The following is a 68,239-nucleotide window of genomic DNA, read 5'->3' on the forward strand; positions in this document are numbered from 1 at the left end:
AAAGACAGAGTGAGAGACAGAGAGAGAGAGAGACAGAGAGAGATTCAAGCTGGGAAGGAAAGAGAGAAAAAAGAAGAAAGCATCGGGGGAAGAAATAGAGAGGTCCCATAGTTTTATTATTCTAATAAAAATGAGCAAAGAGTGAGAAAGGCTGAAAGCTCAGTGGTGGTCAGTTGAAGTAAGCTTTGAGACGTTATCTCAGTGGCAGCGCTGAAGGACGTTTGTTGTACAGTTACATGCCAAACGAAGACCTTAACATGTTACGTTAGCCAATTTCTAACAACTTGCTTCAGGGCATCTTTAACTTCTATTAAGGTTGATGGTTTGCTTAACGAATTACAATGGTGACATCTCATAATATTCTTATATACAAATTCCCTAAATTCAATAGAAGTAAAGGCAAATGCACTATTAGAGACTCTAGTGTATAGCAAGACATGAAATTTAAACAATCGGTGTAGGCCTGTAATGGTTATAGCAGGCATTTAAAATGGAACTCATTGCACCAAGGTCATTATGATTAGTTTTAACACTCAGAATGATCCTGTAATATTGATAGGCAATTTTGACCAAAAACTTCTTGAGTCACTTTCTGTGAAAATATTGGTACTTTGGAGAGTTATTTTTAATTTCTTGACATGTACTGGACTTCTATGTGGTCTTTCATTTTCCAAATGTTGTCTGAAAAAACAAACCAGTTTAAAATGTTAATAGCCATACCCATCTATTTTAACACTCAAACAATAATAAATATATCAGTGTATAAAATTAAAACCAAATATTTCTTCAAAAAGAAAGAATGTGCCTTATTCTCTGGTAGCAACTGCTGTTAACCCATTTCCCATTTGCCCCAAGAATACTCGCTGATGACACTGTGGCTGCAGCATTTACCCCAATGTAACTTGTGGATTACAGTCCTAACCTTACCTCCAAAGTTTGCCACAAAATATTTTGCTTTTATTATTATTTTCGCATTGCTCTAGTATATCAATAGTCTTTGGAAACAAATGACATCATTCTATTTATAGTATTCTGTTTTTAGCAGTGGTATTTCCATTTATAAAATATAATAACTACCGCTGAAAATATCAAATCCTAGAAAATGTAGCATTCCTACACGTGATGTTAACATCGATCTCGAAAAGTTTCAGCCGAAGATTCATTTGATGAATCCAATTTATGTACACATTTCTGTTACATTAGGGTTAGAGACAAGTTCTGTTTAGAAATAACTCCAAGAGCAGTTTTTATATTTTATTTTCACCTTGAAAACCAGTCAGATCTGCTTCATCCTAAAAAACATGTTTATGTAAAATTAAATTAACGCTGGCAGCTAGCTGTACTTTTTTTTTTTTCTAAACAGGAAATGGTTTAAGAATTTGGTGGTTATTTTTTTAGACCTTTTAAAGTCCTTGTACAAACATGTATAGTTAAATACCTCTCCAGGTTCTTCTATGACCATCCTCCTCACTCACTCTGTTGTAGCCACACTGCTCCTACCACTCACTTCTCCAACATATTAGGCACACATCAGCCTCAGGGTCTTTGCACATCCTATTCCCTCTGCCTGGAATGTTCTTTCCCCAGTTATACTCATGGCTTGTCCTCTCACCTCCTTAGGTCTTTAGTCAAATGTAACTTTCTCAGTAATGCTGTCCCTGACTACCCTATCCAACATCGTGCCCCTGTCCAACACTCTCTACCCACATCTCTGCATATGTTACCTATTAATAAACTATATATTTCCTCCAATGAAATGCAAGCTCTGTGAGGGCAGGGATTTTTTGTCTGTTTTGATTTCTGTTAAATCTCTAGTGCCTAGAACAATGCCTGACACGTAGTAGATACTCAATATACTCAATATATATTGAATAAATAAAAGAATTTACATTTATTTTTAGAAATATTGCAATATATTGTATGTACAGTTTGATAACTTTTTTCTGCTCAAAGTTACATCATAGTTATCTTTCCATTTTTGTATTTAAAAGTATTCATTCTTTTTAATGACTTTATAGTTTTCATTATGAAGCAAGTATTATAATCTAACCATTCTTCTTCTGATAGCCATATGATTTTGCTCTAACTTTTTTATATAGAAAAAAATGCTGCAATGAGTATCCCTGTTTACATTTTTTTCTTCAAATTCTTTTACTATCAAAATAAAATTCAGGCCATTAGACACTACTTTTTGAAAACTTTCATATATATATATGATTTGCAATGTGCTATATTTTTGTGGCTAAGAATATGTGATAACTACTTTATGAAATACCATATTATTTACTATTAGTTTATAAGCGAGCTAATAATTCTTATATTTTAAAATGTATCAAGTAGTGTTTCCATCAAAGTTCCCAGCAAGAAAAAAATGAGGCAGAAGGGAGTTTAGTAAAAGAATTATTTAGGAAAGTGTGGGCAGCATTAAGGAACCAAGAAGAGTTAGTGAAGCACCCAGGTCTGGCAACAGTGGGAAATTATTATTAGTCCTAGCTGGCCAGGAAAGGGAAGAAATGGTTATTGGAAACTGATGAGTCCTGCAGCTGACCAGGGAGCCACTCACTGGAAGTTATGTTCTCCAATAGAATTATTTAGCACTGCCGAGCAAGGATCTGGCAGAGAGAGAGAGAGCTGGGAGGAACAATGACCTGAACCTCTTTCTCCTCCTACCTTTCAAATTTCAACCAGGGACTTCTATTGCCTGGAACCAACCAGAACCTGGGCACAAGGAAGCCTTGTTAAGAGGTTCATAGATTGTCAAATTCCTGACACCAGAGCAGAGTGGTAGCAGATCTAGGGGGACAAAGAGAAAATATCTAGCACCAATAATTTCCCTATTAGTTGTACTTCCTATCTCCATGTTAGGTTAGCTTGATAGACATAACCAGGGAGTTCTAACACCAAAGTGCCCATAGTAGGTGGCACTGCTTATAGACTTTCCAGTGGCACATTGCTCATGACACCAGCATTTTGAGCTCTTCTGGGCTCATAAACAAGAAAGTAGCTATAAGCACTAACTGAAAAGCTCTAATGATGTGAACATGTCATCATGTTTTACTGTGCCCCAACTAGTACTAATTTTTAAAGCATGACTTTGGAACCAGATAATTTCAGGATTGAATCCCTACATCTGTTATTTGCTTGCCATGTAAACTTAGTCTTAGACCTTTGCTGTCCAACATGGTAGCCAACTAGCCACATGTGGCCATTTGAGTTTATCTTTACACAAACAAATAAGAGTTTAAAATTTTAAACACATTTTAAATAAATAAAATTTAAAATGCATTTCTTCATTCGTTCTTGCCACATTTTAAGAGCTCAGTAATTAATGTGGCTAATGATTACTGAATTGGACATCAGGGAACATTTGTTTAAGCATTTAGCCCAGTGCTATCAAACAGAACTTTCTTCAGTGATGGAAATGTTCTTCCTGTCTAATAGGCAGATTTTTACTCATCATGTAATGCATACATGACATACGTAATTCATGCAATACATACAATAGACTCATCATAGAGAGTAGGACTTCACTCATGGGCTTGTCTGAGGATTAAATAAGATAATATACATAAAGTTCTTAGTAAACTGCAGGGCACAGAGTAGGCATTCAATAAATGGTAGCTATAGTAATGATAATAGCAACAACAATAGAAGCAGCAACATAATTGTGTTGTATCATATCTCTGGTACATAATTCTGGTGATATTGTTACACAGAGCTCTTTGCCAAAGCTGTGAGGCTGCCAGGCCCTAACAATGATCACACAGCTGTTGCTGATGAGAGCTGCGTGTCATTGAGCTGAGAGGCTCCTTGTTATGAAAGATCCTCAGCGTTGCTAGGAACTAACTAGCAAGCTTCCATCTTGCAAGCGTGGTCATGCATGCCTCATGTCGAAAATACTATCCCAAGACATTTTATCCTTAATCTTCTGAATATGATACGATTCCTAATTTTTTCTGGTGAGTTTAAATGGCATATTTTGTCAACACATTGTTTTCACAAAATCTAATTTCATTTTCCTTGTATCTACAGACAAAATTTAACTCAGTCTTCTGTAGGACTTCTGCCAGCCTAAGCTTATATCCAGCTATACTATTACCTTACTATATCATGTCAAATAACTAGTTTGATTCATGTTTTAATGGAATTGTTCAGGTAGTATCTAATCTACAGGACACACTAGTGATTTTGAGGGAATAGTTTCATAATCTCTAGAATGGATGTTCTACTCTTTAAGTGTAAATGAGGAAACTATTGATCAACAACAAAACAAAACTAATTTCGCTTCTTCATATCCATATTCCAAACCACCATTATCTTTTATCCTCCTGCAATCAGTTTTCCACCTTGCTTAAAACATCTAGTGGTTTCCTGATGCACTTAGAAAAGAATCCAAAGGCCTTTCCGTGGTCTTTTATTTTCTTTGTAGAATTTAATTCTATCTGTAATTATTTATTTGATCCCCTGTTTATTTCTATCTGCACTTTCCCCACCCTATCCCTCTAGATGTAAATGCAGCTTAATAAAACTACTCATTGCCTGCTCATTGAACATCATCTTTTTAGCATCCAGAAAATTTTGTGGTTCAGATGACAGGTTTCAAAAGGCTTCAAAGCCATCTTCAGGCAGTGTGTAAAGAGTAAGTAGCAAACCACTAAATTACAACCTAGCACCATGTTTACTACATCCCAATGTTTCTTTCTCTCCAAGAGCCTAATTCACTTAAAGATTTTTAACCTTGTTATATTTGTGCCACGGCCCCTCTTGGGAGTCTGGTACATCCTATGGACTTTTTTTCCAAATCGTGTTTAAATCCACAAAATTTTTTTAAAAAGCAAAAGAAGTCAGTGATTCTAGTATATAGTTATCAAAATACTTAAAATCTTAAAATTTGTGGTATAGTAATAGACATGTTTACACCAGATCTAGTTTAGGGTCTAAAATGACTAAGATGATTTTGAAGGTAGAGAAGTTCATACTAATATTTTGAGATATCTATAAAAATTGTAACGAGATATGAAAATATCTGAGATTTCTATTGGTGACAAAGTTACAAGTATTGCTAACACTTCTGAGGCTTGTTTATAGTCTTAATTTTAGAAAGTGCTAAATTTCGATTAGAGGTTAATAAAAGTACAGATAAAATGTTTTTCCCTTTCAAATTCACAGACTCCCTGAATTCTATGCACAGATCTTTGCAGGTCTCTGGGTCCCAGGTGAAGGGGCCTGAACCGGACTGTGAGAGAGAGCATGTGTTCAGGAGCGCAAGCATGTGAATCCTGGCTTAAAGTGCATTCTCAGACATGGTACTCAGCTGGGATATCATCTGCAGCCTCAAATAAGATCCTAGGCCTTTTATTAGCCTCTGCTGTTCTTTCTTGCACTTTTTTTATTTGAAAATACTGAAAAAAAACAAAAACAAAAAACAAAGTTTATCCATTATTTCACCATTTAAAAAATATATACAATATAAGAAGTGAGAATTGCCCTATTTCCTACCAAAGATAATCACAGGTAAGATTTGGTGAATATCCTGCCTGATTTTTAGCATGTTTCTCTGTGTGCGTGCGTGTGTGTGTGTGTGTGTGTAGGTGCATATATTCACAGGAATTCACAAGAATGAAATAATATTGAACAAATTTGTTTGCTCCTATTTTTTTCACATACTATATTTTAAACATTTTTCAGATCACGTTTAATTGTTTTAATGATTGTTTGATATTCCACCATATAAATATACCACATTTATTGAAATTTTCTAGTAAGCTCTTTTATTTGCCACTACAAATAATACTACAGTGAACAACCTATACACATATTTTTATGTATCCTTGCTAGTATTGTACAAAATGGTCCTAGATGTCAAGTCAAGGAGTGTGCTTAATTTAGATTTAATAAATATATATTTACATTTAATTTTTGCTGACCTGATGAGCGAAATTGTTAGTTTACTGATTTAACTTTTCTTTGAAGTTAGGCATCTCTTCATAGCTTTATTGGCCATTATATGTCTTCTTCTGAATTCACAATCTGTTTTCATAATCTAATCTCTAAATTCATAATTTTCATTGGTATTTTATACTGGATATTTATCTTTCATATATTTATTTGAAGATATTCTTTTTTATATTGAAGATATAAAAGATACTTTTTATTAGTAGTGTGTGCTGAAAATACGTTGTCCCAGTCTTCACTTATCTAGATCTCTCTCTCTCCCTCTCTCATTAGCTAATGTTTATGAACAGGTGGTCTTAATTATCCAAGAAGTCTACTTTAAGAGGCTCCACCTTAAAAATGAACAAAAATGCTATAGTAAATATGTTGAAGTTGATTTAGTCTTTATCTTTAAAAGAAAATGAAATTAAGGAATTAAGTTGAGTTATATTAAGTTTAATTCCAAAAATAAGTAATTCTTAAAACATGCAAACTTAATTTTATTTTGATAGAGGGTAAGATATAAGTCAGATTTGTATTTTAGCACTTTAATAAGCCTTTCACAATATCAATGCTTTCCCAAGATGATTATAGAGGACTTTATTCTTTTGCCTAAGGACCTCTATAGTAGGTGTAAGTGGTCCAGCTCTTCTGGATTCTCATTTGTCAGTGACTTGGCTTATGATTCAAACAATTCTGTAATCAATTTCACAAAATCCTGAAAATTTATAAGATTCGTAACTTAGCAATCAATTTAGATTGAATTTGAATTGTTTATTTATTAACACCATGAGTAAAAATAGATACAGTATATATCATGGAAGGACTAGAGATATTAATATTTATTAGTGGGTATTTTGTATTATGATAACTGAGATTTCTGAAACTGATGGGACTTGGAAAATGGATACTCTGGGAACCTTAAGGTCAAATCTGTCCTTTTATAACTTTTTTCTATTGTGGCTTCTGGGTTTCTTGTCTTAGTTTTTCCCAGCCTGATAATATTTTTTAAATTTATTTTGTCCAATGGTTTTTATTGTTCTGCCTTTTACAATTAGATATGTACTCAATCTGAGATTCATTTGTGTAATATTTATGAAATTTTGTTAGATGACTTTTGTCTTTTTATCCAAAGAATACCTAATTTTCTAAACACATTTTTGAAAAAAAATTTTGATAGTAAATTTTGGATTTTATGGATTAGCAAAGTCTAAATAATTGTGGAACTGACAAATAGTTGTCACTCCTTAGTTTATCCAAGTAGGGATTTAAAAACCAATATATTATCATCAACTACCCCCATCATTTCATACAAATGACTCCAAAAAGTAGAATTTCAGAATTAAAATGAAATAGCTTTATTAAAACCTTTTACTTTAATCTTTCACAGTGGATGGGTAAGAATTTGGTCATAGAGTAGAATCAGCATGGGAACAGTACTTGGGATCAACTGCTTTAAAAAATAACTGAACTTTTTGATGTAATTTAAATGCACAAACACTAGTTCTTAGCTAGGGGGCCATTTAAACCCCTATATCTCAAAGCAGATAGATCTTTACCCCAAATTGAGACATGTTCTTATATATGATAATAGTAATACTCCATTTTTCACATTGTAAAGATTCTGAGGCTCTGAATGTGACCACGTTACTGGAAGAAATGAAAAGCTAAAATGGATGGGACTCGTGGGGAATCACGTAGCAGACACTTTCAATAGAAAACACCTAACACTTGGCACAGTTCACAAAACCCAATTATGAGCAATTGGTTGTGCTGAATGAGGTTAGTCCCACCACAGTCCTATGTGGTGAGGAGGTCATTAGAGACCTCCAGTTGCTCAAATAAAGGGAACGGGTGAAACGTTACAGGAAGAATCAGGTATAGTTAGCATTTCTCGTTGAGGATTATACACTGGATGATAAATTGTTAAAATTTTGTATTTGGTGATTTGTTTTTCTATTCCTCTATATACAGTTATAGAAATTATTTCATTGCATACTCAGGAAGATTACATTAAAGCAATAATGAGATTTGAATATCAGTTGACGCGTTCCTTTGTTTATCCATACATCTGGCTGTGTAAGCCACTTATTCACATAGTTCTGAATAGCACTTGTAAAGCTATCATTTTATTCATCTTGAGTTCTCTGTTTTCCAAATAAAAACAAATCTCCTCAGGCACCAGTTTGGAATTGTTGCCTTTGAAATCTAATAGTAAACTATCTGCCTTAAGCATCTGTGGAGCTCAGCTCATTCTATCACCTTCTAGAATTATAATTCTCCATTTGGAGTCTTAAAAATGTAGTAATGGGGGAAAATGGCTATAAAAAAGAGACAACTGATCAAAGAATTCATGGTGCTACAAAATGATTTTTTATACCTTTATTCCTTTTTTTCTCTCAGTCTGAACAGGTGTTGCATTTTGCAGAATAGCTATGTTTTAAAAAAATTACCTATAAGGTGAATTTCTATATAGCAAAGTATAGTAGCTTATTGATGTCTATAAAATTAAAGGTGTTTTGCAAGATAAAAGTATTGATTTCTTCATATCAAAACAAGAACATGTACCACAAATGCATTTTAAAAGCAAAAACTAAAAAATTTCAATAAAACATGAGGAATAGCTACAAAAAATAAATTACAGAATGAAGACATAAAAGAGCTTGGGTCATTTTAGCATTTGAAACAGGAAGCCAGAAGATTTAAAAGAAAAATAACAACACTGTACTGAATGGAACATGCCAGGGGCAGAGCTGAACGACTATCTTATGAAAGACATTTTTCATTTTTAACCAGACTATGCTTATGTGTACAAGATGACAAAATAATCAAGTAAAGAATGAAATTCTGTTCATCAACAGGTTGTTTTGTGTTAAATTGATATAATGCCAAGCAGTTTATTTGGATACTTTCCCCCTTGAAATATTTTTCAGAACAAATATTCTTAAAGAAAGAAGCCTGCTAAACTCCAGTAAAATAAGCCCTGATCTTAGATTCTGAAAACCTGGCTTCTGTGCCTGGCTTTGTCTCTCTGAGCAAATTACGCGAGGTTTCTGATCTGGAAATGGAGGGTGTGACTGCCCCAAAAGGTTGTGATGGTAAAATTAGAAAATAAACATAAAAGTATCCTGCAAATAATATATACCAAATACAGGACCCAAGGATGGCCCATGCATTTGTCTTTCATGGCATACTGTGTATTTTATAACATTTTACATAATTTAGCTCTATCTTACACTAATAGTTTATATATGACATACAAGTAGAACCACAATACATACAGAACCTCAGCCTTCCCAGGGAAAGCCAAAATGTATCCTGAGACCAAAAAGAAAGCTTGGATATCACTAGTATAGATTCAACTACCAAATAATTTTTAATTATTTACTAATTTATTCAGTAAGACATTTATTTATTGTCCTCCGCATGCATGCTAGAGCTGACTGGGCAGGCCTTTGTCCTCTATTCTCTTATAATCTAGTTGAGAAAATAGATGATATGCAACAAACTGTAATAAAATGTCACAGTTGCTATAGAAGAAGTTGAAACAAAGTATTGGAGGAAGAAATTTGGATCATGTTGAAGCATGCCACATAGAGACTGATACTTAATAAATACTTCTGGTAAAGATAAAAAATAGATTTAGCTATCACAATTCATCTTGCTATCCCTTTATGTATATGTACATACATACATACCTATATATATATACATATACATTATATATATATATATGTATGTGTATGTCTGTGTGTATATTTTTCATTTTTTCTAATTTGTTTTTTACATTGAATATTTTAGAAAATCTCTCTTGAACCCTGGCATTCACTGGCTTAACTACCTCATGAACACTGATGCTAGGTTTTGTACTAAACACAAAAGACAGTAAAGCAGCTAAAGAAATCCTTCCTTTCAAATACTATTTTGATGTTACTAATCTTGCCATTTGGTCAAATAATGCAGCTCTGTGCTGTCTGTAATAGTTAATTTATACAGCTTAGGTGACTGCTTTTCAATGCAAAGGAAAACTATAAAAAGAAAATCAGCTGTGATGTATAATCTATATATGATCTCTATTTCTAGATTTTTTATTGCTTGATATTCAAAATAAACCGTAACCATCAATCCTCAGATCATAATTACCTGGAATTTGATTCTCTGAAGGATGTGAGAATTTCTAAGCTTATCTGCTTTTATACAAATTTACTTGCTAAGATTTCATAAAAAGCAATTTAACTCTGAGTCTCTTCAGGATACATAAAATGAAAGAAAGGCATTAGATTTTCAGTTTTGTTTCCTCCACCAACTTCACTCACCTGGTTTTCTTTTTTATCCAAAGAAATTGTAAGGGCAGAATTCTATAGAAATGCTTTTATTGTTCCATCACATTATTTACATCTGGGCTTGACCTCACAGGTGTGAGGTCATGTGTGGTGTGAGGGGGCAAAGGGTAAACAGAAAGGTCAGGTGTGAGTATCAGAATCATCAGGAAGCTTTTCCAAAGTGTTCATCCTGTTTATCTTCTTCCTCACCTCAGTCAGTTGTAGAAGCAGTGGTCAGATTAACCCAAATGGCCAGTAAGTATGTTCTAAAGAGAGCATAGGTCTTAAAACATTCGAATATAAACATTACACATCTTGTCAAGGATAGTGTTTACAGGGAGTGTAAAGCAAGTTCTGAAATGTGGAAGAATAGCTATGAATTTATTAGTATATACATTTTTTAAATCATCAAACAAAACTATTAGTTACCATTTACATAAGAAGCATTCACAGCCACTCAGGAAACTTTTGAACTAATTCGTCATCTTACTTAGTTAATGCAAGTTCCCTTATGAATGCAAAACAAATAAGCTTCACACAAATATGTTGGTAATACATTCCAGAGGGGTGTCTGACTGCATTGTTATAAAATCTCTGTCTAAGCCAAGTCAATTGATTAAGAAATCAAACAAACTTGATTAATCCTTGTGCGCAATAGCGGAGACATGCAAGATGTACAACTATGATTCGCAGATTAAAAAAAATATGGACTCACTAATTCAGACTCACTGATAGGTCAGCCTAGGTTTCTCCAGAAGCACAGCTCAAATCAATCTCGTGTGGGGGTAGTTACTTCAGAAATGTGATCTCAGGCAGCAGGAGTGAGGGGCAAGGGAAGTGAAGCAAGGAAGGAAGGAATCTGAAACAAAGATGGCCTTTCCAGTCGATCGTTGCTATGATTAACTGGTGCTTGTTGCTACAGGGTCTTTGGAGGAGGTTTAGCAGATGCGTTTGGGAGCTGTTCACTGGGTGATGTAAGGGGGGCGGGGAGTGGCTCGGTGGCTCCCACACCATATTTATCAAGGGTGAACTCATGTGCATTAGCTCCTGAATACTTCTGGGTTGTGTAAGCATTAGTGACATGTTTCCCACGAATATCCTAAACAGTATCAGAGGATCGAGGTGAGGTACTGCATGTTTGTACCTACTAAAGCTGGCAAAAGCTTCATGGAACTAGTTATTGCAGCTGTGGTTAGGTAATAGAAAAGATTGACAGGACTTAAAATCTGCAAGGAACTATCTGGTATATTGAAAAATATAACATCTTTGAAAACTAAAACAAAGATTTTTTTACAATGTGTATATTCAGTACCCTGACCAACACTGGAATGTCCTATGCAGAATCTTTAATAAATAGAAATCCAGGGAAATAGATTTGGAGTAAAAATAACAGGTCCAGAATCTGACAATTCTGGCACTGTGAGCATAGGCAAGTTACATTCAATTTTGCTGAGCCTCAGTTTTCTGATCTCCAAAGAGAGAGGGATAAATGAAATCCTCCTCAAGGGATTCTTGAATGCTAAATGAGGTGATAAATATGGTAGCATGGTTAGCATTTCAGAAAATGGGCACTCATAATAATCATTATTAGCATTCAATCAAAGTCAGCACACAAGGCAACTCTCAGAGAGACCATGCCATTGTTAGGAGTTGCAGATTTCAGTTGGCCAGGACCTGCAGAGAGAGAGAACAAAGATGGCAACAGCTGGTGGGAACTAGTGAAAGAGCTCTTCTGGACCCCAGGGGACTACAGATTGTGCAGAACAATCAAAACCAGTTGGGGGCTTTCGAGTTGGGAGTCAGAGATCATACTGAGGCCATAGGTCAAGTGTGGTGACCTTTGACCCAAAGCTAGGAAATAGAATGCCCAGAAGCTAGAGGTCAAGTCCTGTCAAGGGTCAAAGGCAAGCAAATGGTCATCCAGCACACATGTTGCTCCATTAGAGGCTGTCCTTGTCAGAAAGCTTGCATTTCTTGCCATGCTGAAAATAAATAGCTGATTTTCTAGGTGCGGTCAGCCAAGAACCTGAGAGATCAAAGATACACAGCCCTGCAAATAATCAGATCATACAACAGTTAACAGGAAAAAGTCTAAATAAAACACTTTTATCATGCACTTATCCCCAAAAGTTACATGCTATTTCCAAAGATCCCTACTACTTAGGGAGTACTTGTTTACAACTTACAAGGTATGACTCATTTTTCCTATGAGCTTCCTGCATCTTTCTGCCCTGGCCTTGTGTTTTTAAAATGGTACCGTGACCAGAATTCACTTAAAATAAGCTCCTTAACCTCATACTTGTAAATGTTTCTGTTTTCCATTGTTCTATACTTCACTGATTTCAAATATATATCTGTCCATCAGCCTTAGTCCATTTGTGCCACGATAATAGAATATATAATAGAATACGATAGACTGGGCGGTTTAAACAATAGACATTTATTTCTCGCAGTTCTGGAGACTAGGAAGTCCAAAATCTAGGTGCTGATAGATTCCATATTTGGAGAGGGTCTGTTTCCTGGTTCATAGCCATTCTCTTGATGAATCCTCACATGGCGGAAGGCTTGAGGGAACTCTCTGGGTCTCTTTTATATGGTCGCTAATCTCATTCATGAGGACTCTACTCTCATGACCTAAGCATCTCTCAAAGGCTTACCTCTAAATACCATCACACTGAGGATTAGGTTTCAACATATGAATATGGGAAAGGGGGGGAGACACAAGCATTCAATCTATAGCACCATTCATACATTCATGCATTCATTTATTCATTCAACTGTCCAAGAAGCCAATAATTTAATTATTTAACCAGAAAATACTGATTGTGTGTTTTTAAATCACTGCTGCAAAGAGTTATGAGAGTAAAGTAAGATAATGCACGTAAAAATATCTGACAAATAGGATAGTGCCCAGGGATGGCCCATGCACTTGTCTTTTTATAGTATACTGTATATTTTATATACTTCCCATGCTTTGATTTTCATGTTAATAGTTTACATATGACGTATAAGCAGATAAGTGTGTAGTGCTATCTCATTGAGGTTTTAATTTCATTTAAAGGCTAATGATGCTGAACATCTTTTCGTGTGCTTAATTGCTATCTGTATACTTTCTCCGTGAATCGTCTCTTCGTGTTGTTTGCCTATTTCCTACTGGACTGCTTGTTTTTACTATTGAGTTTTGAAAGTTCTTTATATAGTCTAGATACTAGTCCTTTGGATAGGTGGTTTGCAAATATTTTCTGCCAGTCTATAGCTTGTTTTTTCATCCTCTTACCAGGATTTTTCACAGAGCAAAATTTATGATTTTGATTAAGTCTGGTTAAGTTTAATTTACCACTTTTTAAATGGAGTTTGCTTTTGATATCAAATCTAAGAATTCTTTGCTTAGCTCTAGATGCTGAAATTTCTCTTATGTGTTTTCCTAAAAGTTTTTTTTGTTTCTTTTTGTTTTTTTACATTTAAGTCTATGATCCATTTTGAGCTCATTTTTATATAAAATGTAAGACAGGTCGAGGTTCAATTTTTGCTTATGAATGCCCAGCTGCTTCAGCACCATTTGTGGAAAATGGTGTCTTTTCTTCATTAAATTGTTTTTGCACTTTTCTCAAGAATCAGTTGGTCATATTTGTATGGGTTTACTTCTGGGTTCATTCTCTATTTTGTTCCATTGACATATATGCCTATCTCTCTGCCAATACCATACATCCTTGATTATTGAAGGTTTATGGTAAGTCTTGAAATTATGTAGATGATTCCTCCCACTTTATTCTTCTTTTTCAAAATTAGTTTATCTATATTAGTTTCTATGCCATTCCATATAAAAAAAAATTAGAAATAGTTTTGTCTATATCTACGAAACTCTTACTGGGATTTTAATAGGAATTGGGTTAAATCTGTGGATCAATTGGGGAGAATCGACATCTTTCTTATGTTGAATCTTTCAATTCATGAATATAGTGCGTCTTTCTTTAATTAAGTCTTCTTTAATTTCTTTCATCAGTGTTTTGTAGTTTTTAGCACAAAATTAACATGCACGTTTTGTTAAATTTATACTTAAGTACATCAGTATTTTTTATTATTATTGATTATAAATCAGCGGTCCCCAACATTTTAGCACCAGGGACATGTGCTCCTATGGGAATCTAATGCCTAATGATCTGAGGTGGAGCTGAGGCAGTGATGCTACCGCTGGGGAGTGCTGCAAATACAGATGAAGCTTGGCTTGCTGGCCCACTGCTCACCTCCTGCTGTGAGGCCTGGTTCCTAACAGGCCACTGACTCTTACCAGTCCATGGCCTGAGGGTTTGGGACCCCTGTTGTAAATAATATTAAATTTTTTTTTGTTTTGGCATCTATGTGTTCATTGTTAGTATATAGAAATTCAATTTATTTTTGGTATGCTTTTTGTATCCTGTCATCTTGGTAAATTCATCTAGTACTTCTTAGAGCTTTTTCCTTTTTTTTTCTTTATAGAAAACCGTGTCATCTGGAAATAGGAGATTTTATTTCTTCCTTTCTGGTCTGTATGCCTTTTATTACCTGTTTAAAATGTAATTAGCTTAAGTATTTCCTCAATATATATTTAGAACCACATGAGATAATATAATATTTGCTTCAACTGTAAAACATAATGTAGAAAACTTATTTAAACTTATTTTTGTTTATCATGTTCTTTCTTCCTTTCTAACATCTCAAGGTCCATTTCTTATCATTTTCTTTTTGTTTAGAGAACTTCTTCTAGCTATTCTTTTAGGAACTTTCTTCTGATGACAAATCCTCTTAGTTTTTCTTCATCTGAGAGTTTCCCTTTTATTTCTAAAAGATATTTGCACTGGATATAAGATTCTGTGCTAATAGTTCTTTTCTTCTAGCCCTTGCAAAATGCTGTGCTACTTCCGTCATGATTTCTGATGAAAAATCCACTTCATTTGAGTTGTTTTTCTCCTATAGGTAGGGTGTTGCTTCTCTTTCACTGCTTTTAAGATTTTTTTTTTTTGTCTTCAGTATTGAGTAATTTGACTATAATGTGTCTTAATGAAGATTTTGTTTGTTTGTTTCTTTGAGTTTATTCTGTTTTGCATTTAGCTCAGCTTCTTGAATCTATAGGCTATGTCTTTTGCCAAATTTTAGAAGTTTTCAGCCATTGTATTTGAGCACTTCTTCAGCTTCATATTTTTTCCCTTTTCCTTCTAGTACTTCAAGGACACAATATTAGATCTTTTGGTATTATTAGTTTACATGTTCCTGAAACTCTGTTCATTTTGTCCCTAGTATATTATTTGTTCTTTATATATATATTTTTTTTCATTATTTAAACAAGAAGTATACTCAAAAGCTTAAAAGGTAAAATATTTTAAATACTTACTGATGAATGAGACTCGAAAACCCTTTATCCCAGGGTGTGTATAAATTTCAGCCCTATTACAGGCCAATCAGGAAGACAGGCTTGGATCCCCCATTTTATGGAAGCAGTTGGTACAGTAAGGGGTCAAGAGCCTCAGAAAAAAATAATAATGTATTAATTATCTCATTTAATCCACATGACAGAGGAGGCACCACTATTATTACCATTTTACAAATGAGTAAGATGAGACATTGAGAGAGGCAGAGTAATTTGCTAAAATAACATAGCTAATTAATGGTGGAGCTAGGATTTGAACCATAGGTCACTAACAATGTCCAACTACAGGATGTGTTATTGACCAAGGTGCCTAGCTGTGGCGCACTTAAATCCATTGCAGGCATGCTATAATAGGTCTATTCCTGAGTGATATGGGATTCTCTGACAGTTCACTTTGCCTTAAGAACTCCTCAAGATCCTTGCCAAGTCTCTGTTAGACTTCATAGCAATGTAGAATGCTTCCATTCAATACTTCCTTCCTGTCTCCTTCACTTAGGGTTAGATAAGCATCATCTATGATGGCTCACCCAGTCTATCCCAGCTCTCTCTCCCATTTTCTGCAACACAGGCAATTTCCTTAAGAAAATCCTTGCATGTTTAATCCCATTTTGGCATTTCCTAGAGGACCAAAACTAACACAATCAACTATTGACTACTGCTCCATAAGGTGTCGAAAGAAGTGTTTCTGTGGAATTACTTGAGATCCCACTGGGAAGACCAAAATAAAATAAAGTATGTGGGAAAATTTTATAATCTCTTAAATTGAATGCAAATGCAAGTTGTCCTTGTTATTTGGAGTTCACACAGTGGTTTGCTTTGGGCTCTGCCTGCTCTTAGCCACTGGCCTAGGTGTGGACGATTTCCAACTTATCATTTCATCTAATGATTGCTTCCTTGTGAGAACTGCAGACTTATCACTTTAATTTTCACAGTGCTCAACATAGCCATGATTTATCAGGCATGTTAGTGACATTACGACTCTGTTATTTTTATCCAAATAAACTGAGATTTGGCAACAGCTTTGTAAAAATTGATATAATTTGCACTAGCAAAGAACCCATTCATTACCACTCCAATTTTCTAAATCGTCTTTAAATCTGGGTGTGGTGAGTTCTTGGGGAACTGATAATAAACATATAACTTGTCCTATCTGTCCCACATCAGTGGTAATTAAATGCTCACCTATAATTATCTGGCCTCCTCACCTGGGAAGCAGGAACCTCAGTGTGAGAAGCTCTTGTTCATTTAGGCCACACAAACTGATCTTAATGAATCACTTAGCTATTCACAATAATTAATGTATAATGATTCTGTTATTGTTATTAAACGGACTTCTGACATTGAATAGTGTCAGAGTGAATTGAAGTTTACGAAAATACCTAGATCATTAAATAGAATATTTCAAAGTATAATTGGAACAAGAAGAAAATGTAAAAATTAAAGTTGACTACTTGAGGTAGACAGGACATGGTTAATGCGTGACAAAAACAAGTAAAAGTTCTCCATTCCTTTGTGCTTTCATCTTTACCACCAAAAAGCAGAAAAGTGGAAAATATGGAAAGCAAAAATTCAGTTTAAAAGAGAGAATTAAAACTCAAGATAGATGAGCAGATGATAAGAAAGCATTTAACAATTCTATGAGCTCAAGTCTAGATGAATTCTGTTTAAGGTAGTGATAATTATGGCAAAAGTTGATTATCAGTTTTAGGGTACTGCCTTAAGGGCTAGATATATATTTTCTAACTTAATTCTCACAAAAACCTAGAAAGTACATTATTAACTTCATTTTTCAGATGGAAAAACTGTGGCCCAGCGAGGCTAAATATCTTGAGTTCAGAAAGTCTGACTCTAGAGCCTTCCAGTCAGCGTATGTGTGTTAAAAATGTGGAATCTCAGACTTATGGAATCGGATTCTGCCTTTTAGTAAGATCTCCAGGTCATTCTTATGCACGTTGCAGTTTGAGAAACATTGCTCTGGAGTCCATATACTGCGGGCAATCATATGCTTTGCTACCTCCATCACACCAAAGACCAAATGAATGTGAGTGCAGGACCCTGGAAATAATCTTTTAGAAACCATTAAGTATGAGAAAAGTAAGGAGAGTGCTGATGAACAAACACCATGATTTTCCAAAGGACTATTTCAGGGAGGAGAAATCAAGAAACTAAAAACCAGTGTAAGTGATGTAAATTCTAGAGTAGAGAGCTCAAAGATGATCACAAGGAACTAATATGGGTTTACTCGGGAAATGTTCTGTCAAATTAATCTGAATTCTTTTTTTGGACAGACACACATATACATATTAGGAAAATACTACAGTTATATTATACATAAATGTCAGCAACAAAAATGAATTTTGGTAAAGTCTTTTTTTCCCCCCAGCTTTATTGAAATATAATAGACAATTAGGTGCTCGTATTTACATTGTACATTTCAATTAGGTTTTTTTTCAATTATAGTTGGCATACAATAATATATTAGTTTCAGTTTTACAGCATAGTGATTAGAGATCTATATAACTCACAAAGGGATCACCCCACTAAATCTGGTAACTCTCTTTCTCCTAATATATTTATTGCAGAATTTTTAACTGTCTTCCTTATGTTACACTTTATATTTCCATGTCTATTTTGTAACTATTTATTTGTACTTCTTAATCCCTTTGCCCTTTTTCACCATCCCCCCAAATTCCCTCTCATCTAGTAGCCCTCAAAATATTCTCTGTATCTATGAGTTTGTATCCATTTTTGTTGTGTCATATGTCTTTCTCTATCTGACTTACCCTCTAGGTCTATCAAGGCAACATCTTCTTCCATCCCTTCCTTTTAGTCTATGTGTGTCTTTTAATCCGAAGTGAGTCTCTTGTAGGCAGCATATATAGGGGTTTTGTTTTCCTATCCATTCAGTCATCCTATCTTTTCGTTGGAGTACTTAATTTTTTTTTCATCTGAGTGAAGTTTTTTTGATATGCCTGTGGATAATATGAGCACATAAGCAGAACTGGTAGCTAACTGAATAACCATGTACAAAGGAGGCTGATTAATGGATCATTGTAAATAAGCGAAAAAGTTCTATACTTTTATTTATTTAAAAATGTTTACTGAACACCCTTTTAAATCCAATGTTCTTCTAGGTGCTAGGAATACACTGATGGACAAGACAATATTTTGTCTTCATAAAACAACAACTACACTAATAAAGATAATTGTAAGTGTTAAATAAAAAAAAATAAAGCATGCACATTAGCTAGAGTGAGAAGGGAAACATTTCTGAGAGGTTGATATTTGACCTGAGACTTGACTATTAAAAGAGAAACAACCATGAGGAGATCTGATGTAAGAGCATTCTAGACCCAGAGACTTAAAAGTATAAGAAGACCTGGATAGGGCATGAGGTTGGCATACAGGAGGAATGGTAAAGGAGCAGATGAAGTCTAGGAGGCCAGTCAAAATGTAGTCTTGAAGATCACAGAGAGTGAAAGAAAATTCATTTGGACATTTTAATTTGGAGCATGGTATGATCTGCTTTATAATTTTAAAAGGTCATAGACTGTCATATGTGGGGAAAGGCTTATAATGTAGAAAAGCAGGACTCTGTTCTGGATTCAATTCTAATCATTTTTTTTTTTAATCAGAAATTTATGTGAGAAATCTGCAAGGGTATAAGATTTAATGACTAAATTTGTACTTACAGCTTAAGCTAAGGTTTTGTATGGTTGGTTTAGCATTCGCAATAAAATGAGCAGTCTAGAAGTAGCTTCTAAAATTAGCAGATAAAATGTAAAAGGATATAAACACAAAGTTCTAAACTTAGCTTAAAAAATAAAATCCATAGGTCCAGTGTAGGTTGAGAGAGAACCGGTACAGCTGAATTTACAGGAAAAAGGTAGATTTTACTTAACTTTGTGACTAATTTGAGGTGACATAAAATGGTTTTTAAAATGCTAGTGGAGTTTTAGACTTCATGGAAAGACTAAAGCAATGATTCTTCTTTTTTTCAATTGCAGTCGACATACAGGTGTGTAGCATAGTGGTTAGACATTTATTTAACTTACAAAGTAATCTCCCTGCTAAGTCTAGTACCCACCTGGCACCATGCATAGTTACTATAATACTATTGACTATATTCCTTATAAAGCAATGATTCTTAAACTTAAGTAAGCATCAGAATTGCTTTGGAAATGAAGCACATGCACACACACACAAACGTACACACACATAACTATACAATTTTCTGGCACCATCTGGATATATTTCTGAGAGTGGGACCCATTGTCTAGGTTAAGATTTTTTCTCAGTTCTGAATTCCTCAACTCAGAGATTTGGACAGGATTCTATGAAATGACTGCTTAGAGGCACTGTTATTAGTGGGAATGTGTCATATCCCATGGCATGTTGGGGTGCATAAAAAGTGGAGAAATCATGCATCAAAAGTAACCATCCTTGTGCTCTTACTCAAGATACTAAAATAAAGCAGAACTGATTTTCTTAAGCACATTGTGGCTGATAATCACAATGCCCACCTCAAAACTATCCCTTCATCTTCATTGTTAACAGAGAACTCTGATGTATTCAGGAGGCAACATAGCCAGCTCAAAATGCTGGTCTCCTTTGTCAGTTACTAGATTTCCTAACTTTTCTTGTAGCTACAGGCGGCCATGTAATACAGTTTAGCTCCTAGGAAATATTGTCCTTCATAAAAGGAAGACAGATGCTTTGTACACTGTATGAGAAATGATACTTGAGATTTCTCAGCCATCCTGCAACAAGAGATGCCAACCTAGAGCTATGAGGAAAAAAATCAAGAACTACCTGCTCTGCACTTCTTTCTAAGTGAGATAATGAATGTCTGTATGATTGCATTCAAAGTAAGTTGGACACTCTATAACTTGCAGCCAGACGCTTCCTAATTTATAATGCAATCACTATCAGTCTTTCAGTCTTTGGTTTGGAAAGTTACTTAGATTAAGCATCAGAATAGCACAGTGGTTAAAAGCTTCAAATCTAGGTTGTACTGCAAGGGTATGAAGATGGTGCTATCTCTTATTAACTTTCAATCTTTAGCAATGTGATTCAACTCTTTGTGTTTTGTTCCCTTACCTGTAAAATGTGGACAATAATAGTCTCTACTCACAGACTTGTTATGAGGAATTAATGAATTAATACATATGAAGTATTTTAAAAATTATCTACATATAGTAAGTGCTCAATAAATGTTAGCTATTGGTACTACACAAATGATGCTATCATTGTTAAAAACTGCTATGGAATTTTTCATCCAAAATCGATCTCATGATTACACAAAGAAATCAGACTCTACTTGTTGCTGTATCTTTTTTTTTTTTTTTTTAATTAATAGACTTTATTTTTTAAGGCAACTTTAGGTATACAGAAAAATTGAGCAGAAAATATAGAGAGTTTCCATATACCTTTGGTCCCTACACATGCGTAGCTTCCCCCATCAGAGCAGTACATTTGTTAGAACTGATGAATTTAGGCTGGCACATCCTTATCACCCAAAGTCCTCAGTTTATATCAGGATTCACTCAGTGTTGTACATTCTATAGGTACTGATATTATGATCTCTTAGTGAACTGAGGAAATTTGTTAGTTAGAATTAAAAATATTCCAAGGACGAGGGTCTTAAAATACAAAGATATAGGAATTCAGGGCAAAATAAAAATTTTCTGTGTCCACTGTGGTTCTATTCTAGAAATTTTGAGCACAAAGATTTTTTTTAAAAAAAGGTCTTAAAAATTCAAGGAAAGAAATGGACATGGAAGATAATAACTAGTATCTACAGAGTGTTATGAGCAATAATAGAGGAACGGTATTTGTTTCATTCTGGGAATTCACAGAGATTTCCTGAAAGCGATAATGCTTTAGAGGAGTATTAAAGATGAGTCAGATATAATTAATCTCTGAAGAAGGGTGGGATGAATTTTCCATATTGAAGGAATAACAACTTCTGCAGAAGCATGGAGCTGGAACCAGTATGGCACAATTGGGGAATCAAAAAGATATTGCAAGAGCAGAAAGGAAAAGGGAGAGTTATGGGGAAATAACATTGGAGAGAAAAGTCAAAGGTTACCCAGGGTCAGTGGGGAGAATCATGGTAAAATTAGCTTACTCGAGTTTTCCAAATGATTCTGGGGCCATGTTAGGGCAAAGTCACGATGGACTCAAGCTAGTTTGGTCTAGACAGGGAAAATTACCATAACATGCTTCCTGCTCAAGGATTCAGGAAATTGGTTTAGGGAAATGGCATATTCTTAAAACACTAAGGAAAATAAATCAAAAGACCTAAGCCAAAAAGACTGAAGCCAGTTATTTAAGGAAATCCCTGAGCTCTATCTCTCAGGGATATAGTTGATTCACACCCCTACAGGGTATTTACCTTTCATTTGTCTTTCTTTCATTGAAGTTATAATGAGGTAGGTGTGAAAGTACAAGATTGTGTCCCTTCAGCTCAATGGTGAACATTCGTCATGGATAGGGTCTGACAGCTTGCTCATAGACAGTAGGTTGAGAAAACTCCCCAGACTCAGATCGTTATGAAGGATTTTCCAGGTGCCAGGTAGTTGCTGCTTCTGTTGCTTGTTTCAAGCCCATAGAAAAGCGCAAATTATCCCCAAAGCCACTGGGCGAATGCCATCTTGCCTGCAGGAGTAGCCTAATCCTGGAGAAGCATCACTTAAAAGATATCAAATTCCTTGTACTTGCCCACACATGACAGCTTGTGAGGACTCCTGAGGAAATAGAGGTTATTGAAGAAAATATCAGCAGTTGGCATGCAGGTCTGTCCCACTTCCTATGCTTTTTCCTACCAAGCAGATGGTGCTATGGCACTTGTTAGGAGCCTGGGCCTAATTCAAGAGCATCTCTTTGCTCTCACTGAAGCTACTGAATTTGAGGAAACCTGGGGAGAATTAATATACCTCAATATTCCTCTAACATCTTTTCCCCGTGTGATACATCCATTCTCACCTACTGTTTTTATATTGTACTCCTTTCATCCCTCTGTCTCATATTGAAAGCCTGCTGTGCTGGAACACCGCCTCTATCATTCTTAACAGGCTGCACACACTGTCAGAGTTTGGCAAATGGCAATGCCCTTCTAGTGGAAATCTTTTCCCAGGGTCTCCTCCTCAAATGCTTAGGCCAGCAGGGGTTAACTGAAGCTCTGTCAGTGAGCCCATATCTGGGAAGCTGACTTGCTCCTACTTGTCTGGCTTGCAACTTCGGCAACCTGTTTCAACAATTTTTGAGTTGGGCAAGGTTGCTATGGGATAACTAAGTGCCATTGCTAGTGAGAAAGTCAAAGCAAGAGTAGCAATTAGATACTTAAATTGAAAGGTGTCCTTTAATAATAATTCACCACAATTCCTAGTCATATTTATGCTATGCTTTTCCTCCAAACTCACAGATCCTGACCTGGAAGTAATTTTCCCCCTCAATTTAAGTGTCTGGAAGGAAGCTGGATGGAAGGCAGGACTCCATTCCTGGGTAGAGCTGTTGGATTCTTCAAGTAATGGCCATATCCCCAAAGGAAACTTAATAATCTAATTCAAAGATTGTCATTAGGTAAAAACCCAGTTTAGCACCTTTATTTGTGGGTCACGAATTCTTCATACCTTGTTGGTCTAGATTTACAGATAGAGGATTGATAAATAGATTAGATAGATAGATGATAGATTGATCGATTGACCGATCAATCGAAGAAATAGTTACTTTTATTGTCAACTTGGCTAGGCCACAGTGCCAAGATATTTGGTCGAATATTATTCTGGATGTTTCTGTGAAGTTTTTTTTTTTTTTTTATGAGAATAAATTTCAGTTGGTAGACTGAGTAAATCAGATTATATATGATAATATCTATGGGTGGGCCTCATCCAATCAGTTGAAAGCCTTAATAGAATAAAGGCTGACCTCTCCTAAACAAGAAAGAATTCTTCTAGCAGACTGCCTTTGAACTCAAACTGCTAGTCTTCCCCAAGTGTTCAGTCTGCTGGCCTACCCCATCAGATTATCTAAGCCTCCATAGTCACTTGAGCCAATTTCTTAAAATAAATCTTTCTTTCACTCTCTCTTTAGAGAACTCTAAGATAGATAGATAGATAGATAGATAGATAGATAGATAGATAGATAGATAGATCATAATTGATATGCCTTTATACATATTACCCCAACAAGACTGCCCCAGATAGATAGAAAACTGAATACAGGGATGTTAGTGATGAGTTATTTTTTGAGCACAGACTTTAGAAAAGCCCTTCTTCCTCTTCAGCAGATGAAGCTATGGTTACAACAGTCCTAGGGATTTGTTTGATGTTTTCTGGCCAGTTCTTATGAGAACACACTGAGTATCTTAGACAAGCATTTCCAATCCAGCACTGTAGGATGGTCCCTGACTGAGATACATGAAATGCCCCTCTCTCTTTAAAAGAAATTATTTCCCTGCTTTTCTAGGACACAATAGCCCCACTTTAACCACTTGCCTTTTTCGGCCTCCACATATCTGTTTGAATAATTATTATTCATCTGCTGGGCCTTTCGCAGAATTCCAGCTGTAAATAGCACTCATCATCACCCCTATCACCACAGTTGGTAATGAAGAGAAATGTGTTGGGTAATGAGGAACGCGACCACCATTATAGTAATGAAGAAAAATGGACAGAAATGCTGCAGGAATGGCAACTCCACTATTTCCTAGTGTAATTGGCATGAGATAATTGCTTTTTTATCCTCCCTGCTTTGCAAACTACTTCCAAATTCTTTATATTCTTCACAAAATAGAAAATTAAAGTAGTGTAATATATTAAAAAGGCAAAAGAGCTCAGCCTTGTGGTTTCAGTCTTAAAAGAAGGAAATAAGAATATTTACAGGATTGATAAAAAGTAATAGTGGGGCATGGGGAATCATTCCTTTCTGTTGTTATTTTTGTCTAAGCCTTTTTCCAACTATATACAAAGACAGACTCCACCAGGAATAACTCTGAATATGCTCTAAACATATATGCCACAGCCACTACTGCCGCTGAAATGGCACCCACTCCTAAGGAGTAGAATGACACACGAGGCAAGCCTACTTTCATTCTTTCTACTGGTAAACCCAAGCCTAAGAGTGGCACAGAAATTAGGTTTTATCAGTCGACGACCATGCCACCCTGAACAAACCCGATCTCATCTGATCTTAGAAGCTAAGCAGGGTCAGGACTGGTTAGTACTTGGATGGGAGACCACCTAGGAAGACCAGGTGCTGTAGCTGTAAAAATGAAAAAAATAAGGAATTGTAAGCTGACAAGATCCTTGCAATCTGTGAGATCAACCAAGGGTTGCCTCGCCATAAAAATAGAAATTAGATTTGTATATAGAATATCTCATGTACCCAAATAAGCTTTGTTACAGAAATATTTACACAGCATATCATTTTTCAAGTCTGCTCTTTTTCAACACTATGCTCTATTTGGGGTTACTCTGAGTGTACTCCCTAGAAAGATCTTTAAACTCAGAATTTCATAAAACTATCAGAGGAATTAAGAACAGTGACCAAACCTAATGGAAAAAATCATGTGTAAATGGTAAAATTAATTACCTTTTATTCTTTTAGAAACATGTTCACAAATTCTTTGATATTTCTTTTCCTCCCTTTCCCTTGAGTGTGGGCTTGATTTAATGACTTTTTTTCTAGTGAATAGACTGCTATGGAAGTGATGGTCTGTCACTCCCAGGTTAGGTTAGGTTATTGAAAGAATACAGCAAAGGTGGAAACAACCCAAATATCTATCAACAGATCAATGGATAAACAAAATGTGTATATACATTTAATGCAATATTATTCAGCTATAAAAAGGAATGAAATTCTGATACATGCTATAACATGAATAGATCTTAAAAACATTGTGCTAAGTGAAATAAGTTAGACTCAAGAGACAAATATTATGTGGTTCTATTTATATGAGGTACCTAGGATAGTCAAATTCATAGAGACAGGAAGTAGAATAGAGCTTACTGGAGGTTGGGAGTAGGTAGATGAGAGTTATTTTTAGTGGGTACAGAGCTTCTGTTTGGGATGATGAAAAGATCTGGAAATGGATAGTGGCAATGATTTCACAACAATGTGAATGTACTTAATGCCCCCGAATTGTACTCTTAAAATTTGTTAAAACGATAAATTATTGCAAATATATTTTACTGCAATAAAAAATTTCCCATTCCCAAAAAGAAATCACAGCTTCTATGTCGAGTGTTGTCTTTCTCTCAGTCTTTTGGACCAGTCACTCTGGGAGAAGCCAGCTATCATGTATTAAGGCCAGCAGGCAGCTCTATGGAGATGCTCATATGATAAAGAACTGAGACTTCTGGGCAACACTAGTGAGGAACTGATGATTCCAAGGAGTGAGTGAGACTTCTAGGAAGCAGATCCTCCAGGCCTATCCAAGTCTTTAGATGATGCAGCCCTGGCTGATATCTTGACTGTAATCTCATGAGAAACCCTGAGCCAGAATCACACAGCTATGCCACTCTGAGATTTCTTACTTTCAGAAATGGTGAGATAATATGTTTGTTGTTTTAAGCCACTAAATCTTGAGGCATTTTGTTAAATAGCAACAGATTTTGAATGCAATATAACTATATAAACACAAATTCACAATAATATTAAATTATGTATATTCACAATAATATTAGATAATAATGATTATCTTAAAAACACTTCTACTTCTTTCTACAAAGTAATTAGGGAATGCTTGCTACTTGAGGTTAAGAAAAATATCTTTATTCTATTTGTATCTTTTTTTTGCACTTATTTGGTTCTCTAAAATATGACCATCTCCTCTCAGGTTCCATATGGCATCCTTTCCCACATTTGTCTGTGTGGGAATGGGTATTTTTATATCAACTGAAGAATGCTCTTTTTTTCTGTCTGCAGTAATTCAAAATTCATAATTCAAGTTCAGAATCTGCATTTCAACTCTATATCTAGAACTCCAGATAATACTTATGGGAACTCCACAAACTAACCCTACCATCTATTTTTTTCTTCTCTCTCTCACTCTTTCTAAACCCTGTCTATCTTTATTACAATGATGACAAAAGCCATTTGTATAGAGCTCTGAAGTTTGTAATTACCATAACTATCACCAGAAAAATTCTGTACCACTCACCAGTAGACTAGGAGGGGGCTGTCTATAAGCAGCATATAGAAGATGAGGCCTGGGGACCGTCTGACCTCAAAATAGTGTTACCTATATGACCTTTTGAGGACTCAGACAACTATCAAGGAAGGGCTCAAGCAATAGCAAAAAGCCAAGTTGAGGTGGCAAGTCATGAGGCAAATGGGAGAAGACTACAAGAAGACTTTAACAGAGAACCGTTATAAAATAAGGATGACAAAAATGGAGTAAGAAACAACATTCTATGCTATGAAGTCAGGAATTGGAGCCATTAATCCATAAATAATGACTATGTTGCAGGACATTACTTTTGTTGAGTTTGGATTAGATTCTTTTCTCTTTTTTTTTTTTTAATTTTATTTTTTTAGACGAGGCAGCCCTTGGTTGACCTCACAGATTGCAAGGATCTTGTCACCTTACAATCCCTTATTTATTTATTTTTTTATTTTTTATGCCTACAGCACCTGGTCTTCCTAGGTAGTCTCCCATCCAAGTACTAACCAGATCTGACTCTACTTAGCTTCTGAGATTAGACGGGATCAGGCTTATTCAGGGTAGCATGACCCTAGACTGGGTTAGATTCTTAAAGGAGCCAAATTAAGCTAGAAATCAGAAAGGATTCATATCACAGGACTTCTATGTTGCATTATTAAGTATTTCATTCTTCTTCTCTTGTAAATACCACATGTACATAAACCATTATCTATTGGCATCATATGTTCCTTTGAATATTTGTAGAATAGCATAAAGTAGGAGGCAGAAGGGCCCAAGGCCTTCCTTAGCTCTTAGTATGAAGAGATGACCAGGTAACTTTATATAAAGCCTTTAGTGCCTCTGGGCCTCTGTGTGTCATCTGTAAAATGGTATCATTCTATCCAAGACATTTGAACTTGGTTAAGTGATTCACTGAATTTCCTGCTAACTCTAAAATCTGCAATTCTATAGGTTATGTATTCCTAGAGAACCATGCTAGCATGGCTACCTGAAGAGTTTAAACAGTTTCTCTATCTCCACATTACATGTCCTCCAACTCAGAGCAGAAGCATAGTCTTGTATTCTAAAAACTCAAGAAATATGAATGGTTTAAGAGTAAACAGTAGGATTGTGAGCACCTATAGTCAGAGTATTATTTCCAGAGAAGTTATTACCTTAGCAGGAAGATGGCACTCCATAAGGTGAAAACCTGGTAGAATGTCTCATTCAAACAGGACAGCAATCCTGGAAACTCTACCTAGGGCAATAAGGGCATTTACGTGAAACTTGGTCTGGGATATAAACAAAGATGATGTGGTGCTAAGATGAAAGAATTCCAGATGTCGACTTCACTGTTTTGACCAACTCTGATGGCCAATGAGTTTAGCTTGGTGCTCAAAACATGTTGTGGGGAAGGGAAACAGAAAGTAATTACTTCTTCTTTTTCTTAAGAGATTTTTTTTTAATTTTTCATCAAATAGAAGAATCTTGGTATGTGAATTGTGAATCCATTGACTCTGCTGGAAGATTTGGAAGCCCAATCTGATCTGAAAGTGCTCAAGTCAGTGGTCTGGGGGTAGACAGCTTCCCCAAGAAGGAATGAAACATCTGCTAGAAACTCCCCACCTCCATCCCCACTTTAGTGCTTTAGAGGAAATGAAAAGCTGTTTTGCTTGACAAAAAGACTGGGAATCCCTGCTGCAATGTATTTCTGTTTCTTCGAGGCCTCCATGGAAAAGAAAGTTGGTCACAAGCAAAGATAGGTCAAACCTATTAAGAGAGCAGGTGAGGCATTTCCTTCCTGAAAACCTGAGAATAACAGAAAAAAAGAAACCTTCTGACAAAATGAAAGTATTTTTTTGTTTGTTCTATTTTGTTTGTTTCACATTTATTTACTGAACAATAGAAAGAAATAGTTTAATTGGGGTATGAAAATAGCTAATTATTAGAAGAAAAGAGAGAAAGATTTCAAAAATAGAGCCTCCTCTAGTTCATGCATTGTGTAAATTTGCTGCTCCTTCCCTCAGCTTTTCCCACCTTCCTGCATTCAGCAATTCTATTTCTATCTCTTCAGCTCCCAGAGAATCATCAAGAAGTTGAGTTCCAGTACCACTGGCCTAAAAGACATTTTATTCTTCTCTCCAACCCCCAAGTGGACCATCTTACCAAAATTTGTTCCATCATTAAGTGAGAGGAGATGAGTTGAGCAAGCCTTTCTTCAAACTACAACCACTTATTTTTATTTTTAATTAATCTGATTAAATGCCATCTGCTTTATTTCCAGAGAAGTTCTTTTTTGTAGGAAGGGTTGAAAACCTGGCTGAATGTCTAAGAGGATTAATTAGATAATAACCAAAAAGCTCTTCAGAGGGCCTTGCAAAATACAACTAAAGGTTGTGCAGTGATTTCCTAAATTCAAGATTTCAGGTTTATCTTTGATGTTCCTTGGGCACTAGCAGTGTTTGGTTATATACAGGAAGGAGACATATTAAACAATTTTTTTTCAGCTGACCTTTTACAGAGACAAGAAGTAATTTAGTTTGAATTCCCCATTTCAGTATGGGACAATAACAGCTGAGCAGGGATTTTGCCCAACACTTTGTGAGGTTTTCAACTGCCTTTGTCTGACTGGCATTTTATATTAAATCAACAGAATGTTGTTATTGAGACACTGGACTGAGGCAACTTTAGGAAAATTCTAAACCAAGAACCTTCTTCTGGATCATTAGTGTCCATGACTGTAAATTCTGATGTATTTGAAAGATTCATTCCAGCCCAGGAGCTATTACAGTAGAATGATCTAGAATCAGACTATCTGGATTTGAAGATTAACTCTACCATTTGCTTACAAATGCTGTGATTTTGAGAGACAATAGATCACTGAGGTTGAGAATACATGCTTTGGAGACAGACTGCTTGTGTCAAAACCATGATGCTATCATTTACTCGCTGGATGATCTTAGGGAAGTTCTTTAAACCTCTGGGCCTCAGTTTTATCATCTGCGAAATGGGGATATTAATGGGATCTAATCTCCAAATGTAGAATGATTCAAGCAATGTCGAACACTTAGAAAGTGCTCAAAAGATTTTAGTTATAGTGATTGCTGTTATTCTTTTCAAATTGTCGGCCAATACCCAGCAAAAAATCAATGAAGAAATAAAGCCAACTAAGGAGAACTCTGAGGAAAATGCTTACTGAGAATCAGGCAAAACTTGCCCTTTGACACCCTCTTTCCATTTTTCTTTCCTGTTAGTGCTCAGGTTCCTCCTATAATGCTGCCCCCGAGCTCTAGATTTTTGTTTCTGCTCCCCTCCATATCATCTTTTATCAATCAACTTTACCCATACAAGTTCCATTCCTTCAGGACTTTGCTCTGAGCCAGGTGGAGATGATGATGATGATGATGATGATGATGATGGATGATGATGATGATGATATTAATAATAATATCTGGTTTAAGATATTAATGAATGCTGATAAATGAATGTTATGCTTTTGGGATATCACATTTTCATTTCACGAAATGAAAATTGCCTTATTACCAGGAAGAGTAACCAAACTGAGAACTTCAGGTAATGTGAGAGGTGGATAAATGATATTTTGGGGCAGGTAGAGCATTTAATTTTCCCCAAATCACAATAAGCTGCTATATGGATAACTCGTGGATCTTGTCAATTTCCCTCCTGAAAACCTGAGAATAACAGAAAAGAAACTTTCTGACAAAACACAAGTATTATTTTATTTTGTTTGTTTCACATTTCTTTACCAAACAATAGAAAGAAATAATTTAACTGAGGTATGAAATAGCTAATTATTGGAAGAAAAGAGGGAAAGATTTTAAAAAATGGAGCCTCTTCTAGTTCACGCATCATATAAATTTACTGCTTTTTTCCTCACAGATAGATTTTGAAGTCGAAGCAGGACACGGTGTGCCCTAAACACACCGTTATTAGGTTGACAGGCATGGCATCAAGTCCTCAGTGTTATCAGCTGCTGTTAACAAGTCATGACAAATCAGACTAACCAAATCTTTCAGTCACCTCTGATTTTCCTGAAGATACTGAGACACCTGCTGAAGATGTTCCAAGAAAAGGAAAGCCAAGGCTGCAGAATAGAACTAGCAAATGGAGAAAAATGGCAAAGTCCCAGTACCGACTTCTATCACTAATTATTATAGCCTCAGCATTGGCAGCATTCTGAATTAGAAAAAGGGGTCAAGGGTAAGAGGATCTGAATTCTAGTTCCATGTCATCTACTACTAAAGGATTGTGTCTTTAAGCAAGTCAAGCCACTTTGTAATGGGAGGGTCTTATTTACAAAATTAGGGGAGAGACTCTCCAGAGCACTATCCCTTTATCCTCCCCAGTCAGGAGTCCCAGTGGAGTCCTGGGGAATCCCTAAAGACCCCCAGACCATTTAAGTTTAAGCTTCTACAGACAGGCAATGAAAGGCAATGGAGTTTCCCATCAGAGAAAGCCATGAGGAAATTCAGATGCTGGGAAGATTAATGTGGGTGAGAAGAAAGTAATATGGAATAAGATAGAGAGTAGCAACATTGGATACAAGATCACCAGTTAGAATGCTTTTATAGTAAAAAAAAATATAGTTAAATAAGAAAGAGTAGACAAGTGACTCTCAGCTCTGGTTGCACTCTGAAGAGCTTTAAAAAAAAATACAGAGGCCTAGGTTCTATCCCAGAAAAGCTGCATGGAACTTTCTGGGTTTGAGTCTAAGCTTCAGTACAATGTAAAAAACTCCCAGTGCGATCCGAATGTTCAGCCGGTGGTAAAAACCACCAATGGCGGACAATGCTGGTTTTTAACAATGAAAAGGAAAAGTTGTATGCAAGAGACTTCTAAAGGTAATCTGAGAGTATTGCCAACTGATTAGACAGGAGATATAAAGGTCAGGAAAATCTCCAAGACAATTTAGATCTCAAGCAAGAGTGCCTAAGAGAAGGGAGAGGGGTCATGAGGCCAAGGTGGAAAGGAAATAATTTTGGAGGAAAGGTGAGTTTGAACTAAAGTGGATAGCCGGATAGCTGAATGATTTCATCTCTACAATATCCAAAGTAATCGGCAGCACCATATCTATGTTGACCAGAAAATTTAACCTTGAATTGACAATTCATTAGCTTTCATCAAAAGCCCAGCTGAACCAAAATATCAGTATAAAAAAGATGGACTAAGAGGGTGCCATATATTTTTTTTTTAGTGTTTTTTGTTGTGTTGGCTTAACTTTTTTGGAAGGTTATAAGTTCTTTGCATGTTTATGAGAGTTATTGACCTAATTCCCCCCCAAAACGTACCATTAGATACTTATACATAAGGTTTTGTACGGAGCCCAGATTAAGAATCTCTTTTTTAGATAGGGACTAAAGGGGGCACCAAGCCAAACAAAGGTTTTGTTGGTTATTATTACTATTAGTGTCTTTTTATTTTAAGATGGAGAACTATAGACAGAAGAGAAATATAAGTAGGGAAGAAAAGATAGAAAAGAGATGCATTAAACGAACAGCCTCTTTTATAATTATGAGGTGACTGCTGAGTCTCAAAAGAAAGCTATCTTTTCTAAATGCTTTGGATCATTTCATGTCTTCTTTCTGTTCTTTATTCTTCAATTAAAATGTTGATGTATTGTGTGCACCTGGTCTTAGCTTTGTCATTTAAACATTCTGGCAACCACAAGAAAACATGCCAGCTCATGATAGCTATCTGCCTTTTTAATAATCCCTAGCATCTTCTGCAAATAGAATTTCAGTATCTGGAACTTTTGATTTGGAAAATGAAACAGCTCTTGTTAGTTCTAATAGAAAAAGGCAGCTTGATTTCCAATGCTCTGTTTTAATTTGGGTTTTTACCAGCCAGTGATTTTATTGAAAGTGAAATCCATATTCCTGTTTAACTTTAGCATCTCAACTTTTAAATGGGGAAATCACAGCTTTACTAACAGAATTGAGAATGAGGTCTTGACACCTTTCTTAAAAGGAATTTGGATAAAACTTTTAGGTAAATTCTCACAAATGACTTATGCCATATGTCTAAACATACACGAACAGGTTTAGAAAACCTTGAATTTAATGAAACAGTTAGATATAAAGAAAATAAACTGATCTTTTTTTTTTTTTTTTGCCAGATTCTCATCAACATGGCCCATACTTGCTCCAAGGCAATGAAGGGTGTAGTGTGGTGTGGTGTGTGTGTGTGTGTGTGTGTGTGTATGCGTGTGTTTGGTGGAGTGGGGGTCAAGGTTATGACCAAGAAGGAATTTATGCACCCAAGCTCTCTTTATCTCCATGAAGTATTGCACTTTCTCCCAGCTACCCAGAGCAGGATCCATACGGTAGTGTTCTGGGTTCTTGTCCTAATTTCAAGGGAAACTTTCACAATGTCAGGAGCCCTTGATGCCCTGCAAATGAAGGATGAGGATGTTCTCAAATTCCTTGCAGCAGGAACCCACTTAGGCGGCACCAACCTTGACTTCAAAATGGAACGGTAAGTACATCTATAAAAGGAAAAGTGATGGTATCTACATTATAAATGTAGAGAGAACCTGAAAGAAACTCCTGGGGATAGCTTATGCCGTTGTTGCCATTAAAAGCCCAGCTGATGTCAGTGTCATATCATCCAGGAATAGTGGGCAGCAAGCTGTGTTGAAGTTTGCTGCTGCCATTGAAGCCACTCCCACTACTGGCCACTTCATTCCTGGAAACATCACTAATCAGATCCAGGCAGCCTTCCTAGAACTTAGACTTCCAGTGGCTACTGATCCCAGAGCTGAGCACTGGTCTCTAACAGAGGTGTTACACTGAGCTGCCTTCTATAGCTCTGTGTAATACAGACTCTCCTCTGCACTATGTGGACATTGCCATTCCGTGCAACAATAGGGAGCTCACTCGGTGGGTCTGAAGCCGTGGGTGCGGGGCTGGGAAGTTCTGCACACGTGTGCCGCTATCCCCCGTGAACACCTACAGGAGGTCACACCTGAACTCTACTTCTATGGAGTTCCTGAAGAGAATGAAAGGAAGTGCAGGCCGCCAATGAGAGACTATGACCAAGGAGCTAGTTCTGATGTTAGTGGTGAAAGGAAACTACTTTCCAAAGTTTCCCCTCTCCTAAAATTGCAGTGTTCACAACAAAGACTCCCATGAGTTCACTTCGTGTGAACAGGGGTAGAAATAGCTCAGGAAAAATACAAGAGCCTCCCGCTAATATTGTATATATAGTCTTTGATCATCTGGAATCTAGGTTCAACCTGTACTCCTGGCAGCCCCTTAGAACCCATCCTAGCCGGGCCTTTCCTAAGAAGGTGATGTAGAAAGGAGACAAAAGTGCGGGCCTTGGCATCCAAAAGACCTGAGTTTAAGCCCCAGCCACCCTATGTCTGTCTGAATAGACTCTGAAAAGTCGCTTCGCTTTCCTGAACCTCGTTTTCTTTGATTGTAAAATGCAGGTATCCAACTAATGGATTCAGTGCAATGAAAATGCAGGGTTTAGACAAGGTTTTCCATACACTTCAGTTCTTCTTTTCTGTTTTCTCCTCCTTTCTGTTCTTTTGAGTCAGAGCCAAGAATCCTGGTCAATTAGTGAGAATTCTGTTTGTCTTGTGCAAACTCAAGGCAGAGAGTACCCTTCTTTACAGGAGGCTGAAAATGCACAATAATTGGAAGATTAAGTTTTAGACCTTCTATTTATTTTCTTTTTCTCTTTTGCTATTTCCTACCTTTTACAATGCATGCACTAGTCCCTTGGCATTTGCACATTTGCTTTTTTATTTATATTGGTGTATGTGGATTGATTCAAGAAAAGAAATAGTAGCACAAAAGAGAAGATTTTTCTAAATGTAGAAGTCATTTCAGAAAGAGAGAATGTTTTTCATGCTTAGCTAACATTTGAATGTTTGCTTAAGTGCCAGGCACTACTATTCTATATATCTCACACATGTCAGTCCATTTCATCCTCACAACATCATGAAGTGAGTGCTTATATTAGTAGACAAGGAAACTGAGGCACAGAATGTTTAAGTAAATTATACAAGGTTACACAGCTAATATCTGTCAGTATTAAGATTTAAACCCAGGCACATCTAGTTTCAAAGTACTACATGTTCTCTACCCCTTTAGCAACTTATTCATCTCCTTTCCCCAGGAGCTCAATGTACAGAAAACTGAGGGAAGATAAATGGAAAAATACAGATTGGAAGAAAATGAATCATGAAGGACATTTGAAATAGGTATTGACCCCATGTAATGAAATTTGATGCTATTTTCAAATATTCATAATAGAAACAATAATGTTTTATATATGGGCAGGTAACTCAGTCTGATCAGCCTTGATGTTCAGTAATGATGTCGGAAAGCCAGCTGAGACTCCCGATAAAGTGATCGGGATTTGCTTTATTTCCCTATGCTAATATTCCCTGACCAAAAACAATCTCAAGGTTTCCAAGGATGGCCAGAATACTAGGTCTGCTTTCCTTGAAGGAGGCAGTAGTTCCATTGTGAGAAAGATGAAGTGGACATTTTCTTGGCTGCGTTTTGATAATGTTCTTTTACTGGAAATACCTGCATTTCTCCTTCCTGAACCAGACTTCTAGAATTTTTCTTTTAACCGAAAAGAGACTATTACTATCATTTACTTCCTCTCCTTTCTATGGTAATGAAGAAGTAGAGGTCAAATAGTTTCAGTTCTCTCACTTATCTAGAAGCCAATCTAGGATTCGAGTTCAGTTCTCTTGACTCCTCATCCAGTTCTGCCACTCAACCACATGTGTTTCTTTCTCTTACACACAGTCTCTTTTTGGCCACCAGTAAACACACTGACCTTTGAAATATGGAAAGAAAAGGGCTTTGAAATAAAACTGGCACAAACAGCAGTTACACAGCCGTCATCTGGAAGCTGAAACAAAGAAGGGCATAGTTTTCAAGCTGTCTTCGTAATTACACGAAGCAGTTATCACTCAGGCCCCAGTCTGAGCCTTACCCCCCAAATAAACAGCTGAGGTTTGGGAAAGCACATAGGCCACTTTGTTGCTCTAGCATGCTGGGGGGTGGGAAGCCCCCCAGCTAAAATTCACATGTGGTTAGGACTGTTTTCCAGAGCTCCAGGCTCTTTCCTTTCTTCCTTCCCCATTAAACCCCTCTGCTCTTCTTGGCAAAAGCCTTCAGGTGAGGTAAGTGCCAATTAATAACAAAGAACTTGATGTATTTCAAGTTTATGATTTAGAACTGGGTTCTCATGAAATATATTCTTCTTTTCTGGTCCAGACGCCTCCATGTGTAGAGAGCAAGGATTCTAAGTGTGGTTAGAATTTGCTTCATTTTTGTTATCGCCCAAAAAGTGATTTCTTTTTTGGGGGTTGCTCAAATAGAAAATCAGACAAACAAACCCCAGAAAAGGGCAAAACAGATTCTGAAAACTTGAGCTGCAAAGATAAATGGAGCAGAAGGCTCAGCAAATTGGGGTTTTGGAAAATGTGGTCTTAAATTTTTCATGGATTCTTTGGATATAAATGTGGCCAGACTTCAGAATAAGTAGGAGAGATGAGAATATCTAATCTAAAGGATCTCCAAAGCCTTTTCCAGTTTTCAAATTTGGATTTGATTTTTCTATCCCATCAATGATTTCAGTCATGTTCCAATCATTCGAGTATTATCTTGTCAGTTTATGAAAAATATTTTTATGAATTATTTTTAGGTCACAGAGATCTGAGCTCTGACAGATAAAATGATCTGATTTAACATTTCAAAGTCCTTGAAGACCAAGAGGTTTGGCAATAGAATGGGTTAAATGTAAATGAGTTAAAATATATTTCAAAACAGTTCCCCTAATTATTAACTGTACTCAGTTGTTTAATATTTTCAGCACCTACTGAATTTAGCAAAGGAAATGACAGATGCATATTAAAATGCATGCAAATACTATACACAAGCCACATTTTAATATATTGTTTTGCATTCATAATTTTAGTCTTGTGATTTGTATTTTCATTTGCTTGGGAACAATGAGTTTCTTCTTTCCCCACTTGGGAAACAAGGCAAGACTTGTTTCTGCCAGCATCCTGAAAAAGCAGCAAACTTAATGGTTCAGGAACTGGTCTCCACCACCTGCTTACAGGCCCCTTCAATAGGAGGCTGCATTTACAATACATTGAAAAGGTGAAAACATGCAATCAATCAGTTGCTTGATCACCTATTGATAGGCAATCATATGTTTTCGTTGTTGTATTAAAATTGAACAGATAGCTTTTTGAAAAATTAAGCTGTTTAAATATGCAATCTCTTTTCAAATAGTGTGGAAGAGTGCCTGCTATATACTCACTAAATCCCATTCCCTTTTAATCTATTGTCACAGATAGAACACATTTCCTAGTCTCCCCTGCAATGAGATGATTTCTGGTTAGTGGAATGTGGGCCATAGTAATGTACACAATGGCCTAGTCTGGCCACTAGAATCTGCTGGGCAACCCCACAGTAGTGCTCTTCCCTTGCTCTGACCTCCTGGCAAGATGCAGACGATCAGGTAGAGAACACCAAAGATGTAAGGGGGAAGGAAACTCTGAATGGAAAGAGGATGGGTCCTAGAATTAAACTGTATGGAGCAGACTCTGCTCCAATTCACTTCCCCTGATCAATGACTTACAATAGACTGTGACACATATTTATTGTGTGATTGTCAGTCTCTAGCGGTTGCATCTCATGGTATTTATCCCTTGTGTGTTTACCTTTTGCATGGTACCATGGTTGGTCTGTGGGACCAATAGCATGTGGCAGAAGTGATAATATATCACTTCTGAGATTATTTTAGAAAAGACCGTAACTTCTGTCTTGGGTGCTCTCTTGCTCATTTTCTCTATCTACATATCTATCTATCTATCTATCTATCTATCTATCTATCTATCTATCTATCTATCTATTATCTATCTATCTATCTATCTATCTATCTATCTATCTATATCTATCTATCTATCTCTATCTTTCTCTACACTCTCTCTGGGGAAAGCCAGCTGCCATATCTTGGGGTCACTTAGGCAGCCTGTAGAAATGCCATTGTAAGGAATGAAGACTTCCCTCCAAGAGTAAGCGAGGGGTTGAGGCCTGCCAATAGTCGAGTGAGTGAGCTTGGGAAAGAATGCCCCAGCTCTGACTGATCCTTCAAATGACTGCAACTATAGCAGATAGTTTGAATATAGCTTTGTGAGAGACACTGAGCTAAAATCACCCAGCTAAGCTGCTTCTGGATTCTCAGAAACTATGTGAGCTAATAAATGTTTGTTGTTTTAAACTGCTAAGTTTTGGGGATCATTTGCTACAAAGCATAGATAACACAGAATGTGAAGAAGAAATAAACCTTTATTGAGATATTAACATTGGGACTGTTTGTTACACTATTTAAATGCTGACTAATAAAGAAGGTGATACTTTCAACAACTGTGTACATACTCTGAGCAGCCCTCTAAGGTTTCTAAGGGTAAATAAAGTCTTTGGTTTTTCTTTTCTAAAACATCAGTTCCTAACATAGTGCCTGAACAAGAGTGGACATTGAACAAATGATAAATAATAAATATTGCTTTCAGTAAGGTGTATAGTGCGGGCTTATACACGGTATAAGTGAAGTCAAAACTGTTAGAGCAGCTGCCACTTTAAGGCTGGATAGGATCAACTGCATTTTATTGAGGGTCAGAAAAATTCTGAGATTTGATTCCTAACAAACGCATCGATTGTAGTTTGCCAAACATTCATGTAAAGAGAACCACTCAGCCATCTAGTCATGTTTGTGTTTGTTATGTTTGTGTGTCCAAATGATCATGCTTATGTTTGAATGGACCAGGTGCTGTTCTAACTGATACAAATGCTAATTTATTTAATCCTAATTTATTTATTAGCATTTATTTAATGCTAATTTATTTAAAAAGTGTGCTGTTGCTCTTCTGATTTTACTGATGAGGAGATAGGCTTGGTAAAGTCAAGTACCCTGTCCCAAGTCACAGAGCAATTCCAGAGCAGAGTCTATGCTTGACCTCTGGACTTGCAAACTCCAAGGACCATGAGGTTTTACTCTATTGTTCTCAATTGAATTCTCAAAAAAGACAGGACAGAGCTACAAAGTCTAGGAAAGGACGACTACATTAATGGAGAGGATTAAGAGATATCCCTGTGAAGATAGAATAGAATAATCGAGACTTTTAGGTCTTGATTGATTCACATTAAGAGGTGCTATGATCGAAGTTCATAAAATCCTAATGGACAAGAATTTTTTCACCAAGCTGGTGCACATCACAGGAATGGGCCCCCTATGAAGCTGGTCAGGGATAGTTTAGGAGAACTGAAATGAATGCCACTTGTAGATGACTGAATACATTCTCATCTGCCTCCACGTCAACTGCACAGAGACTAGGCCCACCACGCTAGAAGCTGCAATGGAGAGGGAAAGAATATCGAGAATCCCATGGGGAGCAGCCAAGAGTGGGAGGGTTGGCTTCCTGCTAATTGACAAAAATCTTCTTCACTAGTTTCTTCTAGTGCTAGTAGATCAGCATTAGCCTCAGAAAAATCAGGAATGGGCCAAAGAAGCACTGGGAATGGATAGACACTGATCTGTCTGCCTTTCCGGCCAGCCCCATTTTTGCTCGTTTTGCATGGGAGCATGTGTGTAACGAGTATCCTGGGTATGTATGTGCTGCAGGCAGCTCTCTGAGTCCTCTCAGCCCAGCTTTGTGGCAATGTGTGGAAGCTGGTGTTTACAAGGAACACTGCCAATGGGCTAATGAGACTTTTTCATGACTCTTGAATGTTTGTAGAACTAAAGGCTTTTGAAACTCGATTCCAAGGCTGACCTAGAGCCTTGGAAACAAGGATAATGATCTGTGGAAAGAAGCTGTGGCTAACACAGAAAAACCTCACTTATTCTGACTTTTATGAATTTTGGTTGTCAAATTATGCGACTCTCAATGTTTAGCAAGACACATTTTTAATTTGTAACAGTTGATGCTGGAGAAGAGTTTTAAATTTCTCTCTTACTTCATGGGGCAATGGGTTTTCTAAAGAAATGCATGATGCATTAACCTTTTGTAAGGGAATATTATAATTGTGTAGAATAACATATTTTTAAAAATGCAGGACTGTTTATATGAAAAGAAATTAATGTTCATTATAAATTACTTTAAATAATTTAGCAGGGCCTCAAGGATGTAATTGTAACAGAAACTAAGTTTGAATTCTTATACTTGAAGACAAGACTAAATGCTTTATAATTGTCCACAACTCAGAATATTCATATATTTATGCTAGTAATTGTTTTCTCCCAATCATTCTGAATTGATAAAGTTTTGCTAGAGAAATAAAGAGACTACATTTGTGTATCTTTGTACTCCTTCCCAGTTGTGGCTCACAAAATCAATTGGCATTAATTCGACACTTTTAGGCTTTTCCATTAGGAAAAAGATAAGTGGGAAAAACAGGCGATGACTATCATTGTATAAATAAATTCAGGTTTCACTAACAAATGGATCACTGATGTGCAAAAGTCCTTGTTCAAGACCACTCTCTAAGTGAAGGGACAGACTTGATGAGATTCCTCCTCCACTTGTCCCCGTATGTCGCATCTGTTCAATCTACATCTTTTCCTTAAGTATTCCTAAGGAAGTAAACATTTTGAGTTGGAAGAAGGTCTGAGACAGATACAAGGAACAGAGGAGGCTAATCAATGGAGAGAAAGGTGAGAAGCAGGTGCAGAGAGAGTGCCTGCTTAATGCCCAAGTGAAGGTTCTGGAAGCCTGGCTCGTCTGTGACTTCTGCTCTTCTCGTGGCTGGTAGTTCACCTTTCTTTATGTATATATCTTTACAACCAAGAAATACTTTACATCTATATCCTGATAACAAGCTTATTATTTTTATACTTAACAACACTAAGAGAGAAATGCCGACTGCTTCCTACTTTCTACATTGTTTATTTCCTATCCAATACCATATTGCCACCTGAATAATCTGTCTAAAGTGCAAGTTTGATCACATTATTCCCCTGCTACAAAATGATTTCTCACCAACAGTTTCTCGGCCCTACGTTGGCTTTTAAGATCCTCTATGACCTGCCTCCAGCCTATTTTTCCAACACATATTCTATCATTCTCCCTCTCAGCTCTACACCTACAGAGCACCTAAACAGGTATACTGTCTTCATCTTGTCTTTTGCCTGCTCTTCTCTCTACCTGGAATTCACTCTTCTCCTCAACTGTTCCATTCATGGTACTGTATGCCTGATGAAACCCTATATCATTCTACAAGATCTACATCTTAATCTTGGAAGCCTTCTCTGGCATTTCATACAAAGATGAACTCTTCCACCTTTGAGCCTCCACTGTGACAGGTGCAGCATTTATTGTGATATTTTAGCAACTATTTGTTCGTATCACTTCTACTTTATCAGCATGTCTCAAATTATGGTCTAAAGAACAATTGCTTCAAAAATATCTGCCTATGAAAAGTGCTCATGCCTTGTTCTCATTTTAAATAAGTCTCCGAAGCTCCATAAGTGACTAAAGTTTGAGAACTACTGGACTGGACTCCTCAAGGGCAGGCATCATCTATGGTACATAATGAAAGAGTAAAAATAGCTAGTTGATTTTGAACCACAGGCTATGTTTCTGTAGCTTCTATATGTTATGTTCATGAAGGCAGCTCAGCATCTATTTAGTCTCGTTCACCACCATATCTATCTCAGATCCTAGCCCAGGGCCTTAGGGCATAATAGGCACTAAATAAATGCTTTTTCACCCATTGAAACATGCTAAGGCCTGCAGAAGCTCTGAGTGCTGTGCATCAAGGCAGAAATGCAGCCAAAGCATCAACAAGATTAGCACAAGGCCTGTTCAGTTACACAGGAGGAGGCACTAAATAAGAGCAAGAGCATAGCTGGCAATGCTCTAATGTTCTTTTGTAGAAATCCTTGATGTGGGCTGTGAAATGTCAAATCCAGATCTGATTAAGCTCAACTCCAAATCCCCAAGGCAAGTGCGTATCCACGATCTTAATGAAATTATTGAGGCCACCTTCGTCTGTTACTTTCAGAAAGGCTGAGCTAGCACTCCATTCATTGATATCAACACCTACAAAATGAAACCTGCAATTGATTCGGCACGTCTCTGGTAGATAATGCCTAAAAAGCTTGATCTGGCTCCTTCCAGAAAACTGAAATACTAACTTAAAAAAAAGAAAAAGTTCTCCTGATTTGCTGTAAAGCCAAGAGAAAGAGTGCATCCCAAAGGCTACAACAGAAATCAGTTTTGTTTCTTTTGCTAGACTTGTCTGTTTGAAACTTTCCACTTCCTTCTTCAAATGATAACTTATCAATTTTCAGCTAACCCATACTTTGAATTTTTAATGGCAGAAGCCAGTAAACAACACGAGCTATTTTAAGGGCAATAGACTTCCAGTTGAATGGTTCAGTATATGCAAGTAGAAACTTGGTTTCCCTAGCTATATACACTTGAGGGATGGGCTAAAAAGAAAAGTCAGGCCAGCACCGAGCCTCAAACCAAAGGAGGCACGTTGAGATCTATCAAATTAAACCCAAATGCCATAGCTTCACTGGAGCAGACCAGATTTCACCACTGCATTCTCAGAGGGCAGAGGGGTGGGGGGCTTGTACTTCCCAGCTCAACCACAAGCCAGAGCTCCACTTTGTTCTGTGAAATTCAGAACACATTTATTCTCCTTCCCCCGCCCCCTGCCCCACTTCAAAATTTACTCCAGCCCTTACTTAGGGTCTGGCTAGAACTAAACTCTTAAGAGCCAAAGACAGCAGGGGAAAGGCTGCTTTATTGTGAAATCCAGTTCGGGTAAAAGAAAGACAGATCAGCAATTCTTTCACCTTACCTGGAGGTAGGGTCTAACTGATCCACACAGTTTAGAAAACTTGAAAAAAGGTCTGATAAGCTGTCAAGCCACTGAAATTTTAGAGTTTTTCTTTTCACCCTATATAAAAGTGATTCCAAAGTTTCTCAAATCCCAGAAGTATCTTAAAGTAGGACCAACAAGTCTGAGGAGACACGAGTCTCTGGGTAACCCTAGAACCAACTTCCCGTTTCTGGGACTCTTCAGATCAGCCCGGGCCAGATATCTAGAGGCTATAATGGATTCTGTTGGAGCACACTCACCACAAGAGATAGATAAGTCTTCCAAATCAACATCCAGTATAGGAGAGAGGGAAAAGCAAACGGCTTTTAATCATTTTTTGGTTTCTACATCACGAGCTAATCCCAGGCATGGCAGTAATATTAAAGCTAGAGTCTTGGCAGCAGCTACTATGGGGATGACTGGTTTAAATAGAAAGTAATTTTTTTTTTTAATGAAAAATTATATTAGACATAATTCCTGCCTTTCAGGAACTCCTTTGCCTAAAAGCACCCATGGTCTCACTCTCTCTTGGCTTATAAATGAAATCCAAACTTATATAAATTACTTACTCTTCCATCTTCTCATTATCTCTCCCATGCATTCTATCTTCCACACCAAAGGTTAGCATGTTTTCTGTAAGAGCTATATAGTAAATATTTCAGGTTTGTCACAACTATTCGACTCTGCTATTTCAGAAGGAAGGTAGTCATAAATAATAATGCAAATGAATTAGCATGGTTATATTTCAGTAAAACTTTACTAACAAAAATAAGTGGTGAAATAGATTTGGTCTCTAGGCTGTAGTTTATTCATAACCAGCGTTATGAATAACAGTAGTTATATCATAATCCCTGCTATGATGGACCAAGTTTATTCTTTTGTAGATGCTGGTGTCTTCTGCCTGGGGGCCTTTGTCCTTTTCTTCCAGTTCAAATAAATTAATTCATTAAAATTTATTATTTATTGGAAGACTATTATGTGTCAGATACTGTTCTAACATCTCAAGATGCAACAGTGAAAAAACAGATGGCATTTTCTACTGTGATAAAATTTAGATTCTAGTGGAAGCAAATAGACAATAAACAAGTATCAAACAAAAACATCTATGCCAAGCGGAACTAGGTTGAGGTAAAATAAGACAGGGTAAGGGGATGAAGATGTTATTTTAAATATAGTGGTCCAGGAAGACCACTTTGATGAAGATATCAAAATAAAAAGTTTAATCTTTGTAGATGTGGGGGGTAGAGAAAGTATTCCAGAGAGAAGCGATAACAACTGCAAAGTGCCCAAGCAGAGCATTTTCGGTATGTTGGAGGAAGGGACAGGAGGAAAAAGTGAATGGAGTGAGAAGAATGAATTGGGGATGAGATCACAGAGGTAGCTGTGTGCAGGATTTTGTAGGACCTTGTAGGCTATGGAAAGGACTTTGACTATTATTTTGAAAATCAGATTGGAAACCATTAAGGGTGGAGAGAAGAATGATATGATCTGCCTTACATTTTAATAGGATTAGTCTGACAGCTGTGTGTAGGATAGAGTATAGGGAGGCAAGAACAAATGCAGAAAGACCTGAAAAGAGGTTATTGCAATAATCCAGGTGACAAACGCTGTCCAGGGTAATAAGAGTGGAGTGTTAAGAGTTGTAGAAGTCTGAATATACTTCAAAAGCAAAGCTAAAAGGTAATATATAAAGGAAACAGTCAAGGATAACTCCTAGAAGTTTGACCTGAGCAACAGGAAAAATAAAGTTCCCATTTATTTAGATGTCAAAAACTGTAGGAAGAACAGATTGGGTGGGAATAATCAAGATTTTTTTTTAATCATGTTATGTGTGAGATGCCTATTGAAACTCTAAGTAGAAATAGACATTTTAATAAATGCTTTGGAGTTCAGTGGGAATAACAGGGATAGAGGTAGGTATTTGGGAGTTATCTGCAATAGATGATATTTAAAGCCCTGAAATGAGATAGGATCACTGAGGGAGAAGTGAGAAGAAAATAGAGGTCAGAGACTGAGTTCTGGAACACCCCAATAGTTAGAGGTTGGGAAGATGAAGAAGAGCCAACAAAGAATACTTACAAGGAGTGACCAGTGAAACAGGAAGTGAAGTAAGAGTGATCTACCAGGAGCCAAGTGAAGAAAGTCTTTCAAGAAAGAGGAAATGAACAACTGTATGAAATATTGCTAACATGTTGAGCAAGATGAGGAATAAGACATGACCCAGATTTAGCAACATGGGCACCATTGTTGACTTTGACAAGATTGGTTTGAGGCGTGGTAAGGATAAAGTCTGTATGGAGTGTATATAACAGAGAATGGAAGGGGCCAAATAGAATCTTCCTTCCCCTGGGATCCTGTAATACTTTATACTCTTGCAACATCTTTCCCAATTATAATTATTGGCTTATATTTTTATCTCCTGAACTAATTTGTGAGTAATTTGATTGCTGAACCATGTTCATCATCCTCTATACTATACACTTGGCACAAATTAGGTACTCATTAAACGTTTGTTAAATAAATATGAAATTGTAATCTAAGAAGGAAAGTTTTCATATACATAGACATGAGCACTATTTAGACTAGAAAAAGTAATACTAATAAGCAAGATTTAAAAAGGGGGAATGACGAGTACTGTGTTATTTATAGCGCTGTGACACTAAAAGTTCAGGGTTTATACCCTGAAATTTTAAAACCTCTTTTTCTATTTAAATTACCATAAATTATTCTCCATATCATCTGGTGAGATCATTCAGTAGAACTAATTCAATTTTGCCTAAGAGAGTACTCAAACTCTGGAGGAGTCAGGGAATTTGCTTCTTCCTGTACATTGTGTGTACTAGGTATAATATTTTATAAAATGTGTCTTTGACTTCCTTTTCAGTTTCTAAAGTTACCAACTCACCATCATTATAGGAAGTCTCCAAAAGTTCCTATTTCCCTATTCTTTTTTTAAGATAACACTTGTATAAATGAGAGTCACTACAGTGAGTTACTTTGGGATCTAAATAACATTGGATTGATTAAATCTCTCTTTGTTGGAATGATTATTTGAGCATTCAGTTCTTGGAGTCATAACTCTTAAGGTCCAGAAGCACAACTTATTACACGATGATCCAAATGACTTTGTGATTACACTGCTTAGTAAAATTAACACCAAAGCCTGAAACGCTATGCCCAGAAGTCAAATGGTGATTTTCCCAAGGGTCTATTAAAAGAAAAAAAAAAATGTAGCTTCATTTCAGAGGATAAAATGATCAATCCTTCTATCTCCAAGTGAGTAAAGATTAGTTAGTGCAGTTAGTTCCTGCAAATTAATAATTTAGTTATATTCTATGAATCTAATATGAGGAGACATTTTAATAAGTGTTAGGTGAGTCATTTTACAAGACTGAAGCCAAGCAAAATTAGAGCAGTCCCTGGTTGAAGATATTTTTATTGCAATAAGAAGGTCTCTTTCTGGGTATTGGATACACAGGTGTGGTTAAACTTTGGCATGGAAAGTAAGAAGTCATGAATTCTAAGAAAATGACTCCCAGTGTCTTGGATATGGAAGGCCACAGAAAGATCTAGACACATTTGCTATAAGAAGCCAAAAACATTTGACAGAGGAAATTAGGTAGAAGCAGTTGAATTTTTTCCCCTTTATATTTCACTTATCAATGATCCCAAAGACCCAAATACCTGCTTTTTTTCATAAAGAACATATATATTTTTTCTATGTTACAGAGAAATAACCTTATAGGAAACTATTCTTGTGAACTACTCTTTTGTGCCTATTTTGTGGGTCGTGGATTTAATAGGCTGTAATGCTATTTAAACACCACAGATACTTAATGTACCATGAAACCCCCTAAGCTATAGGAAATTACAAAAATTCCTCAGTGCCATGGTCACAAAAGTGAAAGATCTTCCTGACACAAACTTCAAAGGTAAAATGAAATTACATTTCCCATAGGTTTCTGAGTATCTATTGACCAGTGACCATGGTCTCCCATGACTTCACCATTGCCTCTCTTAAGGACTCTGTTCCAGCCATTTGGCCAATTCTCAGCTCTGGAAACTAGTCTCTGAAAAATACCAGGAGTTTCATTAATGATGCTGCCAAGAAGTTGTAACCATAATTACTTCTTGGACACACAAAATAATCATGTTTTGTGTGTCACAGTTCAGGTTCTTGGTGCCTTTGGTGTCAGTAAAGTGGCTATTTAATTAGGAGTCTTTGGTCTAAAAGTAGTATGTATCAATAAAGCAATCATACAGCAAGTGTGCATTATCATCAATTTTGACAGACTAATGCAAATCAGAAGAGACTTTTAAATTGGTATGTAATGATTATAATTGTATAGATATTCATTTTAGAATGTAAAAAATACATAGCAGGGAATAAAATATTATGGTCTTAGCACAAAGTGGGGGTATGCAAGCATGATGAAGTAGGTTTCTGTCTTTATACTTCTCATTTTTATACATATTAAAAAGCCAAAAAAAAGTTTATTAAATCATATTTGTTTGGAAACAAGGCTTTTATGCTGTCTTTACAAAAAAAGAAGTTAATATCTTCTCTGAATCAATAATGGTCACTAATTGATAAAGGAGATGGTACGTCAGCTCAGTGACTTCTTAGTGATTAGAGATAGGAAGTTTGCATCAAATTCAACAATTGATTTTTAAAAATGACATTGCCTATAATGATTTTCAGAAACAGAGCAACCAGATAACATATTTTCTTGTATAAAATTAGCTCTTTCCAAACCAGGTACTCTCTGCCCTGCCTAGTCCTAGGTTTGAACAGCTCTGAACGGCTACCCTCCCATTCTCCCTACCTTTACTCGGAATGCTATGCACAAATAGGAAATTTCTTATTCCTTTTTCTTTCTTTTTTTCTTTTAAAAAATGTTTATTCCTCTTTCTCTCCTTCTTCAACAATTTCCAAGGTTGCAGTGCATGTTTTTGAAAGGTAGTTTAGTATAGTAGTTAAAATAAAGACTTGGAGCTAAAGAGCCCTGATTTTGCATCTCTGATCTGACACTTACTAACTGTGCCCCCTTGGGTAAGTTATCATTCTTAACTCCAAGCTTCATATTTTTTATTCTGTAAAATGAGGATGTCAATAACTACTTTCAGGTTATTGTGGCAACTAATTGAGATAATATAATTACCATGAATACAGCATGTCATAGTTATTATTATTGAAAAAGAACGACAAATTGATTGTAAAAAAACATAGGCAACATTATAAATCTTTCACAGAAATAATATTTGTAAGGATCTAATGGATCCACTAACATGATGCAAAATTCGCTCAAGATAACATTGATAGAAATGAAATGCAGACCTTTGTCACCAAACTCCAGGCAAGCTTTGTTTAGTACAGATACGCAGAAAAGATTGAGATAGTAAAAACAGAAAACTAGTTTGATACTCAGAAATTGTATATTTCTGCTCTTCACTCAGTCTAAGAAAGCACATTAGAAAGTATATCTGGCCTAACAAGCTGAGAATGTGTGATATGGGTTCATCAAAGTTATAAAATACCACAAAGAATAGGCCCTCATCAGAGTGTGGTGCTTTACAATAGATGAAAACGCAAAAAGAGATTTAATCAGCTTACGTGGACCTGGGTTTCTCTTCCCAACTCTTAGAAGAACGAATTTTGCTTTATTCCGGCTATTTCCTGAGGAGAGCCCTTCTCCCTCCCTCAAGTATTCAGGCTAATTACAACTGGTGAGGTAGTTTCCAGACTGAATAAGAAATCAAAAGGGAAGGGAGGGGAGACAGTGTGGATTTCAGAGAAAAAATAACTTAAGAAAAAGTATGTTCTCAGCGGGGGGAAAATTAGAGAATCAGGTCACTGAGTTGGAGCCAGGAAAAATCCACATGAGTGGAAATTGGAGCAATGGAAGTATTTCATATTAACACATCCAAGGCTGAATGTGTCTGGCCCAGAGGATGTTCTTCCCCCTCCTGGAAAGTGGCTGGGGGCTGAAAGACCTCTAAGCTTTTCTATGTCACATTCATTCACTAATCAGTGCTATTCAACCAATTGCACACGTGGTCTTATATGAGGTGCCCTGGAAAACACAAGGACCACATAGCAACGATTATAATCAAAACCACTGGAGACTCTTATTTCAGCTTCTGAAATAGGAAGCTTCAAAGGCAGACATGCCTCCAATGAAAACCAGCTTTCTTTCCTTGCTTTCTTTTCTTTCTTTCTTTCTTTCTTTCTTTCTTTCTTTCTTTCTTTCTTTCTTTCTTTCTTTCTTTCTTTCTTTCTTTCTTTCTTTCTTTCTTTCTTTCTTCTGCTAAGTCTACAGTTTTAGATTTAAATACTTGATAATTATATATCAATAGAGACAGAATACATTTTGCCTAAAGCAAAAATATAAATGGTTTAAAGGTCAGGCAAAGTGTCATGTGTTAGTGGACATTAGTTGAGGTTCAACTCTGCTGATGTGACTTGAATATCGACATCTCAGTTAGAGTCAATATCTCAAAATTGGTGGTGTGGCTTAGCATACATATTTCTTAATGAATTTCCAGTGTAATAAGAAAATATCTAATAGCACACCACAGATCTGAGGATCTTAAGCTCTTTTCTCTCATATTTTCACAAAAACTGTCAAACCTCTTTGCTATCCAAATTTCAGTTAAAAATGGGACATGAGGACAAAATATAATCCTGAAAATCTTGGCAAAAAATTATGTTTTTGTTATTGCATGCCTAGTTATGTTTGCAGTTGAGGTAACCCTGGGCCTGAATTTGGGTATTAGGACCTAGAGGGCCCAATAACACGCTGCAAACTTAGCTCAAGACAATAGTAGGATTGAAATGCAGACCTTTGTCTTCCAACTCCAGGCAAGCCTCATTTAGTACAGACACACAGAAAAGACTGAGATAAAAAAATATTATAGTGCTCAGGGAAAAAAAAAAAAAGAGGAGCATTCTTTTATTTGCCTATTTACTCAATATATCTCAGCTGTGTTCTCTATTTGCCCTTCTGCAGCTTCCCTAACCTAATGGGATATGTTGTAGATAACTAAGGAGAAGTTTTTGTTTTGTTTTATTTTGTTTATCTGGCTAATCCAAAATACTAATGATTTGCTAAAGTCTTATTTCTCTGTTTCAGCTCAGTTTGACTTTCTAATTCAGTGCATTGCACTTATAATTCCAGCTAAACCAATGGTTCTGGACGTTAGTTCAATTTGAGAGTCTAATTTAATAGAGAACATTTAAAATACACTAATCTCTGACCAGTTGAAGAAGACTACCTGGAACTGGGGCCTGGGAGCTAACCAGTAACCTTTAATTAGAATGGGAAAATTCTCTATCAGTTTTAGTTATCTTTTGCTGTTTAACAAACGATCCCAATACCTAATGGCTGAAAAAAACAATGAGTTGTTATTTTTGATGATTCTGTGGGGCAGGAATTTGATCAGGGTTCAACTGGATGGCTCTTTAGCTCCACGTAATGTCACCTAAAGTCATTCAACTGCATTCAGTGGGCCTGTTGGTCCAATAAGGCTTCACTCACATAATTAACACCTTAATGACCTTCCAAATGGCTAGCTTGAGCTTCCTTGCAGCACGGTGGTCTCAGGTTAGTCAGACTTCTTAAATGGTATCTGGTTTCTAAAAGACAGGAAGCAAAAACTGCTAGTCTCTTTCAAGGCTTAGCTTTGAAAGTGCCAAATCACTTTCAAATTGTATTTGTCAAAACAAGTTATAAGACCATCCCAGAATCAGGGGGAGGAGAAATGCACATACAGGCGTTGAGGTATTGCAGGTAGCCATATCTGGAGACTATACATCACATACTCCCAGTTCCTGATCCTAAAGCCATGGCAGACATTACCAGCCCATCGTGGCAGTCTGTCCCACTGGTCTCGGATGTAGTTTCAGAATTGTTCTCAACATTGTATCTCAGAGGTCAGAGATCAAGAGGTTGTAGTTATCATACAGGTTGAAATGTATTGACAAACTTGCCCTATTGCGAAGAGATAAAGTTCTAAACTCTCCCTGCTGTGGCTTAGGAAGCAGAGATATTAGTATTCTCCAGGAAGACTAGGAAAGTCCCTGTGGCCTCACGGTCCTGCCTGGGGGAAACATCATGAGTTCTCACAATAATCCTGTAAACTAGAAATTGCAGGTTTTGTTATTCTCTAGTTTAGGAGCGGGAAACAAGTTGACTCAACACAAGGCACTATTTTAAGTGCTGCAGAGGACATAAAATGTCATTAAACATTATTGCAAGTCTTAGCATCATTTTTTTGGCAGAGGAAAGGCATTTAAATGACTAATTCTAGTACTGAACAGAATATGAAGACTCTCAGAGAAATAGGAACAAAATGATCCTGAAAGTCAAAAGCAGAAAAGATTAACTAACTGGAGGGATTTGGCCAGACTTCATCGAGATCAAGGATAATAGGATAGTTTCTTCAGAGGAGAATTATTTGAACATTAGAGAATTAAGAGAAATATTGGGAAAATATTTTTTGTAAAAATATATGGTACTTACTATGTGATAGACACTAACTCATTTGATCCTTTTAGCAACCTTATTAGACAGATACATCATCTATAGTATAGGCAAAAAAAAAAAAAAAAAATTTTAGACATAGAGAGGTTAAGTAATTTACTTAAAATCATACAGCTAACCTGGATAGTTCTGGGTTAAAATTTAGAGCATCTATGTTCTTAAGCGCTATACCACCCTGCCTCCTTGGTGTCATAATTATTTTTTCTACTTTGCTTTTTATGGCTTTCTTCCATTGTTCCTCTTCATCTTGAAGTTACCACAGACTAAATTTAACTCTTACCTACTACACCTCTTATCAGCCCTCTCAATTGTTTCTTTGTTTTTAATTTTAACATGTTTATTCTTCATACAAAATCTAATTATCATTCTAATGAAAGTTTTGGAAGTAAGCTGATTTAAATATTGTTTATTTTGTAAGTTGAACAGAGAATGATATAGGGTAGAGGAAAACAATACATTATCAATTGTTTTTATTGAGGTATGATTGACACAACATGATGATTTGCTATTTATATATATGTTGTGAAATGATTACTACAATCAGTCTAATTAACATCCAATCCATTGTTATTGATTTCAGAAATTTGAGGTATGCAGACAGATAGAAACACCATGATGAAATCATCACCCAAAAGCTGACGTCAGTGACATGTGAGCCACAGTGGCTCAGCTAACTGACCAAAGGCGTGTAAATATCAAACTTGAGATTTTAAAGGAAAGGCAATCTGAAAATTAAATACAACTTCTCAGTTGTAAATGGTCTCCCTTTCCCTGTTATTCTTAAAAACCAAACAAACAAACAAACACATAAACAGTCTCTCTATCACTTTCATAAATTCTAGGAGTTGCTGAAGAAATGGATAATATTTTGAGGACGTAGATTCCAATCACTTCTATGGTTTTTTGGGGGTGGAAATAGGGTACACATCTTGGATATTTTCATAAAACCTTTTAAGGAAACATACGATTTGGATAAGGATGATTTCACTATTCTTTTCTCAATGGATTTAGAGTAAAAGCATAAGTGAAAAAAGTAGGCAAACTTATTCAAGCAAATATCACATGGGTGTTAAGAAAAAAGGTCATCCAATTAACTAATTACTTCCTATATCTCCTTGATATAATAATCAAAGTCAGCTGCCGTCAGAAAAATCTGAGCTCAGAGAGAGCAGACAATCCAAATTTGATCATCGATCAGCCTGTAAAATCTCAAAAGGCAATGCTTCTTGAAATTCAAAGACATTTTACTTTTCATTGTGCTATGAGCAAGGCCAAAATTCAGGCCAATGGCAGTGGAAACTATATCACCAGTCCCTGAATATTTTCCTAAAGTTCTTCAATGGACAACAAGGGAAAGGTAATCAATGTCTATTGAGTATCTACAAGGTACCTACACTTTTAATATACATTTCATTTAAACCTTACAATAACTCCATGTGGATCTTGGAGATCAAGTAAGAAATTTGTTCTCGTTTTTAATGCACAGGAAATTATCAAATATGAGAAAACTGAGACTGTGAGAGTCATTTAGTGTCTTTCTTACACAAGCAAATGGTAGTATTAGGACAAGAACTCAGATCTTGAGTCTCTAAGCTCCATATTCCTTTGTTCCACAACATCTGTCATTAGCTTCTGAGATCCTGAGCTGGGGGTGTAGGCTGGTGGATATGGGTGCAAATAGTGAGAAGGCAGCTACATAGAGGAACAGTAGAGGAGTGGGGAGGGTGTATACAAGAGGATACAGTATAATGTAAACAGGACATCGGCAGGTCAGGGAAGATTCGAAGGACCTCTGCCTGGATGGGTTGCCTTAAAGTCTCAGGTTTGATTCCAGTTTCTCTTCACCTATTCGATCCAGTTCATGGGCAGTTTCTAATAGCTCATTAGGAGACAACCATACCCCTCAACCCCTGACTCCACTTACATCAGTGACATAACCAGAAAGCTGAGGTGTTATAAGCCTTCTTTAATATGGCAGTATTTCCTGTCATTAGTTTATTTTGTCAGGGCCTAGCTCCTGAGAAGTGGTGGCTTCTCAACCAAGGGACCTGGGATGGCCAGGCAGTATTTTTCAATTTATTGCCCCTGTTCTACATTCCTGACCTATGAGTATTTGCAGACACAGGGACTAGCTTTCCAAAGCCCAGCATAAGCTGCTTTAATTTTGTCATTGTCCTATAATTTCACGGAAATGGCTGCTGTGAAGCCAACAAATGACTAATAAAATCCTTCTGCCCACTCACTTTTAATGTCATTCTGGAACTCCAGAACAAGGACCATCTGGTTACGGTACTTACTTTAATATAAAAGAGGGGCTGAGTTGAAAATCATATTTCTGAGAGAAGGCTGGAACGAATGCTCTGTTTGTGAACTCAAAGCAAAACAAGTCTAGCATTTCATTTGAGTGGTGGTGAGACATGCAGAATGTTGTGTACTCAGCTTTGCTTATGGAGAAGTTAAATTTTTACATACACATATATATGATATACAGATAACAATCAATACTACTAATAGCAGTCACAGTTATTGAATACTATCCATGTATCAGTGGCAACAGGCAAAGCACTCTGGATTATTTTGTAAGGAGTAAGTACTCTGAGAGTATTAGCTTTGTAGGTGAAATAGAGATTTATAGGAGTTAAGAAAACTCACTCCAAGTCACACAGCTAGTAAATAACAGAGCCAGGCTTGGGACCGAGGTCCATCAGTTTCTGTGTGCCTGTCTAAGATATTTATTGAGTTATTGGACTTATTGCAGTAAGAACTTTTGAAGAAAAGCCATCCTAAGCAATGACTAATCTTTCATCCAGATAATTGTAAAACCAGGACATTATATGAAGATTTGTTTTTTTAGACTTTTACTTTGGAATAATTATAGATTTTATAGAAAAGTTGCAAAGATAGTACAGAGTACCCATCTATCTTTCATTCAGCTTCTTCTAATGTTAACTTCTTATATAAGCAAGCTACATTTGTCAGAACTAAGAAATTATCTTTGCTCTAATACTATTACCTAAACTGTAGATTTTATTCAGATTGTGGTACAATTTTTATCGGTAAGATTTTCTTGTAATTTATGGTTTGATAATGATTTTTAGCATCTTTTTCATTTGTTTGTTTGTTTGTTTTTTAATAAACTTGGTTTTATTTTTTATTGATCGATTTTTATTTAGAGCAGTTGTAAGCTTACAGAAAAATTGAGGGGAAAGTACAAAGATTTCTGTCCCCACACATTCATATCCTCCCTCATTATCAACATCCCCACCAGAGTGGTACATTTGTTAAAACTGATGAACCTGCACTGACACATCTTAATCACTCAAAGTCCATAGTTTACATTGGGGTTCACTCTCGGCGTTGTGTATTATCATACAGAGTATTTTCACTGCCCTAAAATTCCTCAATGCTCTGCCTATTTATCCCCCAGCCCTCCCTGCCAGACCTTGGCAACCAATGATCTTTTTTGACTGCATCCACAGTTTTGACTTTTCTAGAATATCATATAGTTGGGATCACACAGTATGTATACTTTTTGGATTGACCTCTTTCACTTTTAAGAAGAGTAAATATGCATTTAAGATTCCTCCCTGACTTTTTATGTCTTGATAACTCATTTCTTTTTAACATGGAATAATATTACATTGTCTACATGTACCACAGCTTATTTATCCATTCTCCTACTGAGGGACATCTTGGTTTATTCCAAGTTTTGGCAGTTATGAATAAAGCTGCTGTAAAAATTTGTGTGTAGGTTTTTGTGTGAATGCAAGCTTTCAATACTTTGGAGTAAACACCAAGGAGCACGATTGCTGGATTGTATGGTAAAAGTATGTTTAGTTTTGTAAGAAACCGCCAAACTGCCTTCCAATGTGGCTGTTATCATTTTGCATTTCCACCAGCAATGGATGAGAGGGATCTTGTTGCCAGGATTTGGTGTTGTCAGTATTCTGGGTTCTGGCCATTCTAATAGATGTGTAAAGATGTATTTATGTTTTCTTGTGTGTGCCACAAAGAGTCGAGTTTTCAATTGTAAATTGTATACTTAACCAGATCTGCTCTTGCCTGACATTAAGGGCTCCAAACATTGCTGTGTTTGGGATGAGGATACAATTCCTGGTCAATCACACTCTCTATTCTGTTCATGTTCTGCACCTTCAATCTCACCTGGTTTTTGTATGTGAATCTCAACTGTGTGACTTAATTAAGTCGTTCTGACTCTGCTCTTAGGTGTTTCTTACCAAGATTTGGTGACCTGAAAATTCCTGACCTTATTTCTATGTGCCATATCAATTTTCCTTCAGGACACATCCTATGACTAGAATTCAATTTTGATTGTCTCTTGAGCTTGACATTTCAGTTTTTGTGTTCTTATCATTAGATTGGACCCTGACTCTGCTTATCTCAATAATCGCAGTTCATAAAGGACTCAAATTCCCTGCACTGACAATGTCAAACAATGACATTAATTTAACTTTATGGAGGAAATGTGAACCAAAAGTGATTGGTTCAGAATTACATGGGATGTGACTGGAAAATTTAAAGAACAGGGAAGGAGAGGAAGCTTCTTAAGTGTTCTTAGTTAGGACAAGGGGAGCTTAAAATAAAAATTAAACAGAGATCAAACATCATAGAAAGGTATATACTGGAAGAGAACTTAAAAGTCTTTTCCTTACCAAGTACAGGAATATTTTAATGCAGTTTTGAAAAGGAATACTATTATAAGTCACAGTATTTAAACCTGGGCTTTGACCAGGCCAAATAAGTATTAAAATCAGACTTAACATGTCTGAAAGACATATACCATCTTTTTCTGAAGTCAGCCCTCCTCTTGACTTTCTTGATTTTATTACTGGGTCTGCCATGTTCCCAGATGCTAGGCTAGAAAAGTCAGTATCATCTTATTCTGTCAATGCTGACATGCAATCAATTGCCAATTCCTGCCAGTTTTGCCTCTGCCAGTCTCAAGTTTGCTCACGTCTTTCCATTTTTACTGTTGATATTCCCTTGCTTAGGTTATTTTGATCTATGTGCTTCTAGTATATGACCTATATGCCTCTAGTATATGTGTGGCACATTAATTTCTAATGTACAGTCATTACAGGTCATCAATTTGCTCAACAACTTCAATGGGATTCCCATTCCTATTGGGTTTAGAATAAACTCCCACTCTAGTATTTGATGTCTTCCATATTCTTGCCCCATTTTTCAAGATATATCTATTATTACTCCCTTGATTTGCACACCCTAAACCAGCCCTACTGGTTGGTGTTTTTCCTTGAACATATACTGCCACAGGGCATTTGTGTATCCCTTTCTTCTGTTTGGAAGGCCTTCTCTCTTCCCTCTCCTTATCTCAATTTGCTAACATACAATACATCAGGAGTTGTCAAACTATAGCTTGAGGGCCAGATCCAGCCTGTCAGCCAGTTTTTGTAAATAAAGCCTAATTGGAACACAGTCACGCCCATTTATTTGAATATATTTTCTGTGGTTGTTTTTGCACTGAAACAGCAGTGGCGAATAATTGCAGCAGAGCCTGTATGGCCCGCAAAGCTTAAAATATTCACTTTCTGGTTCTTCACAGAAAATGTTTGCTGAGTCTTGTAATATATCCTTGGCCAATACTAATTTCCCGAACTTTATTCAATCGAACGTATTTTAGCAAAAATTTGTTGATCACTTACCATGAGCTAAATATACAAAAACAGAAAAGTATAGACCATCTTTCAAGGAACTTACTGTCTATGAGTGATAATAAAACTATAAATGAATTATTTCTCTACAACATGATAAGTAAAATAATAACACATTTAAGATACACCTGGAAGCATAGTTATTAATCTTCAGAAGGGTGCAGTGGTGGGGAAAAGGAGTTTAAAAGGTAAAATGGGTTTGAAATTATGTATAGGATTTCATCAGGGAGACAGGAGTTAAAATCATTCCAGGTAGAGAACAGCATATAAAAGATGTGGAGGAAGACAACAGTATGGTCTCTTTGGGGAACCTCACGTAGGACCTTTAGGAAACAAAATAGTAAGAGAATGAATGGGCTTTGGAGTCAGATTAACCTGGATTCTAATTCTGACTCTGATATTCATTAGCTATGTGACCGTGAGCAAGTTCTTAACTTATATTAGTCCTATTAGTACATTTTCTCATCCCAGAAGTATTTACATGAATTAACTGATGTGACGTAGGCGAAAGTTTGGGGAACAATTACACACAGTGTGCAAAAAGAAAAAATGTAGTTCTTTTTATCTTATTATCAGTATGTGGCAAAACAAAAAAGTTTATGTAGATAAACTTTTAGAATGTGACAGAAAGAGTAAAGAAAAAGACACACATCAGCTCAAAATACAAAGATGGTTGTTCTTTTCTCTGTATTTTAGTCTCTGTTCTTCCAATGGGACTTATGTTTGCCTGTATTATATGTAGTGGGTATGTTATCTAATCTTTTCTTCCAAAGTGTGACTTCCTTGAGGATAGGGATTTTTCTTTATTAATTTTTGTGTCTCCCAAAGCACATAATTCAGGCCACTAATAAATGTTTGTTGAATTTTTAAACCTTATATTGGGAAGATATTTTCACAATAATCAACTCATTATTTTGTATGCAATTGCAACCAATGAGTGGCAAAATGTTTGACTTGCTCAAGCTTGCCCAGTTTGATGATTGAAGTCAAGTTCGTAGCTTCCAAGAAAGTAGAAATTGTTCTTATTCTTCCTCCTCCCCTTCTCTCACGCTCTCATTCTGGAACATTTGTCTCTTTCAGAAATGTCCTCCATTCTACCTTCTGGATGTCCACTGCTTATATAAATATGCCTGTGTTTGTTGTTAACTTTATACTAAAATGCTCAGGATTTCTACCATAATCTTTTCTGGAAAGACCTGTGGAAAGAAAAATTAGACTAAGCAAGAGTGGTTGCTAGTAGAATTTTAGGCATCAGGAGGAAATCGATATGTCTTCAGTTCTTTCACAAAAGTAAACCTTAGTCTGCCATTTATAAGAGCAGACCTATGGGGTCATAGAAAAAACAAGACTCTTATACATAGCAGTATTAATAACTATCACATATTGATAGCCTACTATGTAGTAGACACTTTGCATGAGTTATGTTGATTTCTCACAACACCATGCACATTATTATTCTACTTTTACTGAGCTCAGAAAGGTTAGACAACTTTCACAAGACCACACAGCTAAGAAGCAGAGACCAGATCAGCCTATTTCGTCAGCATTCCTGACAATGTCCTTTGATTGTCCTGTGACTGGGAAGCAAGTTAGCTAATCTTTTAGGCTTGTTTCTTGTTAAGCATTTCTCTTTTCCAGCATTTTCCATGATGCTCCTTAGAATTCTTGTCTGAAAGCAAGGTTAGCTATATAATATGTGGGGTCCAGTGCAAAATAAAAAGGCACAAATCCTCATTTAAAAAGCAGGAGAGGAAAGTGCCATTAAAAGTATTCAAAGATAAACTTTTTCCTTTTGTCTATAGCTTCTCTCTTGACTTATCATAATGTTTTTTTAATGTATTAGTTAATGTCATTTTAAGTAGAAAAATATTAAAATTTTAAATTATTAGTATGAACTTTACTATTTATTTTGGAATTGTGCAATGTCAGTTTTAAATGCAAATGTAAGAGCATATGCAAAATCACCAAAATGGCACAAGTCATATCTTGTAGCTCGTACACGTATATGTATTTTGTTCTTAGCAGAAGAGTAGAGATGCTGCCCTGTTTTTATTTTACTTCTTCATATACATACATTCTACCAACACTCTCTACCTTCCACTAACTTACAAGTAAGGAAGAACTGAAAAGAGAAGGAACTATGGGTTGCCCTATTTCTTCCTTTCCTTTCTATATCATCATGTTCAGTAAAAGTGTTTGACTAAAACAGGGAATATCGTGAGTAAAAAATGAAGATTCCTAAATTGTTGGTGTTTCCTGGACTCCCATTGCCTTCTTTCTCTGTTCAAAGAACATTCTGATTCAGACTGAAAGTGTAGACTCTTGAGGCTGTCCGTAGTCCTGGATTACTCAGTTTTAAATGTTACCTTGTACTCCCTTTTAGTCTTGCTGAACTTACCTGCATCTTGGGTCCACCAGAATTCTGTACTCACAGGGCATCACAAATGCTACATGTGAATGGGTGGTAAGGAATGACAGACATGCATATTGTGCATATCATCTTTGCTCATGTGCATGCTCCATTGACCCATGGAAACTTACAGAATATAAGTGCTGAAATAATATTCTTAAGAATTTCAAGATGGCGACAGCAGACCATTAAACCAAGCATGAAACTCCTCTGACTGCACAGTTTGTATGTTCATGAATCTGGCCTGGCCTGGGAGATGTTAATAAGGTCTGACGAAGGAGGAAGGTTCTACAAACCAAAGTGTGAAAACTTTCTTTAAACCCTCAGCCACTTCTTTGTCCACGTATTCAAATTCTACTCGAAAATTTCCAACTCAATCAGTCCTTAAGAAGCTGAGAAAGAACAGCCATTATCTCAGTTGTTCAGAATCAAAGTAGTTTATTTCTGGTCTCAATAACTTGCTTGTCTTCTCAGTGGTCAAGCTCCCACCCTACACTCAAATTTAAGGCTCTGATCTTGTCCATATTTACTTCTCATACCCTCTCTGAGTCTATACTATAGGTGATTTTAGTGTAGGTCTATACTTGAGTATAATACTCACAGAAAAACTTTAATGATAAGAAGAAATCCAATTACTTAAAACTCTCCAGATTTTGCCTTTTGTGAATTTTCCTTTTGATTTTATTTAACATTCAACAAGCATCAACCAAGTAACTTCTGTTATGAGTGAGTGCTCTTTTAGCAGTGGGAGGGTGGAAAGGAAAAGATGCCATAATGGCTGATTTTAAGACAGTTGTGCTCTAGTGTCTTCTGAGCCTGGAACATTGTGACTAAGCACATCATTTAAATTAAGAAATGTTCTAAGCAGCTCCCTCTTTTTGCTCCTTTCTATCCCAGAAATGTGGTTTGTGAGGTAAATGTAAGGGTAGATGTACTGGGGTTGTTTTCCTAGATCAGTCCTTATGCTCTTTCTTTAAGGGGTGATTTTTTTTTAACACAAACTGCATCCCGTGTTCAAGTAAATAAAATACCCCTTTTCTTGAATGCTTGGCCAAAATTTTCAAAACCCTCTAACTACAATTTTCTCACTGATTTCCAGACTTAACCTCAAAGAATTATACAAGGTTTCTAGTGTCTGTGGCTTCTTGCATTTCCCTTAGCTCTTAGTCAACCACTTCACTGCATTGAACTTCTCTTATCTTGCATTTTTAACTCTTCTTCTTAAGAGCATTCTTAATTTCTATGCTAAGAGTACAGAATATCTTCGGTTCTAAATTTGAATTAGCAAAAGATTTGATTTGAAAGGTTATAGGACTGTGGACATACCTCAACATTGCTACTGGGGTGATAGTTTAGTTTTAAAGGCGGTGAATTGGAGAATGATAGTTAAAGGACACATTTCCCTAGAGTGGTGGTGATATGAATTGTGGAAGTGGGAAGGAATTACTCTTTATTTAAAATCGCTTTTGCCTGTGACTTGGGAAATGGGATTATCATCAAGGATGGTGCTTCAATATGGCAAAGGTTCTGTGTTATACTTAGTCATTTGTTTATTCAGCAAATAGTTTCTTAAAGGTTTGCCTTGTGTCAGCTACTGTGCTAAGCTCAGATAATATAACAGAGACACAGCCTCTGCCCTCTGGGCAGCAATTACAAGGTAAGGGTGAGAACAGGAAAGAAGAACAGGGGAAAGGCTAACAAATCTGGTTTTGAGGAGAATCAGGGAAGACTTTCTGAAACAAGAAGTAGTTAAACATCTCAATCATTGGTTTTCAAATTTTAGAGAAACTTCTGATTCCCTGGGTCTGAGATTAGCCAAGAATTTCCATTTTAAAAGAGTACAACAGGTGATTATAATGCAGAGATTTTCAGAGTGCTCTTTAAAAAATATTTATCTAAGCCACATTGTAGTTCCATTTCCATTTCTTTTAGTATTACTCCTGGGCGGGGGGTTGTTTTTGTTTTCACAAAAAAGAGGCACAATTTGATAGCACATGGTAGACAGGGCCATTACTTTCATTTTCTTCCTATAAAAAGAATTGCGAGCTTTTGTCATGGATATTGAGTAATCATTTGTTAATAGAGCTGATAGCTATCGTAGAGTTTGTCTCAAAGTCCACCATTATTGCAAAGATTTAAATTATCCTGCATCAGCAAATATTTTTGTAGAAAAGAATCATGTATTTTCTTGAGATTTTGTAAATAGGATGTGAATGAGAATACACGTAAACGTTATAAGAAACACTATGTGGATTAGAGCACTTTCACATCAACAGAATATTTCTCTCAATTTCCTTAGTTTAGTAATTATTTTGTTAAGATGTAGATGTTTAGTAATATTTTAAAGACATACTTTTAAAAACATTGAAGTTGACTTTTTAAATTGTATTTTACTAGAATACAATCTAATTCATAAAGCCAGACCACGAAGGACTCAGCTGATTATTAGTCTTGACAAGGCTTCAAATCTACCTTAATGATATTGAATCAACCAACCAACAAGAGGCCACACTTCAATTTTTAAACAGTATATTAAATAATTAAACAACATATTAAATTATGTTTCAGATAACTGTTACAGCCTAATTTTTTAAGCATTCTTAAAAAAAAAAAACTGTAAATGGTTCATTAGAGGTAGTTTTGAAGCCAAAAATGCTAATGCAAGTCACATGGAAATTCTAAAAAAAAAAAATTTGGCATAAAATAGGAAATGAACTTACTACTGGAAATAGCAAATTACATAAAAATTCAATTGATGTAGCTATAACTGAAACATATATACATGGATGAAGTAGACTTTTATGGTAAACATGATGATGATCTAACTTTCTTTGCATCAATTTTACATGCTTTTATAAATGCCTTTGTTTAACCAAATGCATGATTGAGTCCACTGTACCTTGCTATGTGAATGAAAAAAGTACTTCATGATTTTTAAAACACCACACCAAGAGCTACAGAAAAAATACCAACTTTACATCTGATTTCTTATCTTTGCTGACAGAAATTCCATTGTCCTACAAATGAAAGAAAGCTGGTTGGTATTCTATAATGATTGCCATTGTGCCTAGTACATCGTGCATTTTCCCCTGAGATGTGTTGGAGAAATTCTAAGGTTGTGCTGATTGTATTCTTCATGGATTCCATTTTTCTATGTTCCAAAGAACATTAAGTATTAGTCAAAACCCAACATTTATGTGAGTTAGATATTATCACATTCTTTGCAGTTGTTCTTTCTTGTTTTTTTTTAAAAATACTGTTTTCCACTTACATGATCTTAGTTCAATTCTACATAATAAAATCATCTTTGGCTGAAAGGATATAATAGCACAATTCCTGTAATCACACCAGACTGTACATTTCACCTGGAATGCTTAATTGAAATTTTTAAGGAATAAAATGATCTGGGGTTCTTAATTTTGAGGTTGAGCCATATGAGAGAATGAATGGCCCAAAGAATCCAGAAAGAGTTAAACCTAAAATTCTTAGTCATCTTCAATTCTGTTTATCAGTATTGTAGCCAAACTGAAAAATAAATCTTAGTTGCAGGATCTTGAATTTATCACACCAGTTTAATTAAAACAACTGCTCAATTCAGTGACTATCTCAGTTAAGTTGTTTATTTGACTGGGCATGGAAGGCAGAATTTGAAGCAAAATGGTGTCAGTAAACTCAGTTTCTAGTTCCAATTGTCACTACTAGTTATATGACTTGGAAAAAGCATGTCAGAAATTCTGTGCTTTCATTTCCATAAATTGATGAGATGACATTCGATAATCCCTAACATTTCTCCTGGATGGAAAGAAAATTCAATAAGCCATTTAAAGCTGTTATTCTATCAGCTTCATTAAAAGGCAACTCAGAAAAGGTGTTGATGAAGAACGTCAAAGACCTTGGCCTGCTAACATGCACCTACTGCTCCTCGTATGATGTACTTGACTCATCCCAGACCACCCAGTTTACTCATTCAGAGTTGACATCTTAACAACATCCTTGGGTAAGGGATGAGATAAGACCCACTCTAACTTTTCTAAACCAATTATACAGCAACCCTAAGGCAGCTGGTTCAAAACATCAGAGATGACAAATTCAGGCCTGGGAATGTGCCAGCACAGCGGCCTCTTCTTCCTCCCTGTGAGTTCTGCAAAGATAAACAAAAGATAAACAAGTTAAATAGAAGATACTGGGGGTGAGGACAATGGGGGAGAGTGAGCGGTGAGTTTTAATTGCCATCTGCAAATATGCGTATATCTATCTGCATGTGTCAGGGTCTGTGAAGTCAAAATCTCCAAAACCAATCAACCAAAAGGAGAACATTTTCACACATAGCTTGTGAAAACTATGTTACACTTACATTTCTTAGCCTATCTGGAGATAAAACAAGTTGCAGTCTTTAGAATGTGACTGAGTATAGCTGCTTTAATAAATGTTAAACATAGAAATTTTAGGGCTAAGCTGAGTTTAAATTTCAGCCTTAATTCCATCCCAAAGTGTTATTGATATTAATATTTTCTGTACTATATTAGCATGGAGACTAATTTTAAAACATTTTCTTGTGTGAAATGAATATTTTAAAGATCCAATTTATTTAATGCATCCATCATTTCCATTATAATTGATTTTCCTCTCAGACTGTATATAGCTCCTGTATCCTTAGAAATATCACAAGGTTTTTCATAGCTCAGAGATTACACATTCAACATATAGCAGACTTGAATCAAAATTGGATTTTAAAATGTAACATTGTGAAACCAGAAGCAAATAAAAACACCAAATTATTCACAAAAGCGTTTCTCATTTCTCATTTTGCTTAACTTGGCCCAGGTTTTACTCTCAGTTCTAACATAAACAGTAAACTTGGGAAGGTAATTTCAATGTCAAGGAACTCAATTCTGTCATCTGTAAGATGGGTGTGATAATACTTTTCTTATCTACTTACAAAGATAATATTGAGATCAAATGAACAAACTGATGTGATGTGTAAGGCTTAGAATACCCAGATAGGATTAAACCTCATGAAAATAACACTTTACTAAAATGTGGCATCTACCTAGCTTGGATTATCAATTCTAAAACTGTTACTAAAATTGTCAGTTGGGGTTTCGGTTATTCCAGGTGTCATGAACAGCAACTGAAGGGGCTTTTTTAATGAAAGGAGTGATTGAGAATGACTGAATATACTATGGAATGAGAATGAGAAACAATTCATATAAGTTAATTATGTAACAAATAATAAAAGTGTGGCCCTGGTGTTAACATCCAGTTCCTCCTATTGAGGAGCTGGTCGCTTCTCTGTCTTATGGAATGAGAATGAGAAACAATTCATATAAGTTAATTATGTAACAAATAATAAAAGTGTGGCCCTGGTGTTAACATCCAGTTCCTCCTCATTGAGGAGCTGGTCGCTTCTCTGTCTTATCTGTCCACCTCCTAATTCTGCATCTCCCAGTGTTTGTCCTCTATATTTCTCATAATTATTCAGACTGGATGGAATAGTTGATTCTCTGTATCTGGCCATTTGCACTTTAACTCATATAATTTCTGAATTCCATGGAATTTGCATTGGTGAATTCTGCATTCTTACTGTCCTTCAAAAAACTGAAATGCTAGCGACACATAACTGAGAATGGCATTTCTGCTAAATGTGCTTCCTGTTATATGTTGTTCTATTTATTAATCGTTTACTGTGTGTTAAAGAGTGTCTGGGACCCACTGGATGCAAATATTTATTACCTATGAGGTATTAACTGTGAGGATCACTTAATGTACCTCTCTATTCTATTTTGCCCAGAACTGCATTTCTCTAAGCTGGTTTGTGAGAATAGGAGAGGTTAGACATGCCCAAGTTTTGTGTAGAATGAGAAAATTGTTTACGTTGAGTGACTTGAAAATGACCCCTCCGTTGGACAAAATTATGGAGTCCAAGAAACTTCCTGGGTCTCTGCTTACTCCTCCTCAGGATTATCTTTATAGCTGTCGTTTATTGTGAATCTGTTGTGTGTCAAGTACTTTATACATATAATATCATATAATTCACACAAAGACTCTTTAAAATATCTTATTTTACAGATGCAAAAACACACACATAAAGAAATAACGTTACCTCTTTCTCAGGGTCACACAGCTAGTTGCGCTCAGGGTCACGTTTTAATCTTACGCCTGTCTGTCTGATGCCAAATTCTTATATTTAATCACCTCCCTCCATTATGCCCCATGCCCATCCCAATTGTAGCCACCCAGGACTCAAATGTTTAACTTCTTAATGTCTCTTTTTAAGGCAATTTTTTTTCGGTTAAGGGTTTTAATTGAACACAAGGATTCTTTAAGTTTTATTTCCAAAATATACACTTAGCAAAGTCTTCACTTTAATTCCTTAAAAAATATTATAGATATGTGTTCTTAGCATTATAAATTCTCAGAGTGAGAAGTGGCTTAAAGGGCATTTAATCAATGCCTAAATTTCCTCTACAGCATCTTTGTTAATAAGCCTCACCACTGTTTGAACAAAGCATTCTCACTGTCTGCCCAGGCATTCTATTTCCTCCCTGGAAATTTGAAGATGTAAGACAGACTCTCTGGTTACTGAGCAATAATGTTAGTTTTAGATTGGGAAGCATTGGCCCGGGGAAGTCATATGTTATCAATATCTGGACATCTGATATACTTTAGTCACTAAGATTGATATTGAAAAATTTCTTTTGTCTCGTTCTTACTGGTTGAGATTACTAGCTCCTATAATATAGGAATGTATTTTCCCAAGGGGGAAAGTCTGCCTTAGACTGGTAGGGTTCTGAAAGACTCATCTTTATAGCCACAACACATTGGCGAGTCTTTATTGATGATCAGTGATGATAGTGAGCTAATATTTCTTTATGCATTGTCAGGCATGGTGTTAAGCATTTAAGGCATTCTTTTACTTAATCTCATGAAAGGGAAATACCACCTACGGATGTGATGAGAACTAAATGAGATAAAACAAAAAAGCACTTAAAACCATGCCTGTCTGGACGCCCTGTAAGCCTTCGTGAATGTAGCCGTGATTGTGATCAGTTACTTCCTTTCTCCTAAAGGAGAGGCTGGAGCAGGCTGATAATGGATAATTGCCTTCAATATTAACTCACAGTTTTTACCTGATACTATTTTCAACCTGCTGTGAAACTCTGTCTAGACCCTAAATTGACCCTGAACTGACTTTCTTGGCAATTTCAGAATGAAGTAGGCTACCTTTCATTGCTGATTAAGTCTATTTTGAGCAGAGACTGACTGAAGTCTGAGCTCAGTGAAAGAGAATCCACTGCCAATAAGAAAGAGTGAGCCTGGCGGGTCATGATCAGAGACTTGACCTCAAAGTATTGACATAACAGCTGGATGAGAATGAGCAAGTTACAACAGCTCCTGCAGGCTTTGGGGACTATCGTACAGACAATGACATGCATTTCAGTAATACAACAGTCCACAACACTCGGCATTTTAGACTTGCCTACCCAGAAACTAGAAGAAGGAAAAGTTGATGAATAGTAAGAAATGTTTCATTAACAAGCTTAATCTTGGGTGCAACTTCCTTTATCAAATCCCAGAATTTCCACCTACCACAGGTCTTGATTTATAATAATGCATCATCCAACAGTCTTATCTCCAGCATGAGAAACTAGAAGAGGATAGTCTCTGTTTTCCTTTAACTTGGTGAGAAGAATATCTGGGGGTAATAAGTAACTTTTAAATTAATTAATTATAGTGAGTGATATTGGGAATGCCATATGAGAATATAAGGAAGAATCTTACTTTTCTAGATTCTAATCAACTGTGTATTTGTAAAAATACTTTGAGTTAGCAAAATATTGAATGGTAAAGGGATTAAAACTTACCTAACAGAAAACCGTTTATAATGATTTAGCAATTCCCGGATTATCTAGGTCAGTCTGCATGGCCTCAGATCATAGTTAATGAGTAATTTCTTAAGCAGAAATTGTCAGAAAACAGAAGGAAATTAGATGCATAAATAGAGACTTGTGAAAATTAGGAATGACAGGGAAAGAAAAATTAATTTTTTCAGTATGTGTATTAGGCATTTAATTTAAAAAAAAATAACCTTATTTACATTTTAAAAATCAAAGCAATACATGTTCAAAATTTTAAAACTCAAGTACAATATCAAAACTTAGTACTAACTTCACTTCCGCTTAACCCCAAGCTTATTCCCACTTTCAAACATTTTTGCAGTTTCTTCTGCTATTTACTTTTATATTTATATATAATATATTTATGATGCTATTTTTCAATTATGTAAAAAAACTTTTAGACATTTTCTACTAAATAATAACTTCCTCATGGGAAAATGAGAATTCTTTCTCTTATCTCAATTCCTTTCCCTATAGGCCTAATGCGATCTAGTTAAATCAGTAGAAATAGGACAGGCCACTCAAGAAGATCCAGGTTGAATAATTGAAGAGAATGATGATTTTTTTTTTTTTTTAACTTGGCTGCTTGTTTTTATTGCAAATTACAATCAAAGCAATAAGCAACGCAAAAGATACACCTAAGCACCAAGCTACAATTGTATGGACCCTGGTCCTAAGTGACTCTCTGTGTTTTCTCTCTAAGGTGCAGCCTGAGTTCAGGTTCTCAGTGGTCCACACATTGTACTGCTCCTCCAGGTCAGAGACAGCAGGATGTAAGGTCATAGCTGTTGAGCTTTCTTTTGGTGATTGTGGTGGGCATCAGGCTAGGGCCTACACTATTATTACATATTGGTTGGCCTAAAAATAATCCTATTTAAAAAATATTTTTAAAATTCTATCTAAAAATTCAAAATAATATATTTGAATATATACATTTGTATTCATGTATAGCAAAGTAAAAAAAAATACCCTAATTTATATTATCTGAATATTAAA

At 36.2% G+C, this 68,239-nt stretch overlaps 3 pseudogenes; 2 read left to right on the top strand and 1 right to left on the bottom strand.

Moving 5' to 3' along the window:
• Nucleotides 1–24,808: 24,808 nt before the first annotated feature.
• On the top strand, nt 24,809–24,927 carry LOC112472447 (annotated as a pseudogene).
• A 2,358-nt stretch (nt 24,928–27,285) lies between these two features.
• On the bottom strand, nt 27,286–27,404 carry LOC112472424 (annotated as a pseudogene).
• A 5,790-nt stretch (nt 27,405–33,194) lies between these two features.
• Nucleotides 33,195–33,957, top strand: LOC102881601 (annotated as a pseudogene).
• The last annotated feature ends 34,282 nt before the right edge of the window (nt 33,958–68,239 follow it).

This window comes from Pteropus alecto, unplaced genomic scaffold (genome assembly GCF_000325575.1).
Source record: "Pteropus alecto unplaced genomic scaffold, ASM32557v1 scaffold76, whole genome shotgun sequence".
Lineage (NCBI taxonomy): Eukaryota > Metazoa > Chordata > Mammalia > Chiroptera > Pteropodidae > Pteropus > Pteropus alecto.